The 64,092-nt window shown below is 43.8% G+C and overlaps 3 protein-coding genes across 10 annotated transcripts; all 3 read left to right on the top strand.

Moving 5' to 3' along the window:
• Positions 1-8,974: 8,974 nt before the first annotated feature.
• PKD2L1 (polycystin 2 like 1, transient receptor potential cation channel) lies at positions 8,975-23,434 on the top strand. The gene is made up of 15 exons (XM_042863144.1): positions 8,975-9,269; positions 11,438-11,551; positions 12,851-12,978; positions 14,094-14,350; positions 15,189-15,413; positions 15,746-15,974; positions 16,308-16,478; positions 17,266-17,447; positions 19,368-19,488; positions 19,869-19,967; positions 20,742-20,863; positions 21,188-21,305; positions 21,569-21,705; positions 22,430-22,577; positions 23,008-23,434. Exons 1-15 carry the CDS (start codon positions 8,975-8,977, stop codon positions 23,215-23,217), a joined length of 2,556 nt encoding a protein of 851 aa, XP_042719078.1. The 3' UTR covers positions 23,218-23,434.
• A 9,301-nt stretch (positions 23,435-32,735) lies between these two features.
• ABCG2 (ATP binding cassette subfamily G member 2 (Junior blood group)) lies at positions 32,736-49,516 on the top strand. 5 transcript variants are annotated; one of them, XM_042862933.1, is made up of 16 exons: positions 32,736-32,849; positions 36,584-36,864; positions 37,435-37,494; positions 38,699-38,813; positions 40,872-41,024; positions 41,704-41,861; positions 42,743-42,894; positions 43,182-43,298; positions 44,135-44,400; positions 44,951-45,033; positions 45,379-45,468; positions 46,810-46,934; positions 47,294-47,448; positions 47,790-47,879; positions 48,449-48,558; positions 49,171-49,516. In XM_042862933.1, exons 1-16 carry the CDS (start codon positions 32,751-32,753, stop codon positions 49,316-49,318), a joined length of 2,202 nt encoding a protein of 733 aa, XP_042718867.1. In that variant the 5' UTR covers positions 32,736-32,750; the 3' UTR covers positions 49,319-49,516. The 5 variants fall into 5 exon arrangements, with proteins under 5 accessions (XP_042718867.1, XP_042718864.1, XP_042718866.1 ...); XM_042862930.1 differs by lacking the exon at positions 32,736-32,849 and adding an exon at positions 33,030-33,343 and having other exon boundaries at positions 36,581-36,864; XM_042862932.1 differs by lacking the exon at positions 32,736-32,849 and adding an exon at positions 33,030-33,343.
• A 1,401-nt stretch (positions 49,517-50,917) lies between these two features.
• Positions 50,918-59,375, top strand: BLOC1S2 (biogenesis of lysosomal organelles complex 1 subunit 2). 4 transcript variants are annotated; one of them, XR_006177437.1, is made up of 7 exons: positions 50,918-50,999; positions 51,722-51,838; positions 52,937-53,056; positions 53,525-53,629; positions 54,194-54,330; positions 57,970-58,113; positions 59,051-59,375. XR_006177437.1 is itself a non-coding variant. In XM_042863323.1 (5 exons), the coding sequence occupies exons 1-5, from the start codon at positions 50,948-50,950 to the stop codon at positions 54,223-54,225; spliced, it is 426 nt and encodes a 141-aa protein (XP_042719257.1). In that variant the 5' UTR covers positions 50,918-50,947; the 3' UTR covers positions 54,226-54,758. The 4 variants fall into 4 exon arrangements, 2 of the variants coding, with proteins under 2 accessions (XP_042719257.1, XP_042719258.1); XR_006177436.1 differs by lacking the exon at positions 59,051-59,375 and having other exon boundaries at positions 57,970-59,009; XM_042863323.1 differs by lacking the exons at positions 57,970-58,113; positions 59,051-59,375 and having other exon boundaries at positions 54,194-54,758.
• Positions 59,376-64,092: the final 4,717 nt, after the last annotated feature.

A 64,092-nucleotide genomic window follows, 5' to 3' on the forward strand; every position in this document is an offset into this window, starting at 1 on the left:
TGAAGTGTTGAAAAACCAAACACTGCAAAGCTTGTTGCAAGGGCTTTGCAACGTTTACTTCATGTTATTTGTTTATCTTATTTTACAGCATTCCTCATCTCTCCCTTCTTTTTTCTATTTCACCATTAGAATTTGGGGGAAAAAAAAGAATCAAAGAGAAGGAAACAAGCTGAAAACTGGGGAATGAGCTGACCCATTCTCCTTCCCCACTGCCAAAAATAAAGGTTTGCAAAAGATCTGCCAGGATACCTCATTACTTTCTGCATCTCTTGCATTGTTTTCCTGAAGAAGTGTGAAGCACTTGAAGTTTTAGAGGCTTTCCTTGGAAAAGGAGAATCACGCCAAGGCCTTTAATCCAAGCAGAAGTGCAGGGGCGGTTTAATGCCATTTCATCAGTCCTCCTTTCTTCCTCCTCTCTCCCCTCATACAGAATCTGCCTTTCAAAGGCTTTAGCCCTCTATCAAGAGCAGATAAATATCAGTGTGTTTCACCACTGCCAGCAGTTTCGTGGGTTAATGGTTCCCTGCTTCTCAACAGATTTGACTTCTGGGCACAGTTACATGTAGCAGAGAAATGAGGTGACAGCCCTGGGCTACAGAATGAGTTGGAACAAGACTTAGCTTAGGCTGCAGCATGAACTCCTGCCTGAAAGACAAGGTGGTGGCAGCTGCAGGTCTGCCAGGACCATCATTTCCAGGAACTCAGAACTAAGGATCAGATCCCAGCTCTCTGGGCAGCTTTCTCCCTATGCATTCTCTTTTGGAATCATGCACTCTTCCTACGCCAGGAGAGATGGCATATGAATTTCCTTTCTGACATGGAAAGCAAACTCTTGTGTATTTACCTGGCCTCAGCTTGGATATATAGGATGGATATATAGTTTGGATTTTTGGGAATCTATATAATCTATCTATTTTGGGGAATCTATCAATGTGTTTACCAAAAGTGAGATTTAAGTTTACAGGGACTGGCATTACCTTGCTTGCTTGCTTGCTTGCTCTGAAGTTTACTGCTCCACAAATTCAGTGGATCCCACAGATCCCTGGAAATCCCCTGCCCCATCTTTTCCCTTAAGGCATGGCTGCATTCTAGATACGTTACTTGGGCTCTTTAGCTAACAGCTACTTCTAGGGAGTTCCCAGAAGAGCAGCAGCAGCCACTGTCCCAGCTGCTTTTCCACAAGTCTTGGGAAGGGCTGGGGCTGAAAGAAGCTTCCTTTGCCACCCTGCTCTGCCTCAGTGGGGAGTGCATGGTTAGAAGGAGGGGATGAGATCTCAGAAATCACCTGCATCTGATTGCCAGGGTCAGAAGGGAAAGCAGATATAATTCAGGTGATGGAACATGCCTCTGAGCCGTGAGCAGAATGGCTGAGTTCACTGCCACTGGCGCAGAAATCTTAGCGCTGAGAATTAGGCTGGAAATAGCTGATGATAGCAATGGGGTGCTTATCTCTGCACTTTGCCCCATCCCATCTCTTCCAGCTCGCTTTAGCACCAGACCCCCTGCCCATCCTCCCGTCCTGTTGCCCCAAACAGGCTTTGCTCCCAGCCCTGGGGCTGCCAGCAGCAAGAACCCAGCCTGTATTGTCTAAACAGGGCTATACAATAGACAGCATTGTTGACACTGGATTTTTGCCCTCATTAAAGATGACCTCACAGCCCACCCCTTGGGCACTTCAGCCAGCCCCTTTCGACTGTGAGGCTGTCTTTTGAACTTGGGTAAATAAATTGGGAGGGGAGGGGAAGAAAGGGATGGAGAGCAGAGGAACACTGCGGTCATTGTGTTGCCACCCTCTCCTCAGCACTGGTGCTCTCTGGTGTCTTGCCACCCACACTGGACATGGCAGACCAGATGCCAAGGAGCCAGCATGCCTCACTACCCCAGCCTTCATTCACTGGGCAGGACCCTCTGTGGTCCTGCACCCTCCTTTCTGCAAGTTGCAGCTTGCCCTGGTGACTTCAGCCACCCTTCCTCCTCCAGTTCTCCTGTGCCTTTCCTGCCCACACCTTCTGCGCCTTCTCTTTAGGCTGTGACCATCCTCAAGCATCTCCTGCTGCTGGCACTGTGAAAGTGCTGAGTGAGAGCCAGGGAAATGCTACCTACAAGTGGTGGGTCTTCTGACCCAGCTTAGGTGGCATGGGCTATCTCCTGCTCCACGGTCTTTCTGGAGATAGACTTGTGGTAGGAGAAGCGGGCATACTTTTGTATGGTGAAACTAATGGGGCTGCCCTGAAAACATGTACATGATGGTACAAAGAGAATCATAGGATCATAGAACCCTTAGAGTTGGAAGGGACCTTTTGAAAGTCATGAGTCCAGTTCCCCTGTAATGAATAGGGACATGCATAGCTAGATTTGTTGCCTAGGGTCTGATCCAGCCTTGCCTTTAATGTCTCCAGGAATATGGTATCTACCACATCTCTGGGCAACCTGTTCCAGTGCCTTACCACCCTCACTGCAAAAGTGAAAGAAGAAATGATAGAGGGAGAATCTCCTGGATCCTCATCTCATCCTCTCCGTACTACACTTGCCAGTACACGTAGGAAAACCCCAAAGATGGGGTATGCCTCTCCCTGTCTGCCATCCCCAACTTTGCCTACATCTATGCTTCAGTCTCCTTTAAAGTGAATGCTTTCTTTCCTCTTGGGCAATGGGACTTGAGCAGAGAGCTGCCTTTGTGTTGCTTCAGTGGCAGGCCCTGATATTTCTCCTATTTCATTTCTCCTACTTCATTTATCCCAGTGAAACACTCTGTCTTGTGAACAGGAATAGGAGTTACTGGCTTCACACAAGCTCTTTGGAATGCTGCATTTTCTCAATGAGTTTTATTACTTAGAGCTGCCTTCTCTGAGCTATTTACACACATGCTGCATCTTGGCTAGAAGATGAATAATGGTTTATTGCAGAAAGTGTTTACTACATCAGTTTAATATTTCTCCTTTCCCTTTCTAGAGGATGAGGGCTAAAGTGACCTTTAGACCATAATAACACTATAACTGGGCCACCAACCTTGGGTTAACCCAACACTAACAAGCCATGACGTGACCTCACAGGTATTGCCAGGATGAGGGAAGTGTATTGATTCATGCTGCATTATCTTTGTCCAACTCTTGTTTGTTACCAACTCTTTGGTAAAGCAAGCCAGATAGGAGGCATCATTTCTCTCAGACAAACAGCTAAGGACTGTTATTTCAAGTTACAAAGTCCTCACCTGCTCCAACATGTCAGCACTAACCAGACCTCGTGGCTGGGGTGCAACTGGCCTTAATAAGCCTCAGCTACTCCCTATACCAAAGCTTAATATTATAAGCAAGGAGAGTACAGTTGGATCTGCCACAGCAGCCCCAAATTCACACTCAGTCAGCATGGGCAAGAGGCTTCCCTAATCTTTTTTTCTTTTTGTTTTAATTTTTTTTTTCTGTCTATAAAATTAGGGTGGTACTTGTGTTGTTGTCCAAGTTCATACTCAACTAAAAATCCCTCACAATTCCCAACTGAGCAGAGTGCCTCCCACCACCACCTGTGAGGGGCTGCAGCAGTGTGCAGCACTGGCCCAAGAACGGGCATTTGAAGTTCTGAAGGAGAGAGATGCTACAAGCTGTTATGTTTCTGTTGGGAATGTTTTTAGGTTTGCTGCTGGGAATGAAGCCCTTACCTGCCTGCCCGGTTTTGCTGCCTTTCCAGGTCTTTGAAGAACCTGTCTGCCCTGTCCTCCTTTATAGAAAGGAGCTGGAAACTCACTTGTCTCCTTCCACATCCATTTCCTCTCTTAAGAAAAGGGCTGCAGACCTGTGGGATCGTGTTAGTTTTGGTGGGTAAAGTGACCTGTGTTAACTATGTATTTGTATTTTGAGTGTTAATAGGGGAAGAGATTTGTAGCAAGTGTAAATTAAATTCTTGACAAGTAATGCTTCAGAGACTCTGCGACCCACTGTCTACTCTCAGTTATTTCTGATGACCTTTATAAAGCTTGCTCATCATCTCTTAAGCCTTGTGGTGGTGTCAAGATAGAAGTCCTGTTCAGTCTACAAAGGCTTCTTACAAAGTCTGGACCTCTGGGCACTGGAGAGCTGCAGCAGATGATTGCCCACCACATGCATTCACACATTTGCACAGCGTGCATTTGGCACATTCTGAAAGGTATGCCTTTTGCTCCCTTCATGCTGTGCTGGAGGCAGTCACGTTTCCAAAGAATTCAGTCATAACCTTCTAGAAGAACCCGTGTGGATACTGAAATTAATTCAGCTTTCTCTGGCTGATGACAGGCCTTTTTATCCACGAGTCTTTGCAAAAGAAAGTAAGGTAAGGGAAAGTGGCAGAGTTGCTATCTTCACTATGAATTTTGATGTAGTTACACAGCATTGCCGTGGCTGTTCTTTCACTCCTAGCTTTACCTAGATAAGTATGGTTTGCAGAGGTTTTGGGAAAACATACTGACAGCACACAGTTGAAGGGCTGCTAGAATGGTGCTAGGATCCATACCTGTGGTAGGACTGCTCACTTTCCCAGATGATAAACGTGACGGCAGAAAGATCAAACTTCCTACTTCTGTAGTCTGTACTAAACCAGCAAGAGTGAGAAATATATTAGAAATCATCCTGCTTAGGTACACAAGGATGTCCCAACTTCTGAAATATCCCTGGAGCCCTCCTCAGGGACCCCAGGATCCCAGCTAACTTGTCTGGGTACTGAGGTAGGGTGAGCCTGGAAAGCGCTGGAACACAGGTAATAGCTGGCTGATGTGCAAACACACCATGTTGCCAGTGACTGGTAGGGCTCAGGCTCCTCTTTCACCACCTCTTTCTCAATCTGTCAAGAGTGGGTTCAACCAGGTGATTGGCTCCTCCCTGAATATCAAGCATATGTAGCATCTAAGCCTAACACTGATGCTAGCCTCTGGCTTATTTTAAAAGCCACTTGAGCCCTTCTTACCTTGTTTTTCTATCTATAAAATGAGATCCTTATGTATTGTTCGGAATGATATGATCAGGAATTAAACACAAAGTCCCGTACAACATAGGACTGTGCAGGTTGAGTTAATGCAATTGCTCTGTGCACATATGATCTTAATCTAGAAAATGCTTTGGTTAGAGTAACTGCTTGGACAGAGGTAGAAAGGTGGTGAATCATTTCCAGCTCTTGAAAAATGTGTTCTGCTCTCCAGCCAAGACCTGGCCAGCCCCATCAGCCTGAGAATCATGGGAGCAAGCTTACAACATGCTGGGAGAGGACTAGGCAGTTCTTTAGTGCCCAGAGTCCCTCCATCAGTTTCTAAAAGTGTCAGGACTCCTCATTCTGCATTTCTTCTCTGGAGATTGTTGCTGGATCTCAGGAGGTTACCTGGCCTCAGATGCAGGGATTCACTTTTTCCCCTCATGCTGCTGGAATTATTATAGCCATTTTTTCACCCTTGGGGACTGTCTGTCTCTCCTATTCAGCATGTAGGTGCTAACATGAATCTCAGCTAGGGACTATGGGAAAAAGCATGAAAATGTCAGCAGGTGGCATCTGAAAGAAGGTAGATAATCTCTAGATAATCTTCAAGCAGTTGCAGAGATAATCAACGTTTTGCTCTGGAGATCCCTGATCTCAGTGCATCTTATCTCTAAAACTTGCTCTGGGCATGACAGGAGCAGACAGAGATGGCTTGCTCTATCCAGGTGTGAGTTACATGATACATAACTTGTGCTAAGGATGTTAATTTGAACTACTCATCCAATTGTAGCCCTTAGTCCCATCCACCAACCTGCAGCACACAGATGACATACAAGAATCAGTAACCTGCAAGAAAACCTTTCCCAGGTGCAACAAATTGCCGTCGCTTCATCCTAAACACCTGCACTGATCTTCAGAGAGAGGATTGATAGCAGACATTCGCTGTTTCTTATGCTGTTAGCAGGTGTTTCTGTAGCTCTGTCCAAGCAGTGCAGGATGGGTCTGTGTGGGGCTGTGCTGATTTTACCTGTCTTTTCTTTATTAATCAAGGGGACAGAGTATGTGGCTATTGAATGGGTTTGGCAGAGGATAAAACTAAGCTGTCTGGGAAGGTGAGTGCTGGTGGGATTGACCTGATGTGAGCCTGTCTGGGAAGTCAGTAGAAGAAGTGGCCTGCAGTCACTTGGAGCGCCACCTCAGCCCATAGCCTGGGACAGGGGGCACAGCTGGGCACAAGGCAGCAGCCCAAATGCCACGTTACCAAGCTGATGTTATGTTTTAGCCCTGCTCGCTCGTACGGTCTCAAGCGTGGGGCGCCTGTGGGTTGGGGCTGGGGCCATGGGGCTCTCCTGTGATGGAGTGCGGCTGCCCCCCTCTGGCTGCTTTTTCCCCCGCTAAATTCTCATCACAACATACTTCTCAGAATATAGCGAAAATGAAACCAAACGTACCACCTTGTTCCTTTTGAGTGTGTTTTACTGTGATTAACTCCTTCCCAGTGCACTGTATGTAACAAGGCATTTAAGTTCAGAATGCTCCTGTCCACTTTGCCTAATGACAGCAATCAAATAACATTCCTCTTATTGATCAAAACTGTCCCAGTAGGGACAACACTGAGAAGGAGGCCCCTTGGTCCCCAGTGATGCACAAAAGCAGGACTTCATTTCAGCCTTCATCCTCCAGCTTCACTCCCCAAAGCAGATGTGAAGGTCTTGCAGCTATAGAGATACATAACACCTGTGCTGGTATTTAAATACCAGAAAACATTTTTATTTGAATAACTTGTTTACTATCTTGGATATCCACTACATAGTTGTTTTGTTTCCTTTTTGGAAAGGGCATGTCATAAAACCAAGGAGCCATGTAATTGTGTTATTATACATATTTCCTACTCTAAGGATTCTATGTTTCGTCCTCTTTTCTCTGCCTTTCATTCAAACTGTTTGTAAAACATTTTAATTTTGACGCTGTACAGGAAATCAGATATTCCTTTCTGAATCCCTTCTACCTGAGTTCACTCTCATGTATTTGCCACAGGATGTGATCTTCGCACTAAAATAAATGACAGAATTAGCTGTGGCTTATACTTCTTTATAAAGCAGTTAACATATCAATCATGACAGAAAATAATTTTAAGTGAGAATTCAAAGGAAACCACAGCCAGTAGTTAGTAGTTTAGTGCTTTCAGAAATTAATGTTAAACTGTAAACTGCTGTTGCTGCCCCCTGACAAGTTTTCAGCCTCCCCTCAGAGTAGGAGAATTGGCTCTTAGAAACAAGCCAGTGAACATGCTTGATGCAGCAAGCCCATGGATTGCAGGAATTGGCTGGCTTAGCCAAATTCTGTCATCTCTAGCAAGAAAAGCTGCTATGGGGCCTGGTGGGACAGATGGCTTTATGTCAGACATCAGAAAGTAATGGCCCATCATTGTTTCATACTATGCAAATAAATCAAAACATTTTCAAGTTCTCTTGAAGAAATGTTCTTCTTGCAGAAGGGTAAGAGGGAGGCAATTTCCTCTGCAGTAAGTGCAGTAAGTGGTTGCCTGTAGCTGGTTGTGAGCTATTCTGCTGACAGCCTACCTGCTTGGGGAACCTCTGTGTGCAGTGAATGAGTGCTCAGTTCAGGAAGCAGTTTAACCCGCATTGTTTCATAAGGAATTTATTGACAGGAGAAGTTCTGGGGCTATGATTTTTGTCTTACCCTATTGTGCTGAATCCACTGTGAGGATGGTTTCTGGGTTTAGAAATAAACCTGCCTGTGTATTTCTAGAGTGTTTCTTCTAAGCCCGCTGAAAAACTGGCTTCATCGCAGAGAAGGATTGGAGAAGAGAAATTATGTTTGGCTTTCACAAGAATGGGTGGTTGGTGAATAAATGAATACATATGAGATAAGGACAGAAAAGGTGCTATTAGAAAAATGCTGGATGCTATCTTCTATTAGGTGAGAAAAGGGGATGTCCTCATCCAGCTGGCCTGGCAGTGTCACCTGTATGAACACAACAATCCAGGGAAAATATACCTGCTTGTACCTTTGAGCCCTGTGGCCCTACAGCTGCTAACCTGGGTAGTCAGGAAAAGTACCTCCCCATGGAGAACTGCTTGCAAAAGTCTTGAGGAGGGACCAGGGTCAGACTACATGTTCCTTTGCCATCTTACTGCAGCACCTGTGAGATGTGGGACTACTTCTTGCTGCTACCTGGTGGGTGAACATCATCACCCCCTTGCTCTTGTGATTTGCAGTTTTGCCTGACAGTCCTGGTTTGCAGCAGAGCAAGCAGGCACTGCAGGGTTTTGTGGCAGTTCTGTAAAAGTTGAAGAGCTCAGCACCTGGCTTCCAAAGCAAACACTAGGACTTTACTCTCACTTTCTGCTCCTGCCTTTAATAATGAGTTGCAAGGAGGAAGCTGGGAAGCTGTGACCGGGATTGCTTTGGGTCCAAACCCAGCTTCTCGCTGGGAGCAGCGGTTCCAGAGCTGCTACCCCTCCGAGCCAGGGCTGCCGGCGCCACCTGGTGACAACCTCAGCCCAGTCCCGCACAGCTTTCTATTCTTCGACCCTTCCCGAGAAGTTCAGACCTTCCTCCGTCGCGGACGGTCTGTCCGACTGTGCCCACCGTGTGCCCGCTCCGGTGGCGTTCGCTCGGGTACCCGCTGTGCTTCCCGGTCGGAGCCCATCTATGCTGCAGGTGGCCCGAGGGGTCCGATTGAATCCCAGCCACCCCCTCCTCCCTGCAACTCTGGCACTGTCTCCTGGCAGCCTCCTGTTGCCACAGCCCCACCGGGGTCTGTCATCTCAGTTAGGAGCAGGGCCATGTCACTGTAGGGCTGACGGTGGTTTTTATGGTGGTTGGTGCCACCCTCCCATACGTATCACCAGCTGAGCTGGTATAAAACAGAGTGTGTGCGCTCTCTGTGGGATGCTGGTCATGCACCCTCTCCCAGGCAGCTGAGGCAGACGTGCTGTTTGGCACTGACTGATTCCCTCTCTGCTAGCTCACAGCTCCAGCTGATAAGCACTTCTGCTGCCAGTAAATAGCTATGAGTTCTTCTCACCTGAGCAACAGAGTTGAGAGCCGCTTTCGATCTCCAGAGGAGCATGAACTGGAGGCTGTGGGGAAGAAAGCCTGGGATAATCCTGTCTACAATGGCTCGCCCTCTACCTCCTTGAAGATTCGAGCCATCTACAATCCCAAATCAATTCTGGAGAATCCCTATGAGAGTTTTGAAGAGGCGAGGGATCCGGTGCCATACCAGGAGGAACAGAACAAAACTATGGAGGAGAAGACAAGTTCTTTCCTCAAGTGCTGCTTCTACATCCTCAGAGGCATCCGAGGTAAAGCTCTGACATCTCAGTAGTTTGGATTTACTAGCCCTTGGGAAAAGCAATGATACTTGGGTGGGAAGTGTGGGGTTGCAGAAGGTAGGAGCTGCATAATACCTGTATAGAGCAGGAACGTGCTCAGTATAGACGGGTTTTACTCCAGGCATCATCTTTAGCTGACCTGGAAGGAGCATCCACATTGCGTGAACGACAGCTGTCCTTACATTTACAGTCTAGCATTGTTAATTGACAAAGAAGCCAGAGCAGAGGTGTATAGAGATCTCTGGTTTACCAAGGAGCAATGCAGGCTGGGGTTGGTAGGTTAAGAAAAAGAAAAAATAAATCCATACTTTATCAGCAAAATTCAGTTTTTGAAATTGGAGTGTGCAAATGAAAATAGAGATCAGGACAGTGCAGCATTCCCTTCTTTTATGGTAGTTGCAGCAGTGTTTCCCACCAGCAAGGTTAGTAAACAGTAGGGTTGTAGGATAGACCAGAGCTGGGCAGGTGAGGTCCAAAGGTTGGGACAGGCAGCAGAAATGGCTCAACTGATCTCATAGGGATATCTCTATTCTCAACATGTGGACACTGGGGGTTCCCTGCCTCATGTTGGGGGTTGGGGGGGGAGGAAAAAAAAAAAAAAAAACCTGAAATATTGTGGTATAGTCATATCTAGAGATGAAGGGGGTAATTTAAGTGACCTGAACAGATTGTCCTTATCAACAAGCCCCTCACACTCAAAGTTCTTGCCCTTTAAATTCCTTTGGTTGCACTGCTCACGTTTTCTTGTCTTTCATTGTTTATTACACAGAAAAATGAGAATAAGACTGAAATCATCAGGGGTCCAATGACAACAGTGAAACTTAGGCCAGCTACTCAGAGAAGGGTGCTTTCTTTGTACTGTCTCAGTCTTATTGTTGTCACTTTTGGTAATGTGTCTGCCCTGTTGTTTCCCACAGTTTTGTTTTATTTTGTTTTTCTTTCCATTATGGAAGTTCTCATAGACCACATGCTCCTCATTTGCAGTAGAATAAATCCACACCTCGTGTAGGTGCTCATTTCCACTGCTCGGCTTGGTATGGCTAGAGCAGTCTGTCCAAGAGTGAGCGCGGATGCTGAGAAAGTCAGTATGACATCTGAAAGTACAAAAAAGCTCTCTACTTTGTTGAGATGCCAAAGAGCTATCAACAGGATGGAGGTGAATGTTCACAGGCCACTGCAGCACTTTTGCTTGCGCCAGAGCAAAGAGCCCAACTCCTTCCTTTGCCAGGGATGACTTCAGATGTGCTGCCTTTGATCCTGGCTTGCAGGAAGATGGTTGTTGTGCCCCGCTGGGGATGAGTACCAGGGCTGAGCTCTCTAGGAGGTGCTGAAAACACAGAGTCTGTGGTTATTATTGATACAGATTCCATCACCAGGCTTTCAAGTGGAAGTTCTTCTGCCTTTTAACTGCAAAAAAAGTTTCTGAAATTACGATGTAAAGCCATTATGCAAGAACAAGCAGAGTCATTAAAGGTGTCTGGCGGTTCTTCAAAACCAAAATATTGAAGTTTCTTTAAAAGGAAGTGTTCCTGTCTTTTTGATCAATCCTAATGACATTTTATGAGTTCCTTTCACCGTGTGAAGGAATCAGAACATTAACTGGTATAAATTGGCATATTTTATTGAAGTCAGCGTAGTTCCATTGACGGACATCCTGAAGACAATTTGGCTTTATATTTTATGCTGAAAATATTGAGTTGAGCTATTTGATTGAGTCTTATAGCATACCAAATATCTGAGAGTTTGTGAACAAGTAAGGGACAGATATTTTGAGCTTGGCAGTTCATCATACTCTAAAAAGAGCTAATAACTGTAAAGTGAACGTCAGATGCAGTTCAGTATAGAAGTCCTTACTAGAAGGTAAGATGTTGGCATGTGCGTGACTGATGAAATTACATAATTCCTAGAGAACTTATGAGAAAGACTGAATTTCTGCAAGAAGTAAGCTGAAAAACAGGCAGGAAAAGATCGGTCCTCGCTGAATTCAGGCAGGAAGCTGGAGGGGTTTAGCAAAACAAAACAAAAAACCAAAACAACAACAACAAAAAAGGGAAATGTCATTCTTTGGAAATAGAGCTCCTCACGTAGCCTTTGAGAATGGTCATCAAACTCTCCATTTCTTTCCTTACATCCCAAAGGTCTGTGGGGCACTACGCTAACTGAGAATACAGCTGAAAACAGAGAACTTTATGTGAAGACTACTCTACGAGAGCTCCTAGTCTACATTGTGTTCTTGGTGGACATATGTCTGCGTAAGTAACGTATCTCACTGGTGTGCAACACATGGGGGGCTTTGTTATTAGACTTCCTCATCCTGCTGTACAGGTTAAATTTATTGTACGAATACCCACTGCAGCATGTGGGTGTGTTGTTAACCTAAAGAATAGCTCTGCACAAGTGAAAAAGCTGAAAATTGCTCTAAACTGGTTAAACCTGCTAGGTTTAAGCAGTGTTTCCAAAGCTGTGTTATCAGTTCCAGCTGTTGACGTCACAGAGTCTGGGGAGAATCGGTGCAAAGTTCTTGTTCTACAGAAAACGTTCAAGCGTAAGACAGCAGCTTTAGAAACTTCTTGGGATCAGAGACACAGGGTTCTGAGAGATATTCCTCTCTGAGACTGGTAGGGCTGCTGAAGCGATAGTGCAGATGGCAGCTCATGTTGTTCTTGGGTGGATTTAATGCGGCGCTGTACTGAATGCTAATGGGCTTTGTGGGGTTAGAACAATGTCTGTGTGGTTTTTTGGGAAGTTTCATTCGTTATCGCAAATTAGCAGCTGAGGCATGAAGCAGTGGAAAGGGTTATATTTCATGGGCCCTATGGCAGGAGAGATAAACAGACAGTGCCAATCTGAGGTACTATCGCACTGACCCAGGGAGATAGTGCTTCCTAAAGAACTAGGATGTGCACACAGGCGTACACGTGGTCGCACAGTGATTCATATAGAAGCATTGGATGCTAAACGTCAGCTGCTTTATTTTTGTGATACCCTTTCAGTAGTTGGACATGTTCTTAGTGATCACCATGATGAATGCTCTTCCACAGAGAGGAGTCCTGGAGAGTTGAAACAACATGTTCAGGGACATTTTGAGGTTTTTTAGTATGTGAAAACTTACATAGAGCGTTCCACTCAGGAACATGGATAGTTTCTATATACCTTCATAAATTTAGATCAAAACTGAGGTGCATTCAAAGTACATCTCCAGAATGATGTTCTGAGAAAGACTTCTCTCAGAGTTTTTCTCTGAGGGAGGAAAGATAATGTTATCCAGGAGAATAAGTTATATTATCCAGTGGTCTTCTCTGGCCTTTAAATACCTAAAATCTGTCAGTCTGATGGTTTAAATTCTAGAGCATGCGGCAAATGAAGTTGTAGATCCTTAAGCAAGCAAAAAGTTATGTGACTTGCATTCCCAAGGTCTCATCACTTGCGTCTTGCTCAGCTTATTTACATAGAATAAACTGCACAGAAAATGAACGTGTGTGTGTCTATATATGTATATATATATGGCTCCAAGATTTAGGTGTAAGGGCGGCCCTTTTCTTTTCTCCTAGTGACATATGGTATGACAAGTTCCAGTGCCTATTACTACACAAAAGTGATGTCTGAGCTATTCCTGCAGAGCTCTTCGGACAACCGTGTCTCCTTCCAGTCCATTGGCAGCATGGCTGACTTCTGGGTGGTGAGTACACTCGTGGCCTGGCATGGTGAGCCAAAGAAATATCAGTGAGGCTGGGATATTCAGTTCCTCCCGAATGTGCTGCTTAATGCTTTCAGCAAAACATTTTACTGCTTGCTAGCTGTTAGCAATAGTTTGTCATATGCATGCAGAATATCCACAGGCTTAAAATATATTATACTGCTCTTAGCGCTGTGGCCAGAATATTGGCCAGTCTGAGTGTTACTTGTATCGATTAGAGTCCAGAATTTATCAGCCAAACAAGCCAGGACATAACAAAAAGAAACTGCTACACTTGTACACGTAATGAGTTCAGACCCAGACAGTCCAAGTGATTTATTCCAGGCTTTCTCGTGTTAGAAATGGCTTTGAATCCTACAGTCTAATATCTTCATGTTTGTCTCCTAGCAATAATCTTATTTCCATTTTTATGAGTAACTGTGGGAACAGCATGCTTAACCTGCCTGTAATTTATGCCTGGGCTTGTCTGACCTGTAGATTTTTTAATGAAGAAGCTGGATTAAAATTTGCACTAACTGTTGTGAAAGAAAATAAAGTTGGAAAAAATGTTTGGAATCCAGTGTGTTTTTATCAAAGAACTGGAGAAGGAATAATATTGGGTCACAGTGAATGTTGTTGAGATATTGCAACCACTTATCTCTGACAGTCAGCCAGAAATTCATTGTCAGCTATCTTTGTCTTTCTCTGATGTATTAAAATAGGACAATGAACTGTGACACTGTTGCTTCCCCCCAGCATTTCCAGGGAGCTGGTCCGCCCTGTCTTTGTAATTCATACCTTATGCCAAGACAGTTCCTCAAAACTTGTGTTCACCAAAGAGGAAGAGACAAAAAGACTTGCAGAGCCCTTGTCTCTTCATTAGCACAAGGTGCAGAAAGCATGTTACAAACCTGTGAGGAGCTAACAAAGCAACCTGCTGCTCAGCATCCCTCTTCTGTCTTGCAATTCCACCCAGCCCTGTATGTGTGCTCCCATCCTTAGCATATATCCGACACAAGTTCTACTACTTCCCACCTCGGGGAGTAGAGCAGCGTGGGTCAGGTCTTACCATCTCAAGTCCAGGCCGAGAAAATTCCTCTCTTCTCCCTCTCATGCAGTATGCACAAGGTCCTCTTCTGGATAATCTTTACTGGACAAAGTGGTACAACAATGAGTCCCTAGCGGCGCACAACACTCAGTCATACATCTATTACGAGAACCTGCTACTGGGTGTCCCACGCATGCGACAGCTGAAGGTGAAGAACAACTCCTGTGTGGTTCATGATGACTTCAAAGAGGAGATCTCAGGCTGCTATGATGTATACTCAGAAGACAAAGAGGAAAAAGTCTCCTTTGGACTCATCAATGGAACAGCGTAAGTACACCTTCTACTGTTCAGAATTAAAAAGTCTGTGATTTCTATTTTTATTTTTTATTGATGCAAATTATTCACTTCTGTTTAAAGTAAGATCTGCTGAATGCTGGAATTTCCCTTGCAGTTAAAGGTAAAGAATTAGAACAGACATTTTGTCTGTTTTTAAGAGAATGTACCGCTTTCATCTTGATAATATTTTTCCAAGATTTTCCTAGCAATTTTTTTTTTTTTTCTTAAGAGATATCCGAATCACTTTCTTAAGACCCAGCCCTTCTAATTTCTAATTGAAATGGAAGGTAGCACATAAAACCAGCCTCACACTTAGATAGTGGGTTGGGTGGTCTTTTTTTTTTTTCCCCCCCTTACTTGTGATTCATGCAGTTCAGTGTGGATTTTCCTCTGTAATGCTGTGGAGCAGCTGCAGTTTAATAACTCCTTACTTGCAGCTTGAGAAGCTGTGAAAGAGAAACTGTTGTTCATAAAGTCGTGCAAGTGTGCTCAAAGCAGAGGGCTGTATGCCACATGTTAGAAGGCAATATAGCAGATCCTTGGAGTAACCTCCTCCAAACAAGTAAGGTAGCATAGTCAGTGAACCTGCAGAAATTTCACTCCATAATACGATAAGTTGTGTTCTGTCACTACTGAAAGTCACTAGATCAGTAATCTATTGACAGTGAAGGACTGATGTAGGCTCAGCCCTGGAACAGGAGTTAAGTGCTAACTCTTTGATTAACTGCTCTATATTTTGAAGAAATGGTTTCATTTCTCCTGGCCGCAAGGTTGTATCCCAGGCTGTGGGTGGTAAGCGATGCCTTTGCTCATAGATAATCTGTTGCAGGTGGAGGTACCATTCTGAGGAAGAGCTGGGTGGCTCATCTCACTGGGGAAGACTAACCAGTTACAGTGGGGGAGGATACTACATAGACCTCAAGTTGACCAGAGAAGAGAGTGCTGAAGCCCTGCAAGTCTTGAAGGAGAAATTGTGGTTGGATCGGGGGACACGAGTTGTCTTCATTGATTTCTCGGTGTATAATGCAAATATCAATCTGTTCTGTGTTCTGAGGTAGGCTGAGTCCCACTGGAAATTCTACTGCCTCTTACTTTTTTCTTGATGCTGTAGTGTCTTAAAATGCAAAAATAACCTTGTCTGCAACTGGTTGTAGGACTGGATGGCATCAGTAGATACTGTGTGGATTAGACTTAGTTTTCCTGACACTACTAGTCACCCTTCTTGGCCTTTCATTCTTTCCGGTCATGAGTAGTGAAGCATCAGAAAAAAGAAAGCATAAACACCCACACAACTCTTCCACACATAGTGTGGCGGGTATCTCATTCTCAAGTTTGATGCCTCCATTTCCCCTTTCTAATTATCAGTATTTTCTTTTCCCCTTGAAGGTTAGTGGTGGAGTTTCCAGCCACTGGTGGTGCCATTCCCTCCTGGCAAATCCGGACAGTCAAGCTTATACGATATGTCAGCGCATGGGATTTCTTCATTGTTGCCTGTGAAGTTATTTTCTGTGTCTTCATCTTCTACTATGTGGTGGAGGAGATTTTGGAGCTGCGTATCCACAGGCTTCAGTACTTTACCAGCATATGGAACATCTTGGATGTGGTTGTCATTCTGGTGAGGATGCTTGCACGCTTTCTTTTTTTTTCTTTGGCTGAAGGGTATGAAAAACAGAACTAATGAAAGAAAGGAGAAACTCATCTAGATAAGAACTGGCACATATTTTGCTCTTATAGAAAAATGGACCAGCAAAATAGACGTACGTTCATCTGTCAGGTATTAGAAGAAAATTCTTAATCATGCTTTTGAGGTTGTGAAGTAAGGGAGTAAGGTAATCCACTGCATTACAGTCTTGTTTACATCCTCACCAGTAGACTTATGAACTGTGACACTAAGGAATTCTGTGGCATGTTAACTTCTCTAGTCACTGCAGATCCTTCATTTTTACAGCTCTCCATTGTTGCTATTGGATTTCACATCTTTCGTACCATAGAGGTGAACAGACTGTTGGGGGAGCTGCTGAAACATCCTGAAACCTACGCGGACTTTGAGTTCCTAGCATTCTGGCAGACTCAGTACAATAATATGAATGCAGTCAACTTATTCTTCGCGTGGATCAAGGTATTGTAAGGAAAGTGCCAGGGTTTCAGACTCATACCTCTTCCTCTAGATAGCTTGGGATTAATTCTTTCATCTGAGTGAATGAGGCTAACAGTTATAAAACAGGGAATTATTTCTCTAAGTGGCATAAGCTCAATTTCATAGTTAATCCAGACAGCTTTTCACCTTTTTCACCTTCAAGACCTGCCTGGATGCCTACCTGTGCTACCTGGTGTAGGGAACCTGCTTTGGCAGGGGGGTTGGACTCGATGATCTCTGGAGGTCCCTTCCAACCCCTACAATTCTGTGATTCTGTGATTCTTACTTTCTGAATCCAGTTATGTGGAGATAAACAGGGAAATGAGCTCGGAAGTTGTGTAAAAGACTTTTTTTTTTTTTTTTTTTTTTTTTAATTAAATGCTGAGTACAGTGCAATTTTGTCCATCATGTACTGTTTTCACTATCACTACCCAACAACTGGAGGTGACTTGTCTGTTGATAGGCATCCTGCATGTCAATGAAAGCATGTTGGTGTGATGGAAGGCTATGCTGTACTTAGGGATCCTCACTATCGTCAAGATGTGTATCCTCTTTATATTTTCATTTGTGGCAGGGAGGAAATTCTTATGTTTATCACCTCATAGGAAAGTGGTAGCATGTCTGGGGCAAACATCCTGAACTCTAGGCCACTATTCCCTCAGCCTGGCTATCTCCTTGGTGCTTTAGTAAGCATATGTGTGAAGGAGAGAGATTGACTTTGCTGATGGTTTGACCTAACTTTGTCCCTATTTTTTTTTCTTTCTTGCAGATATTCAAGTATATTAGCTTTAACAAAACAATGACTCAGCTGTCCTCCACGTTGGCACGTTGTGCCAAGGACATTCTGGGCTTTGCCATTATGTTCTTTATTGTCTTCTTTGCTTATGCCCAGTTGGGTTACCTTCTTTTTGGGACACAAGTGGAAAACTTCAGTACCTTTGTTAAATGCATGTAAGTGTATTGGCCATAATTAAGTTTTCACTGTTGCCAGCTGTTGTCTAAAGAATTTTAACTGCTTTCCAACCTATTCCCAACTGCAAATTTGATTGTCGGGTGGATACCTGTTATCTCTCATGTACTAAAACCACAATAGCTAAAAAGTGGATCATAGTCCCACATTCGTAATGTCATCATGGACAAAGGAACACAGTGAGAAAATTGAAGGTAACAGATTTGATTGTCTAGTGATTATCAGCAGGGATGTGAGCAGCTGATGCTTTGAGACTCTTCACAGCCTTTTGATTCAACAGAAATCCCAGCCTGACAGTTTAGTGAGCAGTTTTGTTTGTCAGTAATATAGACATCTTTTGATGTGGCATTGCTGGGTACAGCAACAGCACTTGGCATGCAGCGTAACTTACAACAATTCTGCACAAAAGCATCATAGCTCAGCTGATAGTGAACAGTGTAGTTACTGCTCTCCTCACCAATCTGTCACCTTCCGATCTCCTGTGGGGCCACTGAGGTAACAGAATGATGTTGTCTGCTGCTGAGACATTAACAGATTTCTGGTTTTATACAACAGCAGGTAGCTTTTGGTCTACTTATGTTCAACTTCTCTATTTTGGTGGTAGGAACTAAATTCCTCAAAATAGGTGTTGTGAGGTAAGCCCAGTGTTATTTCTCTAATAAAGAAGAGGTCCAGATAGAAGCTCTGGTGCTTTGAAATGTTGTGGCTTCCAAATAGAGCCACTGATCACATAATTTCAGTGTCTGCACAACAGCTGCTTGAAAACTTTCTCATTTTTCCTCAGGTGGTGTATTTTAATGTAAAGGAAGATTTGGTAAAAATATTATTTCTTGCTTCAGGACTTCAAAAGGAAAGATTGGAAGTAATGCATTAGTCAGTATGATAGCTTTAAGCACTGAAACAGGAAAAAGTCAGAAACTACTTCTATTATTAATTTGTTTGATATAAAATATGATGTTAGAAATATTCAATATATTAAATACGATAGAGTATATTTGGTAACTGCCTTTAAAATACATAATATTTTATGTAGTTTATATCTGATTTTAATATTATGGCATATCTGCTTCAAAATAACAGGTCTTTCTGAAGGTTGATAGTCCTAATATGTTTATTTTAACACATTCAGCATGATGTTTTGTAAGTCGAATAGTAGTCTAAAGAAGACGAAGTAGACATTTTTCAAAGCAAAAGAAATAAAAAGATATTTATTACCAGAGGGAAACATTTCAACATTACTGAATGGGAACAAATTAAATCAAAGAAGTGGAAGCAATACTATATTCCTCTCTCTTAGACCTGAAGGACATTCCCAACTCTCTCATATAGACCAAAAGAATCCAAAATGGAGCTTTGGACTCCTCAGACAGGCTGCAAGATCTCAAGATTCTTTTCCTTGCACACCACTTGTGTGTCTTCTTTCTGCATGCCTCCCTGCATGCCCCCCTATTTTTTTCCTCCTAGTTGCAGTATGTCTGTCTGCATGTGTCTATTTATCAGGGCTGTTTCAGCGGTCAGTTTCCAGAGAAGCTTCACAGATTATGTCAGGACATCTTAGATGGGGGATGAACAGCGAGTAGATGAGCACCTGCAGAAGAGACTGTCAATGAAGCAGGTTAAGAATGCTGGTCTTGGACAATCCTTCAGCTCACGTGCTCTCTAGGGCAATATGTGGGAGTTATGTGGTATAGCAGTGGTTTTCTGCCTATGCTCGTAGACCTCTGGCACCCAGGTTCTGCTTTTAGGGAGACTATAAGAAATGGTCCCTCTCTCAGAGTCTTGGACCCTGCTTTGGACCATCTTGGCTGCAGGCAAGTTTAGAGTTCTTCTCAGGACTGTCTTTAGGAAGTAAGGTAAACATATATGCCTATGTGTGACCTTGTGTTCTTCCTTTCCCCCAGCTTCACGCAATTTCGGATCATTCTTGGTGACTTTGACTACAATTCTATTGACAATGCCAACAGGGTCCTTGGGCCTGTTTATTTCGTCACCTACGTGTTCTTTGTTTTCTTTGTGCTCCTGGTAAGCAAGAAAGGCCTCCTTACCTCTATTTGACAGCAGTGTTTGAGAGACCCCTCAATCCCCCCTCTCTGACTTCCTAGGTAATGGATGCAGAGGGATGTTCATTAAATTAAATACTGTCAAGAGTGTAAATGTAGCTTAAGATATTGTAGGAGAGGCTACTGGAGGTGGTGTCTGAGCTGAGAATAAATGTACCTTTGGCCACTGCTTTAGCTATCAGCTTTCCTCCCCAGTCCTTCCCTTTTCCTAAGGTATTGCCCCATGTGAGAACAGCGACTTGTTTAACTGAGCCCTGCACAGCTATGTTGGTATCTTGCTGCCTCACCTGCTGGGGTGGGCAAAGTGTCTCAGGCTAAACTCTTTTTTTCCTATTTCTTTAGAACATGTTTCTGGCCATCATCAATGATACCTACTCAGAAGTCAAGGAGGAGCTTTCAAGCCAGAAGGATGAGCTGCAGCTCTCAGACATCTTGAAGCAGGTGATGAATAGCAAAAACTGTGTTACTTTCTAGCCAAATCCTGAAACATTTTCTTGGAGTTCCTGACCTGTGTTGAACTTACTGTAGAAAAAACTGGTTTCCAGATCCACTTACTGATATGCAGAACAGCAACAGAAGTCATATCCCTTCAAGAATAGATCAAGTTCCCAGATTCTTAGGCAATGGGAGGATGAGAAAGCAAGAGTTGAGGGAATCCTGTTGCTTAAGTATGCCAGAAAAGTTTCTCAACAACTTTTCTTCCCTAGACTATATATATATGTACACACACACACACAAAGCTCCATCAGTCCTTTATACAGTGCTCTTTGATCAATAGCAAATGAAACAACAGGTTCTATTTTGCTGATCTTAGCATTTTACAGTAGTGTGAATCTGCTGGGTTACATCTGGATTTCCCATGGACAAATTCCAGAAATGGTCCTGAAGGTTCTCTGCTGTCTATGCTGTAGGACCAGTATTCTGCAAAGAATGATATTTGAGAGAATGTCTTAAGCAGTTTATGACTGGGAGCTTGGTTAAAGTGAGGCTTGGGAGGAGAAAAGCAGATGGCAAGTTTTTTCATGGAGGTAGAGTGTTGGTGCTGCTTTGAAGTGGTGACTCTGGTTTATAAATGAGACATAGTCTGTAGCATTGTATCTGTGCTGCTTTAAAACTGAAAATCTTGTACCAATCAGCATCTGCTCACCCATATTGCATTGTACACCCTTTCTTATTTTTTCACTGTTCTGAATTCATTTACACCTTTGTTAACAGAGCTACAACCGGACGCTTATGAGGTTGAAGCTGAAAAAGGAACGGATTTCTGATGTGCAGAAAGCATTGCAGAATGGAACAAAAGAACTGGGCTTTGAGGACTTCAAGAACAGCTTGAAGGAGTGAGTGAGTCAGCTTGTGGGATGTCTTTTTATCCCTTTCTCTCAGTCACACTTGTAATTTAAACTCTGTAATGTTCAAGGCCTGGAGAGCAATTAAGTCAGATTATGGCAATAAAAGATGCATAAAAAAGAGTTATCACAGCTTCTCACATGTTTAATCTCATGATCTAAATAGAGTTGTGTTGCTGTCTCCCTCAAAAGTGGAATATTTAAGCTCCTCATTGGCAGGAGGCAGCAGTACACTCATTTCAAAAGGGGTGCTCCTGTGCTGTTAGGGCTCGCGTAATCTGGTGCCTTGAGCCTTACCTTTTTGTTCTTCCACAGACTGGGCCATGCGGACCATGAGATCACAGCAGCCTTCTCCAGGTTTGACAAAGATGGCAACCACATCCTTGATGAAGAGGAGCAGCAGCAGATGAAGCATGACCTAGAGGCAAAAAGGGTAAAAAAACAAACAAACAAAAAAAAACCCAAACCAAAAACAGGTGAGGAATGAAGCTCTGCTAATCAGTAGAGATCACTCCAGGATGGCCTCAGGAATCTTTGGATTTGTGATATAAAATAAGCAGGCAGAGTACAACTCCAACTCTGTCTGAACAGCAGCTGAGTACATGACCTACTTGTGAATCTGTGTGTTTGGTTAACAGTGAATCTGATACAGAGTTAATATCCAACTTCTCAACAATTTCTTTATCTGTCTTCCAGGTTGCTCTGAATACAGAGATTGAAAATTTAGGGAAATCCTATGGGGGCAACAACTTGGATGAGAATCTGTCCTATGTGGAAGCAAAGAATAACCATGCCAATAAGGCCAGCTGGGTCTCTGAAGAAGAGTTCCAAGTGTATGTTGGGGCTGGCCGTAGTTTAATCTTTCTATAAACAAGGGTCTGATCCCCACTGTTTTTCTCCCTGATGTAGCTGTTTGCACTGGTGTTGAGCAGTTGCAATAAGATCTGGTCCTTTTTTCTCTTTCACACACATGAATGAGCAGGTCAGAAAAGATCAGGTCATTTCTTGTCATGTGTTTTGCCCATTGCTGTAAAAAATCAGACTGAGAAATATTGCTTTCTGCCTCTTGAATAACCTCTGCTGTTGTTGGATGGCCACAGACAATATGCTGTCATGTTCTGTATTGGGAGTTAGCCTGGAAAACATGGCTAGCAAAAGTTGATACCTTTACAGAAGGCTCTGGGCAATAAATACCCTTGGTTTATAGCCTAACTGTCCGTCATCCTCCAGGTTTGAGAATAACACATGGCTGTTTCTTCCTTAGGAATAGTATGGGATAAATACCTCAGAGAATCAGGAGATCCTGATTCTTCTACTGAGTAACACTGAGCAATTCACATAGGGCTGTATTAAAAGAGGGACAGATGCAATATTAATATTGGGATTACATTGTGGCCTGACTATGGAGGGAATTCTGTGTCCATTGAGTATGAATGAACATCTCTGATGTGGAGCGTTCATTCCTGTTTGAGATCTAGCCTGTTGTCCTTGAGATAACTCTTGCAAATCCTAGTGGTCACAACAAGAAAAAGGTTGCAAATGCCCTGTCTTCCCCAGACTCCTGCAACGTGTGCTGCATCTGGAACAGTCCATACACAGCATTGGCTCCAAGATTGATGCAGTGGTAAGCAAGCTAGAAGTGCTGGAGAGAAACAAGCTGAAAATGAAGGATTTGATGGGCAAGCCACTGGATAACAGTAGGAAGGTTGGTAGCCCTCCACTATACATTTGAACTAGCTTCAGGGTTGGTGACCAACCCTGCTGCATGAGTGGATGTATTAGCACCTTTTCTTTTCAAATCCCCATTGATGCAAGATAAAGTTGGCAGGGTTGTCATTTTGCATGGTCTAATCATTTCTGTTCAAGAGCAGTGGCACAGGATTCCTGTCAACATTCTTATAAAGGGCAGAAAGGGATGGTGCTCTTTTCATCTGTTCATTGCTTGAATCAGTATTCATCAAAGCATTACAACAGTGTATTTGATCTTCAACAGATTGATGGCCTTGTACTAGTTTCTAGAAGAATGTGGAAAATATTATTTAAGCATCATGGACACCTTGTCTCTCCCCTAAAGTGTTGCTTGGCTTCCTGTTGTGTTTCTGACAATGCAGGTCACTCTTTATTCTGGTTAACAGGAGGAAGAACCCAGTCAGGAAGAACTGCTCTCCCAGACCCCAGATCAGCTGAGGAAAGAAGCAGCAGAAGACTGGGGAGTGGAATATGTACAGGGAAATAACCCAAGTTGCATATCTTCTCAGAATGGGATCTGTCCAATCTTGCTCAGGTCAAGTGTACCAGGGTCTCAGGCACCCAAGAACATCCAGTCACAGTCTGAGTGCTTCTAGCAAACAGCCCAGTGTTCCCAGTCTGGCTTCTACAGTACTATATCACTGTCAGTTGTTTTTCCCACTGTTAGAATAGTCAGAACAGCTGAACGCAGGCACCACTGTTGCCAGAGACTGGTGATGTGAAAAACTGGGGCTGCTCTTCTCCAGCGTAGTGATGTGTGATATCACAGACCTAGAACTTCTGGCCCCTGTGCCTCTGGACTAGTTAGAAATTTGGAACCAGGTATTGCATTAGGTTTCTGTCTCTGTACAGGACAACTTAAAATGCTTTTACCTATATTTTCCCAAGATATAAAGGCATCAGAGCTCTGGAAGTACTTGGATCCAGAATGGGAAATTGCAAGTTGTTCCCCACAAACATGCACATCCCCACATGCCTGCATTCTTAATTGTGGGGAAAAGTTGAGGTAATCAGATTAACAAAACAGAATATAATCATTAGTGTGAGACAGAAAGGAGAAAGTAGTTGCGTCTACATGGTTACCACTAACTTTGTTCTGTTGTAATTTGCATCCAGAACATTTTGGTAACCCTCTTTGGTTACTAAAGATTCAGATGTTGGAAAAAATAGGACATAAACACCTCAGTCAAGATAATTAATGAGAGTTTACTCCCAGTGTACTAGGAGGAGATCTGAAATTTAAGCAGCTGTTACTGATATTCTGAGGTCTGAATGTCAGGGAACAGACTTCAGAGTTTCTAACACTGGATCAGCCCTGCTCTGGCCAGGCTCTAGAGCTGTCACAGCTACACAGTGACAGTGGTAGTGCTGACAAACTGAAGAAGAGGGTCATTCCATTGCAAGATCCCAGCGGGAGCTGTGAGACCCTGTCACACAACCCACAGCGAGCTTAGACTTCAGCTAGGATCTGCAGGTTCTTGCATTGTGGTTTCCCATCAGCTGCTTCTGCTGCTGGGGACAAGACTTCTCGGTGAGATACTGCCATGGTTCTTGACTCGAAGTTTTACTTAATTCAGGATTGAGAATAAGCTCTTTGCCTTCAGCTTTTCCAGCTGAACTCAGAACAATGATGTTGCTTATTTCCCCTCTACTCACAGCATTGAAAACATTATCTTATGCAGGAGAAAATAGCTTATGTCAGGGACCTGAGAGCTTAAATTAAAATTTTCATAAACAGGAAATCCATATGCTAAATTATAATCCAGAAAAGAAACTATGTGCTAGCAGACTTGAATTGCACACACAGCCCATTACCAATGTGAGAACTGAAGCATGTTATGGACTGTAGGTAAAAATGTTTAATGTTCTGCATGTCAAGAAGTACATAAGTTCTTCTGTTAAATCATTTGGAAAGACCCTGTTTGAGATCCTGGCTCAATAGCAGACCATTGTTACTGAGGCTTAGCTGCAAAAACAAAATTACAAGCTTCTCTGTTGAAATCTGTGGAGGGGAGAGATGGTGGAAAATGTGTTGCTGGCTGAGGCTCAGCTCCTCACAACTGCTGTGGGGTAAACAGGATCCTGAAACAAGGTGCTGCCCAGAGCAGGAAGGTGAGGCCTTGCTTTACAAAGCCTTAGATCTCACAAAGGAGAGAGCACTGCTTCATTCTGTCCAGTGGAAAAGGTGGCACAAGCCCTCGTTGTTGGCACTGTTCCAGTTCCCATCCTGTACCTTCCCTGCTGCAGCAGGGATGCTTCAGGCACTACAGAGCAGCACGTGGTCCTGCTGTCGCTGCACACCAGGAGCTAGCCTCTGTCTAGCCATCTTTCCTGCACAGAGACGCCCTGCATCAGGGAAGGCAGGAGAGGCAAAAGGACAGTGGTGCAGCAGCTGGGCTCAGAACCACACAATAATAATCACAGGCAGGTCACAGGTAACACAGGCTGCTATTTGGGGCAGTAGGCTACTAGAAGAGCAGAGTGGTCACATTGCATGGCTGAGTTTGTTCACACATAACTCTGGGAAGCCATCTTTCCCCTCTAAAGAGTAAGCATAGAGTCTCCACACTCTGAGTAGAGCTTTTGCCCAGCTCTAGCTGGGATCAGATAAGAAACACAGGCTGCAGTGGTCTCCTGGGTTTCAGCTAGAGCTCCTTCCCCTCTCACCTGTGTTTTCTCACAAAGACCACCCCCTATGCTACATGCTGTGATTTCAGTTGTGCCAGTATCACTAAGTGTGAAACAACTTCTGTCACCAGTAATGCCTATGCCTGCATTGTCTTCTCTCTTGCTTGTACCTCTGCATGCAACCGTCTTGTCTGTGCCATGACGTGCTGTCATGTAAACAATGTGGCCTAGAGTTAGCAAGGCAGTTACTTGTCTCCAGCAATTGCTTGTGTATAATGTTCAATTGTGTGTTCAAGCTGGTTGAGAAACAGCATAAATACACTGAATGGTAAGTTTATGCAAGTGCTATTTTCAGACGGATGTTGTAAGGCCTCCTGGCAGCAACTGGTGTTATTTAGATAATTCGTATCTCATGGGGGAAGTAAAGTGCTTTTTCCTCGACAGTGGGAGCAGAGCTGTATTTTGTTCCAATTTGGACACTGGCTGAAGTCTGACAGGAAGCCCCTGCCTTAAAGAAAATTGCTGTGTGCTGGGGTGGTTAAAGAGCTCACTGAGATAGCTGGGAGAGAAAGCAGTGTCACAGCTGTACTACCAAAGCACTTGTGTGGGGAGACTCAGCCTTGGACTGGGAGGGCCAGGGCACAGATGTCTGAAACTGGGCGTGGGTCACCTGAAAGAGGCAGCCCTATCCAGCATGGGTTGTGAGCATGAAAATCTCCTGAAATATCTTCTCAGTGTATCCCTCAAGATGCATTTGTCTCACCAGTGAACAGGTCTGACCGGCACATTGAAATCCCCCAAACCTGACAAATGCAGCCAAACTCTGGGAGACGCTTTATGACAGATGTTCAGTGTTCCAGCAGATGTCAGCTAGCACCACTACTAGCCCCTCACACCTGAGAATTGTCCTTTGCTGCTCTCACAGGAGGTGGGTAGCAAGCACCTGTTTATTTTAGAGAGGACAAACTCAGAAAAAATACTTCTTCTATGGCAAAAAGAAGCAAAACATGAAGTTTCCAACATTTTATAATGCTAGATATTCTCACACACATATTTGTCACAAACTCTGCCCTTCTCAGGCTGGTTATTCTTGTTTATCCTCTCTACAACTTTTATATAGGATTAGCACAGGCTTTGCTCCTTTTTGTAACAAGGATTTTTTACAAAATAAGTTTTTCACAAATGAAAAGATTCTCAATAAGAGCTAGTGTCAGCCTCAGTGCTGATTTCTTGACCTTCTGCCTCTTCTGCAAGCAGTTGTTAGTGGGAGTTGATAAACCAATACAGTTTATTAGAAACTAGGGAAAAGGGAAGTGAGAGCCTGTCACTGTGTGATAAGCCAGCTGATAACATACCCAGATAAACTCCTGCACGTGCAAAAGCAAGAAGCCCTGTACTGGGAGAATGTTCCACAGAGGAGGAATTCCAGTGTATTCAAAGGCCCAATCTCCCCAGGTTTGGACACAAAGGGGTGTGTTAAAAGAAGCATGGCAGATTTTTCAGAGGACTTTTGCAGGACGCATTGCCTGAGGAACTGAACAGGAAATGGCAGGTGTAGCCACCAGCCACCAGTACGTACGCAGAGTGCAGCAGCAGGCAGCTGGAGGGTGGTGAGTTCAGGCCGCACCCTCCTTTGCAAGAAGCAATGCCAATGTCACATTGATAACACAATGTGGTGTCTGGTGACAAGCCTCTGAACTCAGCTCATGCTTCAGAGCCCAGCTTCATGAGGACATGCTGCAGCAAGTCACCAGGAGAGCCTGAGTGCCTGGCATCATGACAGGGCCCTACAGTGCAGGGCATCCCCTAGAAGCTCTGCCTGGCACTGCATCTTGACTGTCATTCCCCAAGGACAGCAGTCCTACTCAGCTGGCATGCTCACTTCTGCATGTCAAAGAGGCCCAGCAGCCTGAGAAACAGCTTAGCAGAGCAACCAGCGAGGCTAAGGAGCCTGAGGTCAACTGGACTGTGTCTGGATGAGCTGTTAAATTCAGCCCTGAGGAAACGGGCTGAGAAACTATCCCAAATGATCATTTCTGCTGGCTGTCATTATTTTCAGGCTCCCCTCTTGTGAACAGGCACCAGAAATAGCAGCATGTCTTTCAGAGACAAAGAAACTACACGTGTGTGAACACATATTGCTCTAATGCATCAAGCCAATTCAGCTGTTCAGACATGTCTAGAGTTCCTCAAACAAAGCAATATCTGGAATTGTGCACAAAGGTTTTTGGAGACAAAAGGGCAGAGCTTTTCCTTAGATTCCTATGGAATAGACAATGGTTACTTAAATGGGATTTGGCATTCTTTCTGAATCCTTGCAGGAATACAAAGATTTTATCAAAAAGCCACAAAAGGAGTTGTCCCATACAGGCCCAGAAAAGGCCATTCCACCAGCCTGTGTTCTCCATCATAGCAGTATGGAGTCAAAGGCAGCAACCAGCTGAAATCACAGAGCACCAGGGTCTCAACTGCTCACTACATCACATTGACGTGTGTGACGGGGGGTTTGCCTTGAGAAGAGGTAAACAGCGCTTATGGCTTCCAACCTACCTCTAGACTTCCCACGAGCATTAAAGGTGGAGAGGAAGTACATAGCACAACACTGAAAAAGCAGCCTTAACCACCTCCTATCTGCTGCACATGCTTTGTTAAAGGCATTTCCAGCTCTGATTTGCCAGCCTTATTATGTTTGTCCAAACAGACTGATTAGCATTTGGGCACCAAGACCTGTACTCAAGTGGTGTGGCCAGGGCTCCTTATTGATGACAGAGTTGAATCATCATGTTGCCTGACTAAGTGACCAAAGGGTTGTTTTCGCATGTGTTTTTTCATAACCTTTGGAGAGATGACAGTGTTCAGTTTCTTATCCCATTCCTCCTAATGTTTGCTGACTATACTAAGCTGGGAGGAGCTGCTGACTTTGCCAAGACTGAAGAAGCCTTGCAGAGACACCTAGAAAATTAGAGAGTTGGGCAGTCACCAACTGCATGAAGTTTAACAAGAGCACATGTTGGGTTCTGCACCTGGAAAGGGGCAACCCTGGCTATACATACATGGAGGATGAGACACTGAAGAGCAGCCCCATGGAAAGGGATGTGGAGGTTCTGATCGACAGCAAGTTGAACATAAACCAGCAGTGTGCCCTGGCAGTCAGAAGGGACACCCAGGCCCTGGGGTGCACCAGGCCCAGCATGCCACAAGGAGAGGAAAGGAGTTATTCTGCCCTGCTCTGTGCTGAGTGGTCTCACCTCCAGCATTGGTTACAGGTCAGGATGCCACAACACGAGAATGACATAAAACTATCAGAGAGCCCAAATGAGGGCTATGAAGATGGAGAAGATTCTGGAGGGCAAAGTAGGTGGGGATTGGCTGAAGTCCCTTGGTCTGTTCAGCTCAGAGCAGAGGAGGCTGGGGGGAGCATTCGTGGTGGCTGCAGCTCCTCATGAAGGAGGCAGAAGGGACCATGTTGTTGTTGACAGCAACAGGGCCTGAGGGAAAAGCATGGAGCTGGGTCAGGGGAGGGCCAGGTGGATGTTAGGAAAAAGTTCTTCACTGAGAGAATGCTTGGGCACTGGAACAGGTCCTGGGTTACTGAGCTTGCTGAAGTTCAAGCAGCATCTGGACACTGCTCTCAGTCATGTGCTCTGATTTTTGTGTGGTCCACTGTGGAGCCAGGAGTAGGACTCAGTGATCCATATGGGTCCCTTCCAACTCTATTCCATGATCCTATGTGAGTCACTAAAATTTACGGATCGTTATTTATCTCCCAGTGTGAGTGCCTGGATAAGCCCTTATGTGTATGGACGTCCTTGATGAGTTGTTAAATTCAGCGCCATAGACACCTATGACTCCTTGTGTTGCACACTGAAACTCTCATTTACTCTCTATTCAGACCAATCTTAGATTTCCTATTACTATTATTTACTTCCCCTGCCTCTCTCAAATTGCCATCTCCTGCCCTAGGGCACACAGCTGTCAGTGGTAGCTCTGGGCTCCCTCTGTCCCTTTTTCATTCATGAGTCAACCCCCTTACATAGCAATTTCCCAAGTAGGAGAGAAAATCAGGTCTGGAGATGAGAATGGCACTATCAAAAACACCATGAGATGTTCTGGCATAGACAAATACCAGGCAGTGTCTCTACTGAACGAAGTAAGTATTGACGTTAATATGGGGTGTAGTAGGACATGACAGTCAGACCAGCTGTAATCTTTTGAGTTTTTGCTCTCTGCCTTTTCTGCCATCTAATATGGTGCGACGTCCTGTGTTGGAAGGATGTGATGCAGTAGCTCTGTGTCATACAGCATGCTTGGACATGTAGGAAAATGCAAAAGAAGGCAGAAACTGCCAGAGCTAATTTCTTCTCTCTCCTGCTTCAGCATACAGGCTGTTTACTGTCATGTAGTTATCATATCCTGCTGTTTTGTAAGTTCCTCTGGGGACACTGTGCTTATAGGCGTACAGCACCAATAAATCTGTTCATTGCAGCCACAGCAAATGCTAGTGTCTCAGATCCTGTGTATTTTTAAATATTAAGCAGTTTATTTGGAATGGGTAGTGGGGCAGCCTGGACTTTGCTCCTGAGGATGGAGTTGAAATGCCTATGTAATGTTGTGTCAACATTAATGCCTAGGGACAAATCTGACCTCTGGAAATCTGAAGTTGGACAGATAAAACACACTGTAATTCTGTTAACTGTGGGCTCTGAAGCACTCAAATGGGAGGCAGAACTGCTGAGAGGCCATGCCTGACCTGCAGGTGGCAATGGGAACTGAACTTGAGGGAGTCCTGCCCCAGGACTTACGGTGAATTTGGGAGAAGTGTGCATCTCTGCTTAGTGCCACTTTCCCTCCTGGTTGCAGGTGGCAGTCCCTAGCCTTGTCCTAAAAGTGTAAGAGCATGGGGCAGTCATAACTGGCATCTCTCCATATTTGTATCTTTAGAGAGGACACGAGGCTTCCATTCTCAGCAGACTCCTAAAGCTTACCAACCTAATACTGCTATACAGCTTATCTAAGAGGTATCCCTGGTCTAGGTTGCTATTTCTACCCTTCTCATGAGGCCTTACCATTTTTGCTCTCTCTACCTGTCTTATGTCCCTCTCATCATTTTTCTAGAGTGGAAGGGAAAAAAGTGCCTCTCTACATTTGCACTGTACATCTTATGCTTGCCCTTCGTTCTCTGTAGCCTTGCTAACAGCAGTGAGTTGGAGCTGTAAATATCTGAGCAAGCCTATGATGTTAACTTTTTAACTTCTGAAGGAGTGGAATGGTTATTTAGATCCCCTAGATCTTGCAGACTTCAGATATTTTATCTCTATCTGCTTTACCCAGATAACACACACAGTTCTAGTAATCCTATTGTTTAGCCAATCTTTCTGCCAGCCATCATACATGAATGCAGCACACTAGTTAAGTATTAACTTCCTTTCCTCCTAGATTTGCTTGAATCTTCTCTTATCTTTAACCAGCCATGGATTTTGTGCTACTATGCATTCAGATAATGGACTAAATGATTAACAAAACTTGACAAAGTCAGATTTCTTCTATGCAATCTTCACGCCTTTCAAATGCCAACTTCCCCAAGGTGAGCAGCATTTTAACTAATTAGGGGATGCCAGTCAGCACCAGCTTTGACACAATTTGCTCTCAGGGTAGAAAAACAAGCTGGAAAGTCTTTCTGTGCCTAAGGTGACGGATTTGAAGATGCAGTCAATTCAGCACAGCTGTATGCATCTGTACAGAGTGTGTTTTTTAAAATGGTTTATTGGTATCTCCTTTTGGAAAAGAAGAGCTAGGAAGTGCTCCTCACTCACATGCACAATGACTAATGTTGCTGTCTCTATTGTTCTCAAAGTTGCTTTTGCACTGTGAGCTTCAGGATCTGCATCTTGCTTCATTCAGTAGAGAACAAAATAATAATGAGCATGCAGTTCCTCCTGCACGTGTTTCTCATCCGTTCTCACTGGCTCAAGTCCCTGAAATGTTTTAAAAGCTTTATGAAATTTGACATTAGGCAGGATTAAAACAACCTGGATCCTCGGGCAAGGAAAACAGCATCCTAAGGAAAGTAATAGAGAAACACAGCTGAAAAAATTCTGACTGGTGATTCAGCTAGACAGAGCCACGTCTGTGTTGACTGTGTGGTGGCAAGACCTGGCCCAAATAGAAAGCTGGACTCCAGGAAACACCCAGCACCCCCTGCAAATTGATGTTTTTGCAATCCTGTTACTCAGGTTGCGAAAAGGAGAGAAGAGGCCAGAACCTTCAGAAGATAGAGGAACTCATGGTACTTAGTAACTTCTCCACGCTGTGTGCTGTGGGACATGCAAGATGTCTGGCATGACCAGATTCTGTAAGAAAGGAGCAGTGTTCAAATTAGCCTTAACTGAGAATGATTCGGAGCTGTTGGAGTGAGTCCAGAGGAGGGTCACAAAGATGATCAGAGGGCTGGATCACCTCCCATATGAAGAAAAATTGAGGGAGTTGGGCTTGTTTAACTTGAAGAAGGATCTGGAGAGACCTCATTGTGGCCTTCCAGTACCTGAGGGGAGCTTACAAGCAGGAGGTGGATCGATGTTTTACGTGGTTTAAATAGTGATAGGACAAGGGGAATGGCTTTTAACTAGAAGAGGGGAGATTTAGATTAGATGTTAGGAAGAAATTCTTTATTCAGAGGATGTTGAGGCCCTGGTACCAGTATGACAGAAAATGCAGTGTTTGACATGGGGCTCTCCTTAGGCTTGCTGTGTCTCATGCCACAGCCCTGGCCACTGGTTTTTGTTCCTGTATGGGCAGAAATCTGCCTCAGCAACAGCATGATTTAAATCAATTATGTCAGTAAAATGATACAGTTGGAAAATACTTCCTTCCTATTTCTTTGCTGCTGCTAGCTTCATTTGCAATTTTCCTGCTGCGGTCAGAAGTAAGAGGGCAGTGGTGGCACATCATGTGCCCAGAGCAAGGAAGAGCACTTGCCCTTCTTCCCAGACTTACCAGCTGGGAAGGAGATGAATTCTAAAGATCAAAAGCCCAGAAGCCCAGAGGAAGTCCAAAAGATTGTTGCTTCAGGAACGGGATGGGGGAAAGCCAGGACCTCCATCAGGATGCTTAAGTTGTCAGATCTGGTTCCTTTCCATTCCTTGGGTCTCCATTTCTATTCTGTCAGGATGTGTGCAGGCACCACGTGGAGAAGTTCCTGATCACAGCAACTCACCTCTGCTTCCAAGCACACTGTCTTTTTTTTTCACTGTCCCAGGCACATGATGAAGGGTTGCCACTGCAGCACAGTGTAGGCTCCATGGTGTTTAGGATTGAAATACACTTGGACACAGAGAAATGTGCATGTCTGGTGAAGTAATAGGGCAAAAGTTTTCCACGTAGGCAGATTTTCCTTGAAGGGGGAACTTAAAATGCAAAGAAAACAAACTCAAGTCCACTTCTGCCTCACAGAGCAACTGAAAATAACATCCTTATTCAGCATGCCTGCACTGTGACCGTATCCATGGCTCTTGTCACACCTCTTTCAGTACCCTTTGCTACACCTGTTTTAGTATCCTCACAAACCTTCCTGGCTCTTGACTCCTGCCAGCAGCTGCACAAGGTACAGGTATCTGTTCTGCCCACTGCATTGGCATGTCTGGGGGCAGGCAGGCATCAGGGCGGGGATAGGTGAACCTTTGAAATTTTTATTGCTGGTATTTATTGGGTAGCCATAGACATGCTTCTCCTCATCTGAGCTTTGGACTCATCTAGCAAGAGCAGTTGTTAGGAAAATGCAACATTGTAGAAGCGCTGCAGAGTGCAGTCAGGTCAGAAGTAATTAATACAATAAGTGACTTGACAGCGCTGATATAAGTTATCTTTACAAGCCATAAAGCAGGGCCTTTCCTGCACTCTAACACAGAGGCTGGGGAGGGCGAGCTCGTTCGTGATGAGACAATAGTGCTTGGGAACAGGCGGCTGCGGAGAAACAGAGACAGCAAACCAGCGGAAATCCGACCGCCTCGCTTTCACACGGAGCGCGAACACGAGAGGCGGACAGCGGCGACCCGGGGCGGGCTGCGGGACCGCCGGGGAGCGCACAGCTTCGGAGAGGTGAGACCGGCCGGGTGGCACTCTCGGAGGACGGCACCGCCAGGGGAGGTCGCGGGGAGATGCCCCAGCCCCGACGGCCGTTTGGTGGCTGCGGCAGAAAGCGAAGCGCTTACCCCACTCCCACTCCCACCCCTCCATCTCCTCCTCCCCCGACGAAGGCGCAGTACTACCCGGCGCAGCCCGCAGCATCCCCGCGCTCGGGGGCTCCCCCCGCTCCCGGCCCCCGTAGCGGGGGCGGCCCAGCCCAACGGCACCGCCCCGGGGGTCGCGCAGCCGCGGCAGATCGGGCCGTGCTGAGCTGAGCTCAGGGCTCCCGCGTATCGGCGGGATCGTGTGACAGCGCCGGGCAGCCTCCGCCGTCGCCGCTTTATGTAACCCCGCCGTCCGCACCCGCTTATAAAACGCAGCCGAGGCAGCACCGCAGCCATAGCCTCGTGTCCGTCGCACGGAGCGCCGTGGAGTCCGGAGGTAACGGCGCGGGCTGTCCCGCTGGGGCTCTGAGCGGGGCGGCACCGGCACCGAATCGCGGGGTGGTGCTGGGGATGGGGTTGCCGCGGTCGAAGTGTGGCTGCCTGAGCCCACCTGTAGCCTCTGCTGGTCTTTTTCCTTCCTTCTTTCAGCTTTCTTTTATCCTTGCCTGTAGCCGCTCGGTGGTTTATCTTGTCAGTGTTTATCAGTAACTTTGCAAAAACACGTATAAAAGGGTCTACGGCGTTGTAAGCAGAAAGCTGGGCTCACTGGAGCAGATGTGAGGTTTACAAGATGGTCAGATGTTCAAAGGTCTAACAGGGTCTTTGCCCTTGATGTCATGGTCTGTCCTATGTCTTTTTCTCAATGTGTTGTGCAACCTTTCTCATACATAAGCTGCCTTGTGCTGATGTAACCAGCAGCTCCTTCATACTTCCCACAAACATGGCTTTCCCAGGAATGACTAGCCTCCAAGTATGGGATTGCATCCAAGTTAAACAACTCTTCCATCTATTCCTCCCCCTTCTGCCTCCCCGCTGCTTTTCATTTACTTAAACAGGAACGAAAACCTCTGCAACTTCTTGAGCTTACACAGAATTGAGGATGGCAGGAGGCGGTTTGGTCTAGCCTCCCTTGCTCAGGCAGGGCCACACGATACTCGGGACCATGTCCAAATGGCTTAAAATGATAGGAAAGGCATTTTGGGGTCCTTCTGTCTGCTTGTCTGTCTCTCTGGGCTTTTTTGTTTGTTTGTTTTGTTGGTTGCTTTATTTGTGTGTGGGTTTTTTTTTTGTTTGTTTGTTTGTTTTTTTCATCTGGATGTTGGAACTCTGGTTTCTTACAAGGATGACCATCTCACTTTCTGAGAAATGCTCCACTTGTGCAGTGCTTGGTCCTACTGGTTATCATGCTCTCATTCCTTGGAGGAAAAAAACGCAAACAATAGAAAAAAGATCATCTTTGGGTGCAGATAGAAGGGAAAGTATTGCTTGTGGGATACATCTGCCTTCTCACAAAGCCCAGCTAATCAGCAATGGGAGTTTTTGTGAAATGTTAGTTCTTTTTTTTTTTCTCCTTGCTCTTCATTAGATTGGTGACAGCCTCGGCTTTCCGCAAAATCAGTAGCGTAAGTTTTCCAAGAAACACATTTGTGCTCTCAGCTAAAAGAGAAGTAAATGATTAGACTGCCCTGTGGTGGTGTAAACTGTTGCACTCAGTTTCTGGAAAGGGTATGTAGTGTTGCCTTTTCCTTGCTGCAGCTGCCTGGAAAGGGGACAGCATGGTTTTCGACTGCGAAGACAGCTGGCTGAAAGGCAGGGTGTGAACTACAGAACTTAGGGGCTGCAGGGTTTCCAAGTTCTTCTTGTGTAACAGCTTTAAGCTTTTGTAAACAAGCGATGGGCTCATACTCATCTCTGCAGAGAAGGACCTGGAGGTCCTGATGGACAACAGGTTGGCCATGAGCCAGCAATGTGCCCCTGTGGCAAAGAAGGCCAGTGGTATCTGGAGGTGATTCTCCCCTTTGACTCTGCTGTGGTGAGGCCACATACAGAATACTGTGTCCAGTTCTGGGCTCCCCATTTCAGAAAGACAGGGATCTCCTAGAAGAAGTCCGGCGGAGGGCCACAAAGATAATAAAGGACCTCAAGCATCTCCTATATGAGGGGAGAGGCTGAGTATCCTGGATCTGTTCAGCCTGGGAAAAAGAAGACTGATGGGGGATCTGATTAATGTTAATAAATATCTGAAAGGAGATGGGAGCCAAATGAATGAGGCCAGGCTCCTCTTGGTGATGTAGTGATAGGACAAAGAGTAATGGCCTAAAACTTGAACAAGGAAAGTTCTGCACTAACATGCAGAAGAACTTCTTAACAATAAGGGTGATGGAGCAGTGGAACCAGGTTGCCCAGGGAGGTTGTGGAGTCTCCTAATATGGAGATATTCAAGACCTGTCTGAACGCCTACCTGTGTGAGCTGCTTTAGCAGAGGGGCTGGACTCCATCTCTTGAGGTCCCTTCCAACTCCTGCAGTTCTGTGTGGTTATGTGATTGGTCTCAGCCAGTTACACCAACAGAAGGAGAAGCAGCCCCTTGACAAAAGAGCTCTGTTGCTAGGACACTACTAATAGAGTCACTGCTAAGTGTCTGTTAATGGTTATACTGATTTTGATACGGTACTTATTATACAGGGGCTCATGCAGAGGTAGGAAGAGCAGCTCCTTCCCTTTGCTGTTTGCATGTCCTCCCTTCTGTGTGCTCCATCCAAAGCTACAGAAGCAGCTTATCTGCTTGAGTCAGGATGGTTTGTACATTTCCCTGTGGTTGCAAATACTGTATACTGCAGTATATATTTGTGCTTTGCTTTTCTTCACTGTATGGTGTATGAAGGTGAGTAAGCATGTTCTGTATGATGGAAGGGAGCTTCAGTCTCTTTAGGTTAAGAGTAGCAGTACGCATTTGGAGTCCCCACTGTGTTAAGCAATACAGTGATCATCACAGATGGGCTTTTTTTTCCTCATTAGATGTTCTTTGAGCTAATGTCACTTCTTCAAGAGCATCCATGCCTTGTTCCTTGAGGTTGCGTGTATTGTTCTACATGTTCCTATGCCTTTGGGGACTGCTGAATGTCTTCCAGCACTGATGTCCATCCCTTCAGAAACTTGACACATGTAAAGATTGGAATGGTATACATGAACTTTTTCAGGACACCTTCTGCAGATCTTGTCTCACTTGTCTTCTTCCCTGTGTGTTTTTGTGTTCTTTGTTTCAGTAGATGGGAACTGCTCAAAACAACAGCCACCTCAGAAACCCTCATGCAGTTGAGTTTGACCTGTGTAACAAGGACATGATGGCGGACACATTTGATCATAGTGTCATTTCTGTTGGAGAAGAGGAAGAAGCCAGTTTCCAACGATCCCTTCCAACACGAGATTCCATCCGATCCCCTCGAGGCTCTGTTGTGAGTTTCCATAACATCCAGTACTCCGTTAAGCAGTCCAGTGGATTCCTATGTAGACGGAAGACTGTGGAAAAGAAGATCCTTCATAATGTTTAGTAAGTTCTTGCTTAACCAAAATGCCAAAGGGTGGAAATTAATCTGCTGCTGTGAATTGGTGATGTCCTTGTCATCTTCCAGATCCAGCTGTACTGGTAGAGAAATGACTGCCCTCCTGCCAGTCTGCAGTTCATGGGAGCACTTGCTAACATGCTTTAGGCATAAAAGGTGGGATATAAGTGGAGCAGTGTCAGTCATTGATGTAAGAAAATTAGGATCAAACTTGTGTAAACACTTCTGCCTGAAGATCTAAGGATTTCCTTAACTATGGTCTGAGCTGTGGTGAGAGGTGTGCAAGTAGCAGAGAGCCATTGTTTCTTCTTTTCCAGACCTAACTCAGCAAGAAGACAACTCCTGTATTTTGTATTTTCTTTTTATGCACAGCTCTAATTCTGTTCTTACTGGCAGTTTGGGATGAGAACGAAAAAATGCTTTCTGATTCCAGATTTAAGAAGATTTTTAATAATCTTGAAGTTTTCATTTCAGCAGTATTTTGTTCACACCTTACCTCTGCTATGAGCCACATGTGAACAGTCTTCCATTTGGAAATAACTCTTTCCTTCTTCCAGTGGCATTATGAAGCCAGGCTTGAATGCTATCCTGGGGCCAACAGGGAGTGGCAAATCTTCGTGAGTACTTCCTTTTGCTCTTCAGATGTCCAATCAGCTGTTCAAAGGGATGTGGGACTGTTAGGGTTGGGAGAGGATATCAGGGATCCTCAGGCTCAGACTGCGAGAAATCTGGCAATGCAGTTTGACCTCACATCCTGTCCCTCTGATGTCAGCTTTGCTGGAGTTCTTGTCCTGCGTTTGTGCCACACCCTTATGATCTGTGGTCTGTGTTACTGTAGTTACCTTTGATAGTGGCCTGAGTCAAGATACCGGGGGAGCAGGAGTGACTTAAGCTCAGGTGTAGGCTCTGCTCCAGGCCTGTCATGGCATGGCGGTGGGAGCAAACACTCTCAGGGGTGGGAGGGAAGTTGTCACCTGTGAAGCTGCTGCAGCAAGACTTCCTCAGAGGCTCTGATGGCTGGCAGAAGTAAGGTGTAATGTCGGTCTGTAGGATACCTGCTGTAGATCATCCATTACCCAGTCTAGATGTGGCCTGGTGGTAGGAGTGCATGTGCTCAGAATCTTTGGATGAAATCACAGAATACTTTGCAGATTATTTCCAGCCAGTACGGATGCTGTTTTCTCTCTTGTGTAACCATAGTAAAAGAGTGCTGTGTCACTCTTCCTTAGACAAGATCAGGGACAGGTAAATATGGCCAGGGTTTACATAGGTGTGTCCTTGTTATGATCCTTGATCTTCCCCTCTAGGAAGCTGCCAGCATATTTCCAAGAACTAGGCTCCATCAGGGCAGTGTTCACTGAGCTAGCAGACAGTCTGGCTTCTAATTTACAGTGAGAAGAATCCAGACATATTTTAAAACAAAACTACTTTATAAAATTAATCTTTACTCCAGTCTTGTTTATACCCATTTGGATTAATTTCCTTGAGATCAAAGTAGTTTCTTCTGTGCTCCACTGGCTGGAAAGCAGACTGCAGCTGCTTGGCAGGGTGCTTTTGTGTGCGTCTGTGGTTAGCTGTTAATATGGAGCCCAAGCTAATGTCTGCAGGGGGTTCCAGCTGTGAGGGTCTGAGTACTGCAGAATTGCTGTGGCATACCTGGCACACGAGAATCCTGCAGAAGGCCCCAGAGCAGAGGATGCCCCTTTGAGAGCCCTGTGTTTGGAGTGCAGCAGCTTAACTGCAGTGCTGACTTGTGGTACTGGCTCAGTTGAGATAAAGCAGTTGTCATGGCAAAACCTAATGCCTGGTGTTTGTCTGAAGTCTGCTAGATGTGCTGGCTGCCAGAAAGGACCCAGCAGGCCTGTCTGGAGAAGTGCTCATAGATGGCATCCCACAACCTCCAAACTTCAAGTGCATCTCAGGATATGTTGTGCAGGTGAGTAACTACCTTCAGTGGAGGCTGGGAGCTCTTGGGAGGAATAGCATAGCATAGGCTTTGGTGTAAAGGCTTTGAAAAATGTCTTCAATGAAAAGAAGGAGGTATTTCACTGGTGGGAGCTCATCGCTGCCTCATGACTGAGAGATGGCATCTTCTCTGGTGAGCAGCTAGGGCTGTGGTTGGACAGGAGCAGCTTCTCAAGAAGAAAGGCAGGGTTCTTTCACATAAGACAAGTCAAACATGAGCTATAAGTTTAGATAATATTTAATGATCCCTACAGACTTAATTTGGTAACAGATGTTAGTGTTTTCCCGTGATTTGAAAGGCAGAGGGTCAAACTGCTTACTCCAAATAAAGCATGAAGGTCTTGGTCATCCTAAAGCCACATGGGTGCCCAAGCCACTGTGTTTGTTTTCTGGGGCTCTGCCCTGAAGTTCCAGCAAAGATTTTAAAAATAAAAATTAAGTTTAAAAAAAGGTTGTGTGCTAGGAAGCTCTCAACACCTAAAATCTCTTATGAAATTCTAAAGCAGCTCTAGTTGGCAGAAGTAACTTCAAGCTCTTAGACAATAATTCTAGGAAGTAAGTAGATTCTTACTGTTCTTCCTCTGATTCTGGCTGGCTGAGGCAGAGCTTTGTTCCACTCGGACAGGAAAAGCCAGCTGAATCTGTGGAAGTGGGTGGGGGCCTGGACCAATAATAGACCCTCAAAGCCCTGGAGGAGCTGAGGGTGGCATTCTTGGCAGCTGTATGAACTGTGAAATGCGAAAACCATTCAGACTCTGACTGCAGGCAGATAGGAAATAGGCAGCTTTTCTGAAAGCTGCCAGCTGAGGGGCTTTTGAGCAGATGCATGATGAGACTGATGCTGAGTCTTTATCCCACAGGATGGCCAGGAAGTTTCTTGCAAATGGCTCCACTTTGAGACATCTGTCCCTCTGTTGTCAAAAGCAAACAAAACAAACCATGAAATGATGGCCAACTAGACAAGACATTAAATGGTTGCTCTCCCCTCCCACCCCTATGAGCTATTCCCTAAATAATGATGATATTGGTCATCTTGATAAAGATGACCCAGAGTGTCAAAACACATGTGAAGGCATAAATGCATACTTCCATTTTATGCAGATGAGCATGTAGACCTGATTTAGATCTGGTAAATCATGTGTTATAAAACTGTTGATCTCTCCACTCCTGCCTTGCAAATGAGGATGTAATTCCACAGATTTGAAAGGTACCTGATTAACAGGCATGTTTCTCAGCTGCTGTCCAGTACTGCATCCCTTCTACCACTGTGTGGTGGAATGAAGAGTTGATTCAAATACCAAAGCAGAGGAAATGGAGAGGCATAGAGCTCTTGATGGAACTAGCATCTGTTCTGTTGATGGTTGTTCCAGGTTGGTGTAGGCACGTGTTTGTCAGCTGGGTAGATCTGTTTCAAAGATCAAAGACAGTCAAAATGCACATGACTGCTGAAGCTTTGTTGGACTGAGGAATAAGGTGCTGTGCTCAGGAAGAATGGATACTAGAAACATGGAAAAAATGTGGGGCATCTTGGTGCAATAGTTTTGATTTTTCTGAGGACCAGGGAGGAAGCTGGGAGGAACCTGTTGAAAGCTGGGCCCAGCAGTTGCTTGTGACCACAGCAAGTCACAGCTTGTAGGTGGAAACTGAGCAGACTTGGGTGATTCCTTGAATGTCTCCAACCTGAACGCTGAGCACTAGCAGTGAAAACAGTTCCCTGCTCTGCCTTCCTAAGCCTTGTAGGGAAAGTGCAAAATTATGCACTTTACATTGTGAACTCTTGAGCCCAAAAACATGCTGAAGTGGTGCTGGGTGCAAGCTGGGAGCCTGTAGAGCTGTGTTTTCCATCTGACTGCTACAGACTGACACTGAATTTTGTGTCTTGTACATTTTGAAGCAGGGGTTATGACTTAGTTCAGTTTTCCCAGGGGTCCACAAACAGCTTATTCAGTAACTACCATTTCAGGAACTCTGGTGCCCAGTCAGGTAGCTGAGAACAAGACTTTCACTTACCTATTGATATTGCTTTCAGGATGATGTTGTTATGGGCACAATGACAGTGAGGGAGAACCTGCACTTCTCTGCTGCCCTGCGGCTCCCCAGCTCCATCAGTTTTCAAGAGAAGGAAGAACGAGTCACACAGATAATTGGCGAGCTGGGATTAAGCAAAGTGGCTGATGCTAAGGTGAGCAGTGAGAATACTCATCTTAGAAATCATACTACTCCTGGAAGCTAAGCTGCTTGACTGTGCAGCATGGAGTCTGTAGTGCAGCTGCACTCAGCTAAGCAGGAACCAGACAAGACCATACTGCACACATGAAATGAGTCCAGAGGTATGTGTATTTGTTGTTAAAAGAGGAAGATTTGGGATCATGTCCAATGTGTTTTATAAGCAGAGGGAAAACAATTACCTAAACATAGCACTTTGGAAATCTACTTGATAACTTCCTGGCTTTGTGGGACAAGACAAGGGAATTGTTTTTACAGTACTGACAGCTGTGGGGGATGGGAAGCTGGGATGTGATGGAGAAGTTCTGTGCAGACCTTATTCCTCCTAGCTGCATTTCTACTCTTAGTTCACTTGCTTCACTTGGGCAGCAGGTGAGCTACCCATGAAAGTCATCCCTGGATACCAAAGTTACCTGTGCTCTGGTCTTGTTATGATTCTTGTCACTATCATTCCTGTTTCTAATGTCAGAGTTGCTAAGCACCTCTGCTTATTGCTCCCCAGTCCCTCACAGTGCTCTTTGAAGTCAGCCCCATCATCTGCTTTGGCCCTCTGGTGGAACTGTTGAAGGGCTGCTTTTCACAGGTGTCCTGAACACCATAGGAAATCTTTGCAAATGCCCAACTTCTGCTTGTAGGTGGGAACTGAGCTGATCCGTGGAGTGTCTGGAGGGGAACGGAAAAGAACCAACATCGGGATGGAGCTCATCACAGAGCCACCAGTGCTTTTTCTGGATGAGCCAACAACAGGCCTTGATGCCAGCACAGCCAATGCTGTCCTCATCCTCTTGAAGAAGTAAGAGTCAGTTCTTCAGGGCTCTGCTGGAATTTCTGTGTTTATTATATTAAAAAACTAATGCTGCTATGACTGAGTAGTTACAATTATTTTTAAGCAGTTAGACTACTGGTCTTTTAAGTGGTAGTAGACTCCTTAACTGGGTCTTGCCCAAAGCTTTTTGAAATTGATGGGAATCTTTTGACAGCAAGCATTGGATTGAAGCCCAAAAAGCAGATGTAGCTTGGACAACTTCCTTTTGCCACAGAGAGGGGTGGATTGTGAGGTCAAACTTTGAAATTGTAATCTCACATAATGAGAATGAATTCCTAACACTTCTTCTGGGTTTGTGGCATGTTTGATTTTCCTGAGGGAATGTTTTACTTTGCTGCTTGTGGACAGAGACTCTCATCTTAATCAGCAGGGATACTTTTTGAGCATCAGTGCTAAAGCACTTGGAAGTGAGTCTGACAGACCTGAGAGAAAACTAGTTTTCTCTTTTGTAGAGAATAAGTCGTCAGCAGAAAAGTTAAGAGAAGTTGTAACTGGCCAGACTTTCCTAGTTTGCTGTGTAGAACTTGGCGATGCCATTGAGCGCAGTAGGATTTCTTCTGTTAGTCAAGTTGAAGCTTGCTACAGGAAAAAAAATTAAGGACAGTTTAAATAAAGCAGTGGACTTAACCTTTGCTAGCCACATCATACTCTGTCTATGGCAGCAACAGTCTCTTGAAAAGATGCTTGAAGGTCTTGCAGGCGCTATCTGACACGGTGACGGAGAGGAGGGAACTAGAGCTTTATTGGGCCTTACTTGGATTTGGGTACTTACTTTTTGCTTCAGCTAATATGACCACTCTGAAATGCAAACTGTGATGTATTTGAGAGAATTTTTGTTCCTATTTCAGGCTCTCTAGAAGAGGCCGAACAATCATATTTTCCATCCATCAGCCCCGCTATTCCATATTCAAGCTGTTTGACAGTCTGACATTACTAGCTTTGGGTAAAGTGCTGTACCACGGTCCTGCAAAACAGGCCCTGGAGTATTTTAGTTCTATTGGTAAGTCTTCTGTTCTATGAGCAAATGTAACCAGCTACTGAGTCTGAACTGTGGGTGGGTTCTCATCCCAGTGCTTGATCAAACTCTTGTGCTGTTTTGTCACTGTGATACTAGAGGTTGTACATAAATGATCTGAACAGTATTAGGTTAGAATAGGGGTAAAAAAATAATAAAAGAAATGTGGAAATGAATTTCCAGTCTAGTCTAGATGCAATCATAGGAGCTGTACAGTACAAGTATGGTGTGGGTTTTTAAAATTTATTCTTCCTTTTTTTTTTCTTTTCAAGGATATGAATGTGAACCATTTAACAACCCAGCTGACTTCTTCCTTGATATCATAAATGGTGATTCAACTGCTGTGGCAGCAAGCAAGGAAGATCACAAACCTGCAGACACAGGGAAAGGTAAACTGTCAAGGAGAAATTCACCATTGGCTTTTGTAGAAGGGAAGCTACATATAGTGACTGCAAAGTTTTATTCTCTGTGTTTGCTCCAATCTAAGAACATTTTACAGTCTTTATTTTTTTGCTAACAGATTTACTTTGCTTTGGGCTTCTTTAAATATCTCAGAACAACTTTAAAAGGGATTTTTTTTCTTCTCTCAATAATACAGGATAACAATGATAACTATTAGAAGTCTGTAAAACATGTAGGAAAGACAAAAACTAGAATTGCGTATTCACAAGAGACAGCTGAATGAAGATGTTTCAGTCATGTAAGGAACTTCTGTAGAGAAGAGGGCAGATAGGCATGGGAGTAATGAATTGTTGTGGCAGCAAGAAATACTAGAACTAGATATGAGAATAAACTCTTCTAGCAGTACAGTGATTGAAATGCTGGGAAGTATTTTCTGGGAGTGCTTTCAGTTTTCTGTGACTAAAGGATTTTACAGGAGCATAAAATGTTTGTAATGGTTCCTTTCAAGGGGAAAATGGGTCAAAGTAAATCATTGATTTCCCTAAAACTTAGTGAAGGTTTTTAGTGACTTTTTTTAAGACTGTGGCCATAACTGTGCCACAAAGAACAGGCAGACGATGAGCGAGGTTGGATTAAAACTGCAGGGAAAAGTTCTCATTCCAACTGGTCTCTTCAGCTCAGAGTTTAGGCTTGAACAATGAAAATTCTGTAGCCATTCCCAATTACATTTTCATCCATCTTTTCATCCATTCTTTGGAGTGGACCTCTGTTGATGGATCATATCTGAAGGTAAGCGTGGGGTATAATATTTTGTCTTTCTTAGGAGTGAGCAATGAAAATGGAGGAATAGAAGAGAATGTATCCATCAGTGTGGTAGATACACTACACCAGAAGTATCTCAACTCCAGCCTGTATGAGAGCACAAAGGAAGCACTGGGGAAAGTGGAGATTAAACAGGAAAGAAAGAAGAAAGTATCCAAAAAGGGGCATGAGATTACCTATGCAAATGGATTCTTCACACAGCTGTATTGGGTGTCCAACCGTTCCCTGAAAAACCTCATTAGGAACCCACAAGCCTCAGTTGCACAGGTTGGTAACAATTACTAGAAGGTTCTGACTTGCTCTGCTCTCAGTCCCACAGTCTGCAGTTTGTAGAACAGTCTTCTGTTTTCGAAGTCAGCCTGGTGAACAAGAAGGTCGTGTGCCACTACCACTCAGGTTATTGTCTTTGAAAGAGAATTTCCATTCTAGTTCAGCAGAAGGACTACTGCACTGAATATTAGGAGTGGGGAAAATGCTCCATTATTTGGCTCACACGGGCAGCTTCCATAGTGACCATCCTTTTGTAGCTCACAGCTCACTTGACATTTCAAGCTGGGTTGTTCGTAGTGTGCTTCTGCTAACCTTTACTTAGCCAAAGAAGATCAGAGGAAGGAAAAAAGGGAAAAGGATAAACTGGGAAGACTTGATGTAAGGCTTCTAATAGTGATTGTGTCATAGAGGTCAATTTGAGATGGATGTGAATCTTAAACCCTGTACATACCCTAATGACTGACTATCTGTTGATTTGTACCTATTTATCCATCTAAAGGACTTTGCTTTTTTTTTTTTTCCCCCCACATCTTCTTTTCACTTCTAGATTGCAGTGACTGTAATTCTAGCCTTGGTTGTGGGGGCCATTTTTTTTGGAGTAAAATTGGATGAAAGTGGCATTCAGAATCGGTAAGTTCGGAAACCCACACCTTGCTTCTTTCCTTGTCTCTAGGAAACAGGTTTTGGCCACAGAGAAGGCTTTGGGCTCTACTTCGACCACAGAGCAGAGGGTTGGGTTCACCAGCTTGAATGCGCTGTAGAATGGAATTGCCAAGGGTCCTGGAGGGACCACAGTTCCATTGAGCTTGCACATATGCATGAAGGAGATGTGCAGGGAATGACTAAGGAATAAACATTTGCAGATAAAATCTACAGTTGCACAGTTAAATATCTCCATTCTGTGGGCAGATGCAGAGACCTGCTGGTTTGGTGTTGGCCGTTTCTTCACTTCTGCACTGCTGTTTTTCTTTCTAGGGTTGGATCCTTGTTTTTTGTCACCACAAACCAGTGTTTTTCCAGTGTCTCTGCAATTGAGCTGTTCATCAGAGATAAAAAACTATTTGTGTAAGTAGTGATGCTCTTAGACCCTCTCCGGCCTTGCAGTGAGGGGAAGGAGAGATATCTTACAGGCTAACAAAAAAGATTTCTGCCTAACAGAGCTTGAGATTTCATTTCTTCTTCCAACGTTAGGATTTAATAGAAATGCTAAATGAGTCTGTAAAACAAGTAACTGAAATGCTAAGAGGTGATTGAAGGAAGGGAAAAGTAAAATGCTTTTACTTGCTTGCTGTGTCACAGTTTACTGAAAAGTGTCTTTTTTCCATTTTTGGTAACAGCTGTTTTTGAAGTCTGTGTGTGAATCCTGCAGACTGTGCACTCTGCCTCTCCTTTTGCTGGAAGGGTTGAAACAGTGTTTTGCAATGATCCCAGAGTGATAAGACTGCAAGATTCTAGGAGAGTTCTTAGAAAATCTTCACAAAGGATGATCAGAAGAAAAGCTAGTTGGCTTATAAGAGCTCTTAAATTAATTATATCCTTGTATATGCATACATCTATATTAAATACATTACATATGTGTGTGTATGCAAATAAACATGTATAAATAAATGAGTAGATATACACGTATGTCAGAAATATAGTTTGGAATAACCTTCTGCTCATAAAAGAGCAAGAGACGTATCCTGTGCAGCAAAGAGGAAATTGGAGAGTTGTGCCTGGAAAATGAGTGTTGTGTTTCTCTGAGGTGCTAGTTTTGATGTTTATACATCCACCCTGGCTTGCTCACGCTTGGCATTTTTCCTAAGGGCTGCTCAGAAATGAATCTCGCCCATGCTGACATTTTTTGCCATTCTGTTCTGCTTATTGACTGTGTCAGTGGGGATTTTGACACCTTACCACTTACAGAATCTTTTCACGAGCTCCAATAAGCAGCAAAGCAATCATAGTGACATTTAATTGCTCTGTGAACTGGAGATGAGTTGATGTCCTTAAGGTGCTTTCCCGTTCTTGGTAGTCATTCTTTCTTGGAAACAGTTGTATGAGTTAGCTTTGGATGAACTGTTTTTCTAGTTACTAAATCTATTACTATCCCCTGCTTTTGTGTTCAGGTTTGTTCTTAAACTAAATGTTTGGAGCTTTTTTCCAATGTTATTTAGCTGTCACGTAACTTTCCACGCATTTCACTCATAGTGCTTCCACTATCACTACATGGCTTGTGAGTTGGATCAGCCTTTGCTTTGTCTGGGAGTGGAAAGTGATAGTACAGAGAAAATAATCAAACTTTGCACTTTGAGTCAGTGGTAGAAAGAAAAGAAACCGAATCAGGATAAACCAGATACGCTTATTGAGCTTGCTTCTCAGATCAGCTCTAAACCTGTGCAACTCCCCTCCTTCCTGTCCTCACAGCCATCAGTACACCAGTGGATATTATCGTGTCTCTGCCTACTTCCTGGCCTTGATGTTAGGAGATCTACTGCCCATGAGAACTGCTCCAGCCATCATATTCTCGTGCATCACTTACTGGATGATTGGTAATGAACTGATGCTTTTGTTGAACCTGCCATCTGTCAATACATTTGATATCTGACTTAGCCAGAGTATAATTCCTCTATCTATAAATTGAAACAGACTAAACCTTCAACTGATTTAGATGCTTGGCATCATAACTTCTGAGGAGTTGGGGGCAGAGGTACCAGCAGTCTTAAGACAGGACCTGCTTGTCCATGTCTTTTGGTAATGCTCTTTGGGACCCTTAGAGCATTCACAGCTGCTGCCAACTCCAAACTAAACTTTTCTTCTTGCTTTCTGTGTCTTTTGTGGGAGTCCAGGGGTACCTCTTTGGGACTTGTGATATGGCTTTTTATTGGACATTTTTCTTTCTGCTTGACAGGATTTCAAGCTGTAGCAGGCAGATTCTTCTTCTTCATGCTGGCCCTGGTAATGGTGTCCTATACTGCTACAGCCATGTCTCTGGCTATCAGTGCTGGGATGGAAGTGGTTGCTGTTGCCAATCTGCTCATCACTATTTGTTTTGTCCTGATGCTTGTAAGTACAGCTTGTAAAGGTGTGTGCTGCTCTGGAGGAAACAGCCTTCAGAGTACAGATGGCTTTAGGATCCATACTGAGAGGACTGTCTCCTGTACTGAGCCAGCCCTAAGCATGCAGAGAATCCACAGTTCAGTAGCTCATCAGCCTTGTGCCTGCAATGTTATTGTTGCTATAGTCAAAGACTTGCCTCTACTTGTAATCATAGGCATAATACTGTGAAGAGATGAAGAGATTCATCTATCACAGTGTCCCTATATATCTGCTATAATATCGATGCAGGAATGACATTGTTTGCAGTAAACTGAGTTGTGACTTATTAGTCTCTTGTTTTCTTTCAGATCTTCTCTGGCCTCCTTGTAAACCTCCCTTCTGTAATGGGCTGGCTTAATTGGCTCAAGTACTTCAGCATCCCTCGATATGGCCTTACTGTGAGTACAATGTAGCACTGGTCTCCTGTAGGGAAAGTAATTGCAGTGCTGTGTCTTAGAGAAGTTTGGGCATCACTGAGGTGTTCTATCTGTTGCTGAATGTGGAAGTGCTCCTTAAGATTGCAGTTAGCCCAGGGTACCAGTGCAAAGGAGCTGTTTGCTTCTTGCTTTGACTGACTGTCCCTCCTGCTTCAGTGTGCTGGTGCTGGGTTGTCTGCATGCAGACACAACTTCTGAAAGTGCAGATGGACTCAGATAAATGGGGACATATAGCTGGAAAGACAGAAATCCATGGCTACATCACTGAATTATAACTCTGAAGCCACAGATTCAGACACCAAACCATCCTGCATGTTGAACTTGGAGCAGATCCTCAGAAAGGTAGTAGTTAAGAACTTCAAAATAAGGGCTGGGAACTAATTTTTTTGAGTCACTCCGTTCAAGCCTAAAAGGTATTATCAGTCTTGGAATCATATATACATGTCTTCCATTCATCAGTTTTCTTTAAGTTGTTTCAGCTTTAGCACACTAAATCACTATCTGAAAAATCTGACACCTTTTTCCCCTAGGCTCTTCAAGTGAATGAGTTTAGAGATCTCTACTTTTGTGGTGACAATTCAAATGTTACAGTGTCTGTGGGAAATGCAAGCACTTGTCCATCAGTCACTTCAGGAGCAAGGTAAGTCTACCTCATGAAGATTCTTGGGCCTGAATTGTAATGGCTTGCTTAAGGATTAGCCAGCCTATTTCAAAACATTATATTACTCACAGGCTAACTATTCACAAGTCAGTCTCTTCAAGAATTTGTAAAAAAAAAAAAAAAAAAAAAAAAAAAAAGTGTGCTTTAGAATTATGCAGCCATTTACTCCAAATTGAAGTAGGGATGAAACTTTTCCTAAAAATAGGGAGATTAGCTAAATTTTGTTTTTGATAACTTGGCTCTGGGTTATCAGTTTTATTAAGCAAATCCCAGAGTCAGTTATCAGTGGAAATACAATGTGTATACAATCAGAGTAGAAGTATGAAACAGTAGATTAGAAACATGCCTGTCCTTCAGAGCTTGTTAATATTTACAGACCTAGCAGCAGGTACAGCAGAGAACCAATTCCCTTATTGGAAATGTTCTTTTTCCCCCCATGATAAGTTAAGTTAGTCTGTTTCTGTTATGTCTGTTTTGCAGTTATGGATGGAGGAATCTTAGTGCAACAGGAAAATAAAAGGAACTGCTTGAAGACCTATAGTATCTTGCACAACATAGTAATACCAAATTCTGCCCCTTGCTTTTTTGCAGGTGCTCTGGTGAAGATTACCTGATCAGCCAAGGAATCGCACCTACTAACATGGCAATGTGGGAAAACATAATAGCTCTTTTATGCATGACTGCTATTTTCCTTCTCATTGCCTATCTCAAACTCCGGTTTATGAGAAAATTCACATAAATTCCTGCATTGCCTTTCTTCACAGCTTCTCAGGTCTTAAAACTACAAAGCTTATTAGAGCCTACTGGATGTGGCCAAAGATTTCAACTGACTTTACTGGACTTAAGATGGGAATCTTGCCCCATTGTTTCTGGAGAATGATCTCCATATGATTATATGATTTTGTTTGTTAAGAAGAAATGTATTACTGTAAGATTCCATGGTTTTGGGTGTTTTTTTTTTTTTTTCTGGTAAGAGAATATATTTCTCATAATTCCTTAGGTACTTACCAAATTTTATATTGTAGAGCTGCTGTGGCTAACTTGTAAAGGAAATAGGCACAAGGAAATATTTTCCTTTGAAGACATTTATGCTTTTATATGTTGCCCCTTCTAAGTGCCCATCATACCTGAGGAGAGCCAGAGACTCATTCGTAGTGTGTTGGAGATGCATTCAGGTTTGAAGTCTGTAAGGAGAATGAGCTCTCAGTGCCAGGCAATAGTGGTTATGCTTTTTGTAGTTACTCCATGGAAAGTGTGTCAGTGGAGTAGGAGGAAGAAACGTTTTACTCAGAGGGCTGTGAGGCACTGCACAGGCTGCCCAGGGAAGCTGTGGTTGCCCCATCCCTGGAGGCATTCAGGGCCAGGTTGGTTGGGGTCCTGGGCAGCCTGAGCTGCTGGGTGGCAGGGGCTGAAACATTGATGAGATCTAAAGAGCAGTGGTATAAGCCATAGCACCGAAGAGAAATATGATACTGTTGTAATGTAAAAAACAAACAAACAAACAAAAACAAAAACAAAAAACAACAGCAAAAAAAAAAAAAAAACAACCAAACTTTTTACTACTTAGGAAGCTGTTTAGTTTTTTTTTTAGAAACGAAAAAATGTATGCGTAGCAAATCTTTTTAGCAGACTTCCTGTTTAAACAGCACCATCTCTATATAGTAGGTCTTAAGGCTGCACTGAAAAAGATACATAACTTGGCCGTGGTAACCGCAGCAAAGCTTACCACAGTCAGCACAGCCCGTTTGATGCCAGCAGCTTTAGCAAGGAGAGCAGCTTGTCACTTCCATGGAAAACCTCATCTGCTAAGCCAGGGGCAGCACAAAGCCAGAGCATAAAGCCTTTGGCATGGTCCTCTGCAGTATGGGGATTTGATGGGTGGACTGCTCGACGGATGAGGAAACGATTGTGAGATCGGACCCAGAGTGGTGGTCAGTGGCTCACTGTCCAGACAAGACAGGTTACAAGTGGTTACATCAGGGACCGGTGCTCTTCAACATCTTCATTAATGACAAAAGCAGCGGGGCCGGCAGTGGGTGGGAGGTGGTCCTGTCTCTCTGCTCTGCTTTGGTGACACCGTGCCCAGATGTGAACTCGTCGACACAGAAGAGACACAGATCTGTGTCACTGACTTACAGCCGAGCCCCGTCGTACGCCGCAGCGTCGCTTGCCGCCGCCGCGCAGCCCGAACCCCGTGTCTCCACATCCGACAGCGCCCCCTAGCGGTCGAGACCCGGCGTTGCGCGAAGGAGGCGGTGTCACCCGGCTCTCTCGGGGTCGCGCACGCGCCGCGACGGCGAGGGGGCGGGACCGCGGCCTTGCGCGAGGGCGACGGCGGAAGCGGCGCCGCGGGAGGGGGTCTGTCGCCATGGCGACCGCAGCGGAGGGGCTGCCCGAGGCCGGCGCGCAGCCCGCCAAGCGTAAGGGACCGGGGGGCCGGGGCCGAGTTTGCTCCTTGGCCGCGCGGCTGCTGGCAGGCTGTCAGGCCGCGGCCCGCGCCCGGCCTAGGGCGGGGCAGGCAGGTTGGGCTGGGGGCTGGCTGCAGGCGGGGACGTCCGTCCGTCTGCCTGCCTGCTGGCTGGAGACGAGATTGCAGTCCCCTCTGGAAACCGAGAGCCTTTGCCTTCAGGCCGGAGGCAAAGCAGAACGGAGTCGTGAGCTGCGCTGGTTCTGCGAGAAGCAGCACGAGGGCCGGTTGTGGCGAGCGGGTTTCTGTGAGGGATGCAGCGGTTATCGCTCTTTGTGGCTGTAAATCTGTGGCTCCTTGTGAAGCTGGCCTGGGGGCGGCTCTCGTGTTTTAAGTCAGTGACCAGAAATAAAGATCAGCAGCACTGCGTGCAGAGTCCTTGGAAGCCAGTCCCACGAAGGCCTACCCCCAGGCCCTTTAGGGGCTGAGCTGTGTAACAGCAGTCAGGACGGGTGTCTGCCCCTTACACGCCTCCTGGAGTGCTATAAAGTAGCCTTGACGCTCCTTTAAGAAAACAGCCACGGTTTGTTATCCTTTAGTGTAAAGGAGACGTTTTGTGTAGAAGGTAGTTCAGTATAAAAAAGTAGCCCCCAACAATGGGTCTGTTTACTTCTCATGGTCTGTGTCTGTACCTGCTGACTTTCCCTGATCCTGTGATGTCTGTACCCTGATCAGAGGATCCCGCTGTGGAAACAGCAGAGGAAGCTAAGGAACCAGCAGAAGCGGACATCAATGAGCTCTGTAAAGATATGTTCAGCAAAATGGCCACTTACTTAACGGGTGAACTGACAGGTAAGGCATTGCAATGCTGACTTGCAAGTAAATTTATGTTTCTTTTCATTTTCTCTTAAGAAACTCTGTTGTGTTGTTTGTATATAAACTGTATGTTATAATATCTGGCAAAACTGGCAGTTCAAGACTTATATGTTGCTAGACTGCTAACAATGCTGACATTAGTAAATTGATGACTTAATGAAGTCCCAGATTAGTACAGATATTTTTTCAATTATTCAATTTATCAGAGACCAGAATGAGTTATTTTTCTGTTCTGCAGAAGCTTGTGCATATTATGGGGAAGTGTAGGTGAAGAAGGACAGGAAGAGAAGCAGAACTGAGAGTGGAACATATGTAGCTATTTCACATCTGAGTGAGAGCACGGCTCATACATACGTTTTCCAGCATTCATGCTTTAGAATAAACTGTGAAAAGTAAACTGAAATGTTAGTTTCTGGAGATTGATACTGCCTTAAATCATTGCACTGTGGGAACTTTTTAAAGCTTTTTAAGTTGTTTATCAGTTAAAATCATAACATTTGGTAACTGTTCTGTTTATCCTAGGTGCTTCATATGCTCATTTTTAAAGGTCGCAGTGTTGTATGACTCCTTTGGTTCTGTATCAGGCAATGACAGTAATTTAGGTTGAAAGGTACCCCCGCAGATCATCTAAGTTCCTGCTAAAAGCAAGAAAGACTTAGCAGTTAGATCACTGATGCAAATACCTGTTGAGCTACTACTTAAGGCTGCTGATATCTGTAATACTATTATCCTTCCAAATTACTGTGCGTGTGTAGAAGATCTGTTATCCCTGTAATATGAATAGGGAACCAGAAACCTTGTAATTTGTCTTCTGAATATCACTGTATTCTGTCTTGAGATCCTGGATCAAAGTGACTTTGCTGTGATAGGCAAGGATGTCTGTGAGACTGAGAAAGTACTGGGATTGCCCAAAGCTCAATCTACATACAAATACAGCGTTATACTAATACCTCTGCTGCCATCTAAACTATTCCTACTGTATTTGGCTGTTGCTTTGAAATCTCTTCTAGAAAAGTCTGTACCCAGTTCAAACTGCACCAGCATTTAATTAAAATAAACTCTATTGTTTTTAAGCCACCAGTGAAGACTACAAGCTCTTGGAAAACATGAACAAGTTGACGAGCTTGAAGTACCTCGAAATGAAAGATATTGCTATAAACATCAGTAGAAATCTGAAGGATTTAAATCAAAAATGTAAGTAAACCAGATAAGGGAGGAGAATAATTAACTGTGCTCTTGTATGGGAGCTGGAGTATCTAAGATGTTGATAGTTTATCTTCCAGTGGTTCTGAAGGAAAAAAAACTCATTAAGAGCTGTATAGTGTTAGAAAATGCCAATCTTCTGTACTTCATTACAGCTATAGACTACGTAGACTAAACTAAGAGAACTTACATACTGTGTTACCCCCAGATTTTGAAATAATAAGGACTAAATAACACTACTTTTGATACAATTGTATTGTTATTTGTGTTGAGTCTAACAGTGCTCTTAAAGATTTCGTTTTATGCTGGAATACGTCTGTCAGTACCACTACCTGATTTTGGAGTGGGAAAAGGAAGGAGCTTTTAAACTGTTTTATCTGAAGAACATAATGAGTGTGAACTGTTTATTGGAATTGAATTAGTAAGAACTGACATCTGTTATTTTTCTGGCCTTTAAAGATGCTGCTCTTCAGCCATATCTGGAACAAATCAACCTAATTGAGGAGCAGGTTGCAGCTCTGGAACAGGCAGCTTATAAATTGGATGCATATTCCAAAAAACTTGGTAACTATTGTCTTCTGCTCTTACTACCTAGCAGCCTAGTCCCGTGTAAGGAGATTTAAGAAAACAAAGTAAACTGCTTTGTTTAACATGTCTCAGTGACAGAGTTGCCCATGCAGCATAGTATTGATCACTTTCAAAACAATGACAGGTAGAAGTGTATGTGAAGCAGAAAATGTTGATAAAAGATTAATGTTTGAAATTATAAGGACATAGGCTCATATAGGTCTTACTGAACTGTAGCTTGTTAATGAGTCTTAATTTCTTTTGTGCAATGTGGACTGATACAAATATTCAAGACACATACTTAATCTTGCAAATTGAGGCATTTATAAAGTTCCACCAGGCACCTAAGTCCCCTTGGCTTATGTTAATGTGAATTGTCTGACCTGAGTATCTAGTTCTTAAAAATCCCATTGTTCAATTAGATTTGCCCAAGTGCTTTAGGAGAAGGTGGCCCCAAGTGATTCATCTAAATTAAATTGGATTTCAAGATGGATAGAAGAGTACAGGATTCAAATCTTTTACCTGTCCAGTCCTAAAATACTGTTATTTTTCCTTCTGCAGAAGCCAAGTACAAAAAACTGGAGAAACGATGAAACTGCAACTGTCTTTTGAAGTTGGAGTTGGGCTGTGGGTCAAACTGATCTCTGAGTTGCACAACATCGGTTTTATATGTTGACAAGGATTTGGTAATAGCTAACGTAAGACTGTTTTTTTTTTTTTAATCTATTGAATACAGTTGGCTGTATTCAGGCCTAAGGCTGAATGGTGTTTTCCTCTTCTGTAATGTTTCTGGTGCCTCAGTTCAGCAGTGGAAAATTGAAACTTGTCCCTAACCCACATCTTGATACTGGCTATCCCTCCATTAGTCCTGTGTTCAACGTGAAACATTCTACCAAGGAAAAGCCCTGCATAACCTGCAAAGACATTTTCACTTAGTAGCAGCAGGACATAAACCAATCTTTTTCTTTCATTGAGGTCTGTATTGAGAAGATTCCCTGGCCTTTGGAGTTGTGAGCATGGTATTGAAAACATTTAAGTTTGTTATGCATTTTTATCTGTTTAAAATAGAGAGACTAGTTATTATAAACTTAAAATAAAACAACTTGCTACATTTGTCTCTCTGAAATCTCACAAATTCCTGTTGGAAAGGCTATGTAAGTTTTTCATAGGGTCTGATAATAAAGACAAACACTGTACAGTTACTGGAAATTGTAGAAAAAAAAAAACATGCTTTAAACTCTTGTGTGAAGTATTCCTGCATTTATATCCTTTGACTGTCCTGACTTCTGGTGAAATTACAATCTCTTTAACATGTGCTTAGTTAACTTAGTACATCCTTTCTCTACTTTCCCAAAGACGTTTCTGTGTTTTTGATCCTATTCATTTTTGAAGAGGTATGCCCAGCAAAGAAAACTCCTCTACCAGATGAACAGTACTCCAAATGGCTAATTTGACAGAAACCTTTTTACTGAACACCCAGACAAAGTTTGGGCTTTTTTATACCTATTGACTCAAACTAGTTGAAGCTGGCTTTTGATTGGGTTCCAGTAGAGAACAGAACAATTACTGATAGAGTTCAAACTTCATACTAGCTGTTTGAAAGTATGATTTGTGAGGTGCCAATATGGTAAAGAGCACGATTCTGCCAGTTATTGTATAACCACTGTATAAATGGTTGATTGTCAAGTTTTCCTTAGTGCTATTTAAAAACTGTACAGCAAGACCTTTGAGAGCCTTCAGCATCACTTAGAAAGTCCTGGGTTTTAACATGGAAAGTGCTACTCTGCATGACTTTGATGTAGACTCTGAGAAAGGTTTTTTTTGAATGAGCATCAATATATTAACAGGGTTAAGTCTCCCAAAGATAACCATGTATCTGTGTCTATGTGGCTTTTGCTCACAGTTAGTTCACTGATGAGTTTTCTACCTATGTAATTAATTAAACATTAGTACTGTTATGAGAGCAACTTCCTCCAGCCCAACAAGAGGATGTAGTGACACACATCTAAAACCTTCGTGCCTAGAAACTGATATTTGAATGACAGTAGTTTCTTTGTGATCTTTGATGCTCAAAAGTGTAATGTATCAACAGCAATAAGACGGTGTGGCAGAGTCCTGTTTCCCCAGCATTTCATGCACCTGTGATTGTACGAGAGGTGAGCGTGTTTCAGCCAGACTCACCAGTGTTGACAGTACCATCCCTTTGCTGTTATGGAGGAGGATCACAGATCCTTGGCTGCTGATAAGAAATCTATCTTGAGGGTGCTACTCAGATCCTCTGCTCCCTGAACAAATTGGAATTTTCATTACAACATATTGCAATCACATGTGGGTGGGAACATAATTCCTGATCCCCTGCCAGTCCTCTTACCTGACCCCTATCCATCTCTAAGAACAGAAAACGCAGTGGTTCCTATCAGGTTGGGAATGGTTCTTGACATGTGGGCATCAGAATCTAGAGCTGAATAGTCATTGGGAATCTTAGCAGCATAGGCTCATCTGGGATTGAAACGAGACCATTGCTCTTCCAGCCTAGTGGTTTCTTTGATTTCCTACTCCTTCCTGGAAAGTGGTGCTGGAAGTACATAGCTAGTGCTAACATAGGGGGATTATTCTCCACTGCAGAATAGCAGCTGGCCCTGTGCTATGGCAGGATGCAAGGGCAATGTGAAATGGTGGCAGATTTGCATCCCGGTATTACAGTGTCAATCTGGCCATGTGCTGTGTAGAGCATTGTGATCTTGTCTATGTGATGAGTCAGATGTGTAGCTCTAAGTGCCAGTGACTTGTCCTATCACTAGTCAGCAAGTCAAATAAATTCTTCTTTTGTCAGATAACCTACCAATCAAATACTGGATACAGAATGGAACGTGACTCAGACAGGCTCCATACTGTAATGGCAGTATGCTGGCAATTATGTGCAAGTCAGCTCCATTATCAGATGTGTACCATGTTATCAGACCTGGTGGAGACAAACCAAGTTGGGTACAGAACTGAATACAAGTCAGCCCTGCTGTATTTAAGATGCATTGCAGTCACCATCCCATTTTCCTTAGTACATGCTGTCCATGTTACACTTGAGACACTGAAACTCGTAGTGTTCTAAGAATCCTCTGTCACTGGAATCATTATAGCAGCCTTGCTGTGTAACCTCCTGAACAGACCATGAAGAACTGCACTGCTCTCCATGCTGTTTTCTATTTATATCTTTCAATGCTTCCTACTATGGCTGCCTTAGACCCTGTTTATCTTGATGCCATGGGAAGACATGTAATGGAGAATATATTTCAGAGCTATTAGTCTTGCTTAGAAGAAAAAGAAAAAAAAAAAGACAGGCGTCATCATCTTTAATATTCGTTCAGTGCGTAAATCTCCCCCCGTGCCACAGTTTCTTCCCTAAAACATGCAATCACAGAATAGTTGAGGTTGGAAGGGATCTCAAAGCCAATTTCTCCAACCTCCTGCTCAAGCATGGTCACCTGGAATGGGTCACCTAGGACCATGCAGCATGTGATATTGCCACTGCCAGCTTTGGACATTATGGCAAGCAGATTGAAAGTTTTCCTAACAGAATTTGGTTATATATTCTGCCCTGTTTGGGCAAAGATACTGCACGTAAAGATGGACTTGCTAGCCAAGGAAGAGCACATTCTCAAGCGCACAAAGGCTAAGGTTTGTCCTTCGGTTGGCAGAAAACTGGAAATCTATGATTAGACAGATTGTCACTGCAGAACACCACTCTGGACTACACGTGTATTAGCTGTAAGCTGTAAGCGGCATCTCTCTGGTCTCCAAAGATATGTCTGAAAGCTGAGGATGCTGTCGGTGTCACAACTGAAACGGGATTAATGCCCTCTAAGAGAGCATCCATGCACCTTTTATTAGCAGGTACTCTTTCTCTCTCTTCAGGGTCAAGGCAGTCAAGGGGACAGAGTGACAGTAGTCAGATAAATACGGTCACATGTGAGTAAAATCTCATTACCTCTACACTTGCCTCACCCTGGAGAGTGCTGTCTGCATGGAGCTTCCTAGCCTTCCCCATGCCCCCTCTTTACTGTTAGAGCCCCAGCATCTCGTTTGTCTTTCTAGTGAGGCTGAAGAATAGGTTTAAATACACTTCAGTGGCAGTTGTGTTTGTGTATGTTTTTCTTAGAACTGCTGACTTAGCCACATCTTGTTTTACTCATGGATGCATTTGGTGGTTGATGTGAGATTCTCTCACCACACAGTATGAACTGACATGCTATTGGAGAGTCTGGGAATCTATATGATCAAAACATAGGAAATTTCAAAGAAAAATAATACAGCATTTCTCTGCTTCTCTTCCTTTTTGGCAGATTTGCAAGATGGCCACAAGAGGGTGATGTTTCAGCAGAGAAAACTTCCATAAGATAAAGTAGTTAAGAGAAAGGACCAGTATTCTGTTAAAACTATTGCTTTTCTCCTTGAAGAAAAAGCTGTGCTGTTTTAAAATTACAAAGGTGGGAAACTCCAGGAATTCTGAAGATGGGAAACCATCTAGCTATGTGTTGCACTTTGTGTTTTCAAGTAAAAGAGTTAAGACATAGTAAACTGCTCCACAAACTCCTGAGTATTGCACCTGCAGGAGGCAGAGACTGGAGATGCCTCACAAGCGACTGTTCACTGGGAGAAAATTTTAGAGAATGAGTACCTGAGTGATTATGTGATGGTGGCATCCCAATTATGCCAGGAGCTGGCAACTGTATTCTCATTTCTGTCTTTAAATAGCCATTCTCCTCTCTGAGGGCTCTCTGTGTGAGTAGTGGAATCCAAATCATGGCAAGTCTGGCAGGTCTTTGACAAGTTCTTGACAAGTTGAACTGCAACTGCAAACTGGGGATAAAACTTATCCTAGCAAATGCAGCAAATATGGCAGAAGTTATCCAATATTGGCCTCTAGCTAAATATGTTATGTGTGCAGTGTTGCACCTGATGGCAAGCATACAAGAAAAAAAAAAGCAATATGTAGAGAACAAACATTCTGTGAATGTATGATGAGTTTTGTTAATGAGAGATTTGTTAATGATTAATGTTTGTCCCTGCTTTCTGGTTTACAGTAGAGTGAAGTGGAACCTTTACAGAGGTTAAGGTTCAAAAAAATCAAAAAAATAAAAAAATAAAGCAGTTCATCCAAGTTTGTCAGCAGCTATTGGTTTTATCTAACCAGTTATGCTTAATCCAGAGGAGGCAGGAGCTATTGATTGCCTTTGCACTGTTATTTATTTATTTATTTATTTATTTTATTGATTAAACCATAGCATACACAAAGGGAGATTTCCAGGATGCAGCATCAAGCCCTCCTTTGATTCAGCATTCCTGTTTCCTGTTGTAATGGAACCCCTGGGATTCACAACTATTTTCTTACTGTTTGCATTGTTTGTCTCCTTGTCTCTTCAGCCTACATGGAGGAAGATGTCTGAAATAGGGAAGTTGCCTCCTGAACCATTTGCTTTGCCCTTCATAAGAAATATACTAACCAGACCTGAAGAATGACTTGCCTTAATCTTCAGAAGATGTCAAGGGAGTTTGCACGATTTGATGGTGCACATTAAGCAGAACCTGGTCCAGTGATTAAAAAACTTGGGACTGTATTGTAGTTGTAATAATAAGGGTGTATTTTTTAAGATAAATTATATTTGTCCAGAGACTGATCCGTTGGTGATGGCAATGCACTCCCTCTCTATTGGGTATCTCATCCACAGGTAATCCAGAAGAGCCCTTCTCAGGCATGTTTTGAGCCAGTGCTGAGTTTCTAAAGTATGTTTTGGAAAAACAAAAAAAGATACTGTGAGCTACATGGTACCTTTTTTACTGTGATGATTTCCATCTAAACTTTTTAATTCACTAGTCCCATGCATTTTCCTCTGAGAGTTATTATGGCTGGGTAGGTTTGTTTTTCTTTTGGTGATGATGTTATTTGTACTAACAAAAGCTTTAAGAAAACCTAGAATAGTGGAGCAGGATAGGCAGTAACCAGAGGTAGTAAGTAACCTTACTTCAGCTCTTTAGCTGAACCTGTGCCTGTGTCCTAACCAATTTGTTTATGCCTGTGTGTAGCTAAAAGATCAACTTGTGGAATGACTGTGACAGCTTTGCCCACCCATTCCTAGGCATGTGTCCCCAAGATACAGAGCAGTCTCACACACTGCTTATATAAAGGATTACAGTTGAAGAAACAAGAGTATTGACAGAGCAAAAAACGTCACCATTCTTTCTTGCTTTGACTCAATACAGTTGACAAAATAGAAATGATGGAATGAAAATTAGTCCATGACTGTGAGGTTGGTACATGAATAATCACTTGAATAAGTAGTTCATAAGGACTGCAAAGAAAAATGATTATGGACCAGTTCACCAACTGACAATATAAAATCAAAGAAAGACCCCGTTCAGATGATTGAAACCAAGCGCATGACACAAATTCTGTCATACAGGAGGTTAAGCAATGAAGATCAATATGAATGTATGTGCTTAATTAATGGGAGGTGGAGATGTTGATATCACATCCAAGAAACAAAGCAATGGATACCAAATCTGGTGCAAGCCATTTGCTGATAGTTGCTGATTTTGGTCACATAAAATCAAAGAATGGCCAGGATTGGAAAGGACCTCAAGGATCATCAAGCTCCAACCCCCCTACCAGATGCAGAGCCACCAACCTCTCCATTTAATAGTAGACCAGGCTGCCCAGGGCCCCATACAACCTGGCCTTGAACACCTCTAGGGATGGGGCATCCACAACATCCCTGGGCAGCCTGTTCCAGAATCTCACCACTCTCATAGTAAAGAACTTTCCCCTGACATCCAACCTAAATCTTCCCTCACTCAATATAAAACCATTCCCCCTTGTCCTGCAGTTATCTTCCCTTTCAAAGAGTTGAGGTCCTAACATGCAGAGCTTTTATTAAGGTTATAATAACCTGAACTTTGAGATGACAAGGATAGGGAATTTAAGAAAGCTGTCTCATGCAAAGTTATTTGATAGTTCAGTTACACAATGTGGTGTAAGCCTCCACCCTCTAATGCAGGGTCTGAGCTGTGCTATAAGCCTTAATGTTTGTTATTCTCAAGAATCTGAGTATGCACTGTCACAAATCTGTATGACAGCAGAGAATTTCTAGATCCAGATCAATTCATGCCAGAGCATTTCTTGGATAGAAATGGTGATTTTAAGGCAAGTGAGTTGTTTCTGTCTTTTTCTGCAAGGAGTTAAACTGTGTTTCTTTCAGATCCCAGACTCTTCTTTGGCTTTGCCTTGACTTGGATCGCCTGAGAAACTTTAAATTGTCTACAGCAGTGGAATGCAGTGCCCAGGGAGATGACTGAGTCACCATCCTTGGAGGTGTTTGAGAAATGTTAAGGTGTTGTTCTGATGGACATTGTTGGTGGATGAAAAACTTAACATGAGCCAGCACTGTGCTCTTGCAGCTCAGAAAGCAAATGGTATCCTGGGGTCCATCAGAAGAGAGGTAGCCAGCAGGGAGAGGGAGGTGATTGTCCCTCTCTACTCTGCCCTTGTGAGACCCCATCTGGAGTACTGTGTCCAGGTCTAGTGTCCCCAATAAAAGAAAAACAGGGAACTGTTAGAGAGGGTCCAGAGGATGGCCACAAAGATGATGAGAGGGCTGAAGCACCTCCCTTACGAAGATAGGCTGAGGGAGCTGGGTTTATTCAGCCTGGAGAGAAGAAGGCTGCGGGGTGACCTCATTGCAGACTTCCAGTACCTTAAAGGGAGCCTACAAAGAGGAGGGGAGTTAACTCGTTACAAGGGTAGATCATGGCAGGACAAGGGGAAATGGTTTTAAGTAGAAGGAAGGAAGACTAATTTGGACATCAGCGGGAAGTTCTTTACCAAGAGAGTGGTGAGGTGCCGAAACAGGCTGCCTAGAGTGGATGCCCTGTCCCTGGAGGTTTTCAAAGCCCAGGTGGGGCCCTGGACAGCATGGTCTAGTATTAGATATGGGGGTTGGTGGCCCTGCATGTGGCAGGAGAATTGGAGCTTGATGATCCTTGAAGTCCCTTCCAATCCAAGCCTTTCTATGATTCTATGACTGTTTAGTGAGGAAATATTGGTTGGACTGGATGATCTTGGAGGTCTTTTTCAACCTTGGTGCTCCTTCTTGATTGAAATGTTGTTACGCTACCTCTCTGTTCCAGACACATTTGGGTCTTTCCTTTGGGCATTATCCTTAGCCACAGTTTAGCCTGAAGCAACCAGATCATAATCCTAGCAGATACTCACATATCTTCATTTTTGTGTCTGTATTGTATGGATGAGAAACAATGAAGTTGAGAAACTAGGTCTGCGCAATCTGAAAATCCTGCATGGTTTGATTTTTCTGTAGAGCTTTAACATGACATTGTGGTGACATTACAAGTACTATATTGTTCCACATAGCAAAGATTCAGCTCTGTTTTCACTGCAATCACAGTAAGCTATATGTTGCAGGGAATGTGATCAGTTTGGGAAATGCCAGACCTGAATCCATAGATCTGTCTTTGTCAGTTCATATGCATCTTCTAAGTGATGTTTTAAAAATTAATTTAGTGATCTGCACATACTTCATAAAAGTAATGAGAAGAAGCCAGATGCCATTCAGCTTGTAAATGGCATAATGGAGATCCCAGTATTATTTCACTCTCTTTTATCACAGTGAAAAGTGCTGTAATTGCAGATTTTGCTCTGGTAGGACTAATAAGGTCAGTCCAGTCTTCTTCCACATTGTTTCTGAGAATGGAAGTTTTCTAGATCATGTCTTAAAGCCATAGTGCATTTCATATAAACAAGTGAAATAAAACAGTCAGATATGTACCTATTTTGGACAGTATTTGTGTATCTAAGCTTTGTGGAGAAGGGTTTTCCACTGGAACATGTCTTTCAGGAATGTAAAAAAACAATTTGGTGCACTACTTCTCATTAGATTTGCAGTATAGATTTTATTTTTACAGACCTTCACTATAATTACAGAAGAGAGGATCCATTTGCTCAGCCATCATATTAACTTGTTCCACACTATGGGTAAATGATATGTACTAGGACAAGAATACAGTAGATGGTCGTGTTCTGACAGAATGAAATGGTTCCATGTTGCTTTATGATTTCCTTTACAAACAGATCACAAGCAACAGATCACTGAAAACACAGAGAGATGTGCCTGAAACAGTCTGTGGGGCAAGCATCTTTTCCTTCTGTGCTGAGAGGTTTAGGTGATGGGAACAGCAGCAGCAGCAGCAGCAAAAGGGTTCTTAGAGCCTGCACACCCTGACACATCAGGAACTAGACAGGAACTTGAGCTGGTAATGTAAGTGCAAAGGAGAGCCTCTATCAATCTCCCTAAGAACTGTCACCTTCCCTACACAGTCACCCACTATGATTCTGTTTAGAGCTGGCTGTACTGATTATAAGAACAGCATGCAATTACTTTTCTTTAAAAGCATAACTTTTCTGTCCCTGAAGAAACTAGCGAATTATCTGAGTGTTTCATCAGGATGGGCAATGACTGTCGTTCAAGAAGACTGTCATTCTAATTTGAGAGGTGCCAGCTGTCTTCACTTGTCTAACGTGGAATAAATGACACTTCATAAGGTCGGGAAGCTTTTCCTGCAGAGGAGACTATGGGAGAAATGTCAACATCCTTGTGATCTACAACGGGCTTCAGAGTAAAGTTCTGCAGGATGGATGTTAAAAATAAGAATATCTCCATCCGGGCCAGACCTTCTCCTGCACAGATGCGTTTTCCTGCAAGGAAAGAATGAGGAGAACAGGAGATGATGGTAGAGTACTTTTGCTGGTAACTTATTTTAACCCCTCTGCTGAGAGAGTTCCAACGTCTCACAGTGGGCATGCAGCACTGCATCCTTCTGGTGGAGGGAATTGAATTAAACTGAGGTCTCAGTGTTCAGAACAGTGTGAGAGTACTGGGTGGGCCAATGCAATTTGAAGGTTTCAGTTTCTTGTGTTCTGTTGCTGCTTTATGGCTAGCTAGGAGAGAGAAGTGGCATGGCTACAAGTCCCGCTTCATGCATCTTTTCTTGGAGGATGCATGAGAGGAGCTCTGGTACTTGTTAAGAAAAGGAGGTAAACTGAAATGGTAGTATATGGGGTAGAGCTTAGCTGCCCAGAAGTGACCATCAGATCTGCAGACATCACTGTTCAGACAGGGATGACAGAGCCACTGAAATGTCTGCAGAGGTTCTGGGAGAGGATAGTCTAGGTCCTGACATAGAAAGAGCTCTTTACCTGTGGAAAATGGCAAGAAGTAGTCACTCTTTCTGAAGGTACCATTTGCATTCAGGAAGTGTTCCGGGTCAAATTTTTCTGGATTAGGAAATTCCTTGGAGTCGTGCAGGATGGGAGACAGCAAAGGGAATATCATGGTGTCCTGAATAAGCATAGAGAGGAGAAAGTTAAGTGGAGACATGCCAAAGTGAAGCCCCAT

This window comes from Lagopus leucura, unplaced genomic scaffold (assembly GCF_019238085.1).
Source record: "Lagopus leucura isolate 7727_CA_CO unplaced genomic scaffold, USGS_WTPT01 Super-Scaffold_739, whole genome shotgun sequence".
Taxonomy (NCBI): domain Eukaryota; kingdom Metazoa; phylum Chordata; class Aves; order Galliformes; family Phasianidae; genus Lagopus; species Lagopus leucura.

Bases quoted from the DNA above. Each gene is read 5' to 3' on its own strand.
- PKD2L1 (XM_042863144.1), top strand. From the start codon at position 8,975: ATGAGTTCTTCTCACCTGAGCAACAGAGTTGAGAGCCGCTTTCGATCT. The intron at 17,448-19,367 runs GTAAGTGTATTG...CCTTTCCCCCAG, and splicing joins AGTACCTTTGTTAAATGCAT to CTTCACGCAATTTCGGATCA. The intron at 20,864-21,187 runs GTGAGTGAGTCA...GTTCTTCCACAG, and splicing joins TTCAAGAACAGCTTGAAGGA to ACTGGGCCATGCGGACCATG.
- ABCG2 (XM_042862933.1), top strand. From the start codon at position 32,751: ATGGCTCTTGTCACACCTCTTTCAGTACCCTTTGCTACACCTGTTTTA. The intron at 47,449-47,789 runs GTAAGTACAGCT...GTTTTCTTTCAG, and splicing joins TTTGTTTTGTCCTGATGCTT to ATCTTCTCTGGCCTCCTTGT. The intron at 47,880-48,448 runs GTGAGTACAATG...TTTTTCCCCTAG, and splicing joins TCCCTCGATATGGCCTTACT to GCTCTTCAAGTGAATGAGTT.
- BLOC1S2 (XM_042863323.1), top strand. From the start codon at position 50,948: ATGGCGACCGCAGCGGAGGGGCTGCCCGAGGCCGGCGCGCAGCCCGCC. The intron at 51,000-51,721 runs GTAAGGGACCGG...TACCCTGATCAG, and splicing joins CGGCGCGCAGCCCGCCAAGC to AGGATCCCGCTGTGGAAACA. The intron at 53,630-54,193 runs GTAACTATTGTC...TTCCTTCTGCAG, and splicing joins TGCATATTCCAAAAAACTTG to AAGCCAAGTACAAAAAACTG.